The 72,089-nt window shown below is 34.4% G+C and overlaps 4 protein-coding genes across 5 annotated transcripts; all 4 read right to left on the reverse strand.

Moving 5' to 3' along the window:
• Positions 1–2,910: 2,910 nt before the first annotated feature.
• On the reverse strand, positions 2,911–25,897 carry LOC110735720 (exocyst complex component SEC5A-like). Of its 2 annotated transcripts, XM_021915905.1 has the most exons (22): positions 25,318–25,897; positions 22,958–23,115; positions 22,141–22,232; positions 21,671–21,865; positions 21,433–21,560; positions 21,188–21,346; positions 19,428–19,532; positions 17,809–17,883; positions 16,971–17,108; positions 16,695–16,871; positions 15,898–16,038; positions 12,593–12,719; positions 12,298–12,508; positions 11,256–11,371; positions 10,802–11,036; positions 9,495–9,588; positions 9,331–9,408; positions 9,192–9,248; positions 8,769–8,918; positions 5,132–5,347; positions 4,473–4,695; positions 2,911–3,297 (listed from the first exon to the last, which is right to left on the reverse strand). In XM_021915905.1, the coding sequence occupies exons 1-21, from the start codon at positions 25,717–25,719 to the stop codon at positions 4,474–4,476; spliced, it is 3,276 nt and encodes a 1,091-aa protein (XP_021771597.1). In that variant the 5' UTR covers positions 25,720–25,897; the 3' UTR covers positions 2,911–3,297; position 4,473. The 2 variants fall into 2 exon arrangements, with proteins under 2 accessions (XP_021771597.1, XP_021771596.1); XM_021915904.1 differs by lacking the exon at positions 2,911–3,297 and having other exon boundaries at positions 4,295–4,695; positions 25,318–25,896.
• Positions 25,898–28,635: 2,738 nt separating this feature from the next.
• On the reverse strand, positions 28,636–35,059 carry LOC110735721 (fructose-1,6-bisphosphatase, cytosolic-like). Its single transcript, XM_021915906.1, has 12 exons — positions 34,378–35,059; positions 32,838–32,885; positions 32,668–32,742; positions 32,521–32,582; positions 32,294–32,360; positions 32,066–32,179; positions 31,749–31,835; positions 30,545–30,615; positions 30,405–30,470; positions 29,686–29,772; positions 29,509–29,584; positions 28,636–28,988 (listed from the first exon to the last, which is right to left on the reverse strand). The coding sequence occupies exons 1-12, from the start codon at positions 34,534–34,536 to the stop codon at positions 28,875–28,877; spliced, it is 1,026 nt and encodes a 341-aa protein (XP_021771598.1). The 5' UTR covers positions 34,537–35,059; the 3' UTR covers positions 28,636–28,874.
• Positions 35,060–36,470: 1,411 nt separating this feature from the next.
• On the reverse strand, positions 36,471–48,030 carry LOC110735722 (ubiquitin carboxyl-terminal hydrolase MINDY-3-like). Its single transcript, XM_021915907.1, has 7 exons — positions 46,871–48,030; positions 44,816–44,894; positions 40,641–40,777; positions 40,020–40,143; positions 39,722–39,907; positions 37,742–37,813; positions 36,471–37,657 (listed from the first exon to the last, which is right to left on the reverse strand). The coding sequence occupies exons 1-7, from the start codon at positions 47,323–47,325 to the stop codon at positions 36,842–36,844; spliced, it is 1,869 nt and encodes a 622-aa protein (XP_021771599.1). The 5' UTR covers positions 47,326–48,030; the 3' UTR covers positions 36,471–36,841.
• A 580-nt stretch (positions 48,031–48,610) lies between these two features.
• LOC110735723 (putative methyltransferase At1g22800) lies at positions 48,611–58,949 on the reverse strand. The gene is made up of 11 exons (XM_021915908.1): positions 58,594–58,949; positions 57,816–57,896; positions 56,915–56,993; positions 53,648–53,789; positions 52,937–53,006; positions 52,751–52,815; positions 52,586–52,664; positions 51,173–51,260; positions 50,118–50,182; positions 49,948–50,037; positions 48,611–49,032 (listed from the first exon to the last, which is right to left on the reverse strand). The coding sequence occupies exons 1-11, from the start codon at positions 58,747–58,749 to the stop codon at positions 48,916–48,918; spliced, it is 1,032 nt and encodes a 343-aa protein (XP_021771600.1). The 5' UTR covers positions 58,750–58,949; the 3' UTR covers positions 48,611–48,915.
• Positions 58,950–72,089: the final 13,140 nt, after the last annotated feature.

The following is a 72,089-nucleotide window of genomic DNA, read 5'->3' on the forward strand; positions in this document are numbered from 1 at the left end:
TCTTTAAAAGTTTTTCTTATTTGACTCATTAAAATTAGTTTTTTACTGGGTTAGAACCCTTACGATGCACGGTTATTTTTATAATTTGTACATTTAAAAAAAATGGATAAATATGAATAAGAATTATGCATCTTGTACAAAAATACTTGTAATTTTATAGTTTTGGATTTTCGTCAATATTATGATATAATACCTATTCAACGTCGTCTAATACATATTTCAATATATATTAGTGTGCTATTTACAATTTTTTTCAATTTTAAAGTTAAATTGATAGGTTATAGTTGTAATGTAAAAGCTAATAATATTCAAATTTCAAAATTGTTAAATATAGTAGCTCTCAAAAAAAAAAAAAAAAAAAAAAAAAAACACCATCCTTGCATTTAGGCGGGAAAAAATTTATTATGTGAGTGGCATGTGAACAGCGATGTTGTCAGCAACCTTTGGTTTTAGTAATAGTTAATAGATTCAAATATCACCTCTTAAAATATTATCACTTAACATAGAATAAAAATATATTATATTTATTAGGATATAATAGTAATAAGTATCAAATATATAAAAATATATCATATCAATTAGGATATAATCGTAGTAAGTATCAAAGATTACCTTATTTAGTTGATAAGTTCTAAAATGAAAAGAAACATATGGTATATTAATTTGGAAAAATTCCGCGTGAACCTGGACCCAAGGCTTATACGCACGCAACTGACTTTACATTAAACATAGTGACCTTAATTTTAACATAGTAATCTTTATTAAAACTTATGTGGCCTTTAATATTAGGCAAAATTGGCCTTAATAGCACCAACTATAGGTTGGGTGCGGAGAATAGTACAACCTTGCTTGGGTGCACTCTACATCACAAACTATTAAGTTTGGTACACAAAATGTCATGAATGACATCGGAGGACGGAGATTTTGCCAACAAAGTGTAGTTTTATTATTTTCATATTTTTTACCAATTTTCATCCTTTGTTACTCTTCTCTAACTTATTTAATTACTTTATTATACCTAGCACGTGCTTCCGAATTACTTTTCTTTAACTTATTTTGTAACGACGTTTATGATAAATTGCAACGAATGGATTATGTTTGGCAAAATAAACCGAAATCTACTTACACAAATTAAAAATTCATCCAAACAACACATCAATTTCAACAAATCATCATAACAGTACACCAACTAATATCCTAATTTCATGAAATTATGAAGAATAAAAAAAGAGAAATAACCAAATGCATGTATTCAGCACAGATATAGAAATTGAATTTCAAATTTTTACCAAAGTACAATTTAAAGAATATCTTGTGCCAATTGATTGCTTATTATTTTAGGATTGGTCTTCGTCTTCTTCTTTGTTTACCTTGGTGTTCTTCAAAGAGTAATATTAATTTTACTAATTGGGGTAATGGGTTAATAATAATAATGGGGACATATCATTAGTATAGTAAGAGAAAATAAAAAAAAAAGGGTGAAAATTGGTTAAATATATTTGAATAATAAAAATATGCTTTTCCGGCAAAAGTTCTGATATCTGATGTCTTTTATGACATTTTTTACACCGAACTTAATAGTTTGTGATGTAGAGTGCACCCAATCAAGGTTGTGTTATTCTTTGCACCTAATATAGTTGATGCTATTGAGGCAAATTTTGTCCTAATATTATTGTGAACCTGAATTACGACGTTATGTTGAACATAGTGACCTTTATTATTCATATTAACTAGTATATTAAAGATTTCATATATATATATATATATATATATATATATATATATATATATATATATATATATATATATATATATAATAAATAAAAAAAACCTCTTATAGCCCTTATAATAGCAAAATGACTTTTATTTCAACATAATAATTTTTATTTTAATATAGTGACCTTTTTTTTTTATTAATAAAACAACTAGGGTCTCTAATGTTATTAATGTGAACCAGGTGCATTTTAGAGTTTGTATATTAATTAAATTTGTTAGATGTGTTAAAAATATTTAACCAACCACTGATATGATGAATTACACCATACTACATATTTTAGATATTTCTTTATTCTGATTGTAACTTCTTTCCTTCCCTTCGCGGTTGTTATTTTTTTGTATCACGGAGTAATATCTTGCGTTGCAATAATGGTAATTAACATGTCATAGTATTAAGAGTAACCTAAGGAGCGTAGTGAGATGATCTTTCTATTTCGCAATGAACGTTTTGGTTCTTTGTACATGTAGGTGGGGTTCATTGATACGGGGAAGGCTGTCTCCACCATAATTTTCATAGAAGACTTACAGCCAAGCGCTAGTTTTTCCTTCTACGGTCGGTGATGGAAGCAAGAACGGAGCCTTCCTTAGACTTTACTCCACCCGTTAGCTACTAAGTGAGTGAGTTTAATATCTATCTTTTACTCCTAAGAAATTTTCCATAACAATCAAGTTGAAAGAGAGATTAGTACGTGTGAATGAAAAGCATGCAATGCAGTAAAAAGAAAGATTGAAAAGAAATTCGCACAATTAAGATAAATAGCTGGTATTTCATACCCAATTTTAGGGTACTCAATTTATTAAAAGCCAACTTCAAACATCCTTCTCATGTTGCCGAAGTTATTAAAATCGGGATTCTACTTTGAATCGGAAGGGGCTATCAGAATCGAATTGTAAAATCGAATCGTAAGATTCTACCGACATGCATAATCAAGACGTTAAATAATTAAATATATTGAAATTATGAGTTTGAAACCTAATTATTGATAGAAAATAGTGTTTACCAATTAAGCAACCAATAATTGACAATATATATTTATAAAAAACTATATAGGCATATTTTAAGCTTGTAAGGATTTCGCTAGTTAAGAGAAATATGAAAAACGTAAATCGTAAGATTTCAAGATTAAAATCGGGATTTTAATAACAATGTGTGTTGCCCAATCAAAGTGGGTAGGGTAAAAGGTTAACATAAGCAACTAAATTAGACAGCGTTGTAAGCTTCTTTAATTCATATGTGTCATATGATCGAACTAACTCTTTAAATGGAAATCACTGTGGATTGGCCCGGATTCATCACCGGAGTCAATTAGTACACTCAATTTTAAGTAAAAAACAGAGGGAAGGGGAGTGCCTTGAGAAGCAAATTAGACTTCAAACCTTTGTCCTTCTAGGATCGAAGTGAGTCTGCCGAGATGGATAAGAGAAGCAATATCTCCTTTTGGTTCTGCTTCCGCTACCTGTTTGATGACGTATTACAGAGGCTCGCCCTATCTCCTCGTTGTGGTTTACTCTGGGATATACCTGCTTTTCATAGTAAGATGATCAGGCGTCTGTGAGAATAAGGCCGACCAATTTGTTAAATTATTCCTGCACGGATTTGTACCGAGGAAACTACTAGTGGATAGTTGCTTGTCAAAATTTCTAGCCTAGCTGTCGACTATGGTCAGACTATAACGTAAAATGATCTTAGTGTTACTTAATAAATCTTATAGATATCATTTGTTTCCTCTAGGTTATCTTCATTATTTATTGGAGAACAATATACATTCAACATGAATGTTAATCTCAATCCTTTGTAGCATCTGGAACCAAAGATATGGAGATTCCAAATCAAGGCACTTTTGACTCTAGGTTCAAAGGAGCAAATTCGGTTATGTTAGGATTTGTGGAGTTAGTTTAATCGAAATTGAGGATTATTAAGAAATGTCCAGGAGCAATCGCGTTTCAGTGTACGTGGACATTTGCACGGGGGCGTTGAAATTGCAGAGTTGGGAGGCAGTGAACTTGCGAGATATGGAGAAAGCTTGGTCATGAACATGTATACCAAAGGAATGGCAATTTGTTTCACATTGCACCATTATCAATTATTAAGTGCAACAAGGACATGTATTTCATCAATGAATTTAGGGAGAAACAATTCATAGACAAGTAATATGTTGATCCCTCCAACCAAAAGTAATATTTAGGCGAGGTGAACCAGCAAGGCAGCAACTAGTGTACTCTGTGTAATTGTGTAAACACCTATATACCCTGGAAGGCTAAGGTAGAGTAGACAAAGGGCTTCAGCCATATAGCTGAAAGAAAAAAATTATTGTGGGATAATTGGAGCGAAACCGCCAGACCTAAAATTCTCTGGCCATGAGAAAATGAAGGACTAATCTGTTTCAAGATCTTACAAAAAAGGTGAAAGGATATTCATAGTAATTATCGGAAACACCCAAGAATACAAAGACATCATTATCAAATCGTAACATATGCATTGGATTATAATAAGTCCTTAAGGTACATCAAAAAAGAGTTGAGAAGAATGATAATAGGGGATTTTATTAGCACACCATATTGTAACAATTAAATCACATTCTTTCAGCTACACTAACTTAAATACAGCAATTACACAAAGAAATGAGAGCAAAACTGAGCAAAAAATGGAGATGGATTGAAAAACAGAAAAAGACACAAGCTAAAATAAAAGCTACCTCATCTACGTCGATGTTTAGAGATACTAGGGGAGCTAACTACTTGTGCCCCTTTGTAATTTTTGCTTGGAGAATCCAGAGACCCCCTGAAGGAAGCATAAGCAGATTTTGCAGACTCTGGTACAGAGTCCAGTGGAAGAGATTCAGCAAAGCATGCCGTGTTTATACGTGTTCTCTCAAGTTCCGCTTCAAGAAGCTCCGAGCTGCACTGTTGTGCAAGCGCCTACAGTAGGGGGGAGGGAAAAATATATGCTTAGATGATATTGCAATTTCAGATAAAATACTCAATAAGAATTACAACTCATACAATTTATTGAAAAAATCCTATTCCACCACCCTAAAAGAGACGAAATAAGTATATATAATAGGCTGCATTAGCGGCATACTTCAAATACAGAGAACGGAAAATAAAAGTTAACCTACTTCAATTAGACCAACTTCCCCATCAACTGTATTTTGTCAAATGTCTGTAAATTTTAGAGTGACTCTTCTCTCTTATAATTATACACTAAAATTTTACATCAGTTTCCATGTACGTGGATGTGTGTGTGTGTGTGTGTGCTGATTATCCCGTCAAAACTCAGTAATCAAAGTTGCTTGTCACCACATCAAAATAAATAAATTTGTTCAAAAAATAAAATAAAATAAAATACACTCACAATCAGATCATCTGGCGATACACTAACTCCCTGCTGTCTCTCATCTACAAGAGCATCTTCTCCCCCTCTTGTTGATCTGCGATGATGCCCAGGATTCTCAACCACCTCTGTCACACTTTCAGTAGCTTTTTCCAGCAGCATCCCTTGAAGTGATTTTAGAGATTCCCTCGCATCATTTGTGAAGTAGGGATTTAGTACTGTCTCGAAATATTCAAGCTGCATAGAACCAAAAGCACATTGCCTACGTCAACTTATGAGCATTGATATGCGGATTTTATATGCAATTTAATTCCCTGTCCCACGGTCATTTTATGCGTATTTGAGCTCTTCGGAGCTATTTTTGTTACTAATATGTGGGTTCTAGTATTTTGTAGAGTTGGCATTTATTTTGTAGGAATTTCCGGATTATCGGTGATTTCCGAGCTTTACGAGCCACTATGAGATATTGGAGCCAAGATCACATCGATGACCGTTCTTTAAGACCGAAGATTTCGGTGATAAAGGGTTTGGTTCGTGAAAGACGGTCCAATTATATGGACCAAAAGAGAGTGGAAGAGTGGGCCAATTCGAAGATTCAAGCCCAAAGGAGGACACCCGGCCTCAAGGATGCCGGCCCGATCGGGCGGATGCCCAGAAGGTTGATGTCGAAAAGGAGGGCCCAATCGGGCGGATACCCAGAAGGTTGAGCCTTCGCCCAATCGGGCACGTATTCTTCAAAAGACTTCTAGTTTTAGTTGTTTTCTTTCTTTTTCGGGATTAATTATAAACCCTCGTTTTAGTTTTATTAGCTACGTTTTTACTTAAATTTAGTTTTCATATTAACGATTTTAGAGAGCTTTTGGTTGGAGATTATAGTTGAACTCGAGATTTCATTAATTGCAATTTTGGTATTTTTGCTTCATTCGATATTATTTCTATTCTCCTTTATTGCTTTATTTAATTGCTTATTAATTTCAATCATGTTGAATTTAATTGCTTTGAATAGTTTAGTTTTAATTAGGTGTGAGTAGTTTAATTCTAGGGTTTTTTGGGATTCATGATTAATATGAAGGGATAAATTGTTATGATTGGTTGTTGATATTTTATACTAATTTCCTATTGAATTGTTTCAATTCTTTGCAATTGGATAATGAATCGAGCAGATGTAATTTGATTGTAATAGTTTAGCAATATTGATTTAATGAATCGAGTAGATGTTATTTCGATATTAAAGGCTATTTTCAATAGGAGTTTAGATCTAGTAAATGCGAGAGACCCTGTTAGATCAGCACGTAATCTTCAAGCTATAAAGAAAATGAGGAATTAAGAAATACAAGTATGAACTAACACAACCAATTTTAGTGATAACAGACATTTACTTTATGCCGCTTTCATTTATTTTTATCATCTAGCACCTTTAGAGTCACATAAATAACAATCAGTTTTTGAAGAATTATTAATGAGTAATTTTCAATTATAATGAGAGCGTCATCTCCAGTGATTAAAAAATAAATAAATAAATTTTTTTTAAAAAAAAAAAAAAAACAAACCAACTCACTTAAACTCCACTACCCTCTATCTGGTGAGAAAACTCTACTTACATGCAGTAATGTTATACTGCATCTAGTTAAACTGATCTACTACATAAAATAATGTTATCTCCAATGAAACAATTTCAGCAATACAACACAAAGAGCCTCTTTGTAGGTAATGGCACCCAACTCCAATACAAGAGGTAGGAGCCTTCTTAGTCATTTGGGTAAATTATACTTCTTCCGTTCCACAAATATTGCAACATGGGGAAGGGGCACGAATTTTAAGAAGAGGAGAGAGAGAGAGAGAGAGAAAGAAAGAAATAAAGGTAGAGACCCATGTGATGATGAGAGAAAGAGAGAAAACACGTGCAAATAAGGAATTGTTACAATATTTGTGAAACTTCTTAAAATGGTAATTGTTGCAATATTTGTGGAACAGAGGAAGTATATTGATATAGGATGGTATGAATCACTTGTGTTACAATTGAATTTAAAATTTAGGGAGAATACCAGTACATGATGTGATATCAGGAAGAAGATAAAAGATAAAAGATAAAAGATAAAAGACAGGCAAGACTATCCCACACAGAAAGTAAAGTAGGAATGCTTGTAATCCTTAATACTCCCTAAGTCCCATATTAGTATTTTACACTTTTCTTTTTCATTTGTCCCTAATTAAATTTTACACATTCTTTTTGGACTATAATTTTATAATATCTCTTTCCACTACCAAAACAATAGGCTCTATTCTCTAATTCAATAAAAATTTATTCCTCTATCTTCTATCACATCTACCTATTCAATAAAATTATATTCCACTATCTCCATTCACATTTATGGAGACATTGATCAAGGCGTGGCCCAAAGGATTAAGTCGGGGTGGCTTAAATGGAGAGCGGCCACGGGAGTGTTATGTGACCGAAGCATTCCCTTACAATTGAAGGAAAAACTCTACAGAACTGCCATAAGACCAATGTTGCTCTATGGTACGGAATGTTGGGCTTTTAAGAAGGAGCATATTAAAAAGATGGAGGTTATAGAAATGCGTATGTTAAAGTGGATGTGCGGAAACACTCTAAGAGATAGAATTAAAAATGAGGTTATTCGCAAGAAAATAGGTGTGGTAGGCATTGCAGACAAACTAAGGAAAAATCGCCTGTGTTGGTTTGGGCATGTAAGACGAAGACCCGAGGGTGCATCGGTTCGAAGAGTGGAAGAGTGGGACCATGGAGGGGTTAAACGAGGGAGAGGGAGACCGAAAATGACTTGGTTGGAAGGAGTTAGGAAGGATATGAAGTATATGGATTTGCATGAGGATGAGACATTGGATCGTAAGGGATGGAGGAGAAAGATTTTTGTGGATGACTACACGGAATAATTAAATTTGGTTCATGTAGCCGACCCCACTTATGGGATTAAGGCTTTGATTGATTGATATATCTACATTCACATTTACTTACAATAGAATAATGATTAATGACGAAAGAACTTATCAACCAAAACAATGTGTCATGATAAGTGTAAAATCTAATCTGGGATGGAGGGGGTAACGTTTACCAAGTCAGTGAGACACCAAAATATCTTAATGTTATCCACATTAAGATATCTTCACATAGACAAATTACATGTTCTTGAATCCCTGAGTGTTTTGGAAGATAGCATCACACAGAAAGTACAGAAGAAATGCTTAACCCTTGGTTAACATTTGCCAAGCCACCAAGATAAATTAAAGATTTGCCAAGCCACCAAGATACATTTTATTCTCATCAAGAAATTTCAGTTTTGGAAAAAGTTGTATGGAAGAATGCCCATTTTTTGAAAATTAATACAGTGTTCTTTGTTAAGAGAAATTATGAACAAAATAACAGATAGAGAAGCATTCCCAAGCCTGGCAAAGGAATATGTTCTAAGCTTACTTGGGATAAAAGTAGTTTTCTTGGCGATTATCAAGCTTCCTAATAATTTTTAGGCTTAGTTATCAAAATTTTATCTTGCAAATCATTTTGGCACATTTTGATAACTTCTTTCTCATACAAGATTATACTGTTCACTTACTGGAGTACATAAAAGGTACACTGCAGTACTGCTAGAAACACAGACTTAGGAGCTAGAGAGCCACATACCTCAAGCATAAGCTGACAGAAACCATTTGAATCCACTGACTTGAATTCTTTGCTTTCATATTCATGGAAGATACTCAAAAGAGTATCAATCAAACCTTCAACAAGAACACCAAGTGTCTTGTCAAGAAGGGGCTTAGCTCCAGCAAAGACCTGCACCAAAGAAACCAATTTAAAAATAAACGAAGTATACATGTAAAAGATGACAAGTGGATAAGGAAATAATTTGACAATTATTAGAGGTAAAGAGGTTGACAATGACATGTTAATATGTTGTCCATCTAATTAAGCATATTCAGAGAAATTACATTAGATGGTTTGTAAAAATATTAAAATACCATAAGTCCCTTAAACAGACAACTAAGCACAAAGACTCAGAGCTCCACAAAATGGTATCTGATGGAATAGTTGAAGCTATTAATTTACCTCAGCATGCACAGCTACCAGGGTGTGCAACAGCTCTACAGCAGCATCACGTACACCCTGCATATATGTATGTCATTAGATATGTTAAAACCCATTTGAGGAGAATATTAGATAGCTAATGAGTTGTTTATCATCTTACTTTGACTGAAGGAGCTGAACCCCATTGCACTCCAGCATCTAATAAGTAGCTCATTGCAGCAGTCCTGATCATGTTTGCCTGATAAAATTAACATGTATGTTAAAAAAATGCCAGCAGATAAATTAGGGGATTGAGCAGAAGATTTTAACATGAAGAGAGGTTACCTTGGCAAAAGTATACTGTTCCAGGACTTTATCTTCAAGAGCAGAGAAAGCCATTACCAAATCAACTTTATCAGAGTCCTCTTCATCTCTCTCCCTGCAATAGTGAAGTCAAGGATAAATGATCTAGCTGTTCGCAAACATTGAGATCCAATGAAAAATTGAAAAAAAAAAAAAAAAAAAAAAAAAAAAAAAAAAAAAGATGCCACAACATGACCTAGAAAAACTGCCAGAAGAGTGGGCTTTTATTGGACCGTTCAAAAGTTATGAAAAGGCATGGAAGGGAAAATACCAGATATTAATGAAATGGAACTAGAACTAATCAAACCTTTAAGAAACTCTTTTGTATTGTAAGGCTAAATTTGGAAAATGTTCCACAAATATTGTATTGCAAGTTTACAACCTTTATTTGAATCAACGAAAAGGACCAATTAATATGTAATTCAACCAGGAGCATTTAGTTATACATGTATACTAGTGGCCACATGAATGGTAAGCTGTTTTCTAGTTCCTAGCTTCTGTTATTGAGATGTAGAATGGACTTACTATAAAGCTTGTCTCCTCCATCAGCTCCTACATACCTCCTAGTAAAAGCCGGATAGAAATGTTATCTAATTACATATACTATAATGTATTTTAATATTGATTCTCATTTACCGATTGTTCTAGGCCTTCTAGCTGTCTACATGTAATTAGTACTTCCTCTGTTCTCTTTTCCTTGTAAAGTATCCATTTTAAAGTTGCAAAACATAACTTTTTTTGGCCAATGGTTCTCTCTATCTCTCTCCGCATCACATGGGTCCACTTTTTTTTATCTGTCTATCTCTCCTCTCCTTAGAAATTGTGCACCCCACCCCTCCCTTTCTCCTCCACTGTGATTAAAAGAACGGAGGAAGTATTTTTGATTTTATTATAGTGAAGTATAAGCAACTATGTCCCTTGTTCCTCTTGATGGCAATGCCCAACAGATAGGACAACACTGAGAAGTGTTTCTGCCATTTCCCACTCCATTCAAACCCAGAAAATGCAAAATCCAGCAAATATTAAATCAATTTACCGAAAAAATATCATCAAAATAATGAATGACCAAGATTAGGTACCACATGTGATGTCAGGACGAAGGAGTAATTTTTAAGAAGAAAGTTTAAGGTTATGCAACACATTGAAGGGTTGTTTGATGCATTTAAAGCAATATTGCAACAAGTAAAATTATAATAAGGAACATAATACATTTATTAAGTAGATATTATGGAATAGGGTGAGAGAACTATGTAAGCAAACTCAACAAGATACAAGTAAAAATTACTAACCGGGAATGTGACCATATATGTTTGTATTTATTATAAAGTTCATAACAAAGTTCATCTTTGCAATATCCGACATTGCTCAAGACCATCAGCAACTGCTGGTGCGGATCAACAACACTTCCAGGCATAAGATCTAAAGACATTTCTGAGTTTTCAAAAGAATGTCCGTTGGGTAAATATGAACTTTCCCTGTTAGATCTACTTTGCGTCAACTCAGTTCCAATACGTTCAAGATGCCCTAAAAGATCCAATAGAATGCAAATTTCAATCACTAAACTGAAGCATATTTGAAACATTATTGACGAGCATAAATCAGGGGTCAAAAATATAACTAGTCATCCTACTACTATTTCTCTTTCTACAATAGGATCTTTCTTTTTTTTTTTTTTTTTTGGTGGGGGTGGGGGGTTGGGGGGGAGGGGTTAAGAACAGCAAGATCTCCTTTGTTTCACATTACCAGCAAAATCCAGGAAGCAATTCAAAGCGGATAATCTAACAGACTCTTGAATTTCATGAAAAGGAATAAAGATATCCTCTGTCTTTGCTGCCTCGCTCTTTAATGTCTGAAGCATCCTGGAAATTATAGCACAAGATCCATGTTATGAGCAAAAAGAGTCCCTAGATTACTGTTCCTAAAAAAATAGATATAACTCATAATGCAAGTTACATAAAAGGAAGAAAGAAATGAAATAACCAATATTCTGATAAAAGGGTGTATACTCCATAAACAAATCCTAGAAAAACAATAGGGCATCCAAAAAAACAAAATTTCCTATCCTAGTTAATGGTGGAATTAAAGGGTTAGCCAATGCAAAACAAGTGCCAATGGGTAAACAAAATGCTCTCTTTGCACTCGCTTCAAAAATGGCATCCTATGTCATTGCCTAATGCTTTTGCAATATTCATGGAATACACATGCAAATAATAGAAAAGGAGATAGACTCAAATAAGTTCACCAATTATACGCCTTATACAGATAACCACATCATTTTCTACAACAAAGTGCCTCACATATTTTCTAGACTTTGGAATGGACAAATGGCGCTCATCTGCCCATATCAGCTTATGTTGTACAGAGTATAACAAGAACAGCAAGAGTAACATAAGGACATAAGTCACATAACAAAACCTATCTGTATTGATTGAATGTTACCTACAAGAAGCAATTATCTCATTGTGTATTAATGTATTTATTATTAGATGGGTTTCCAAAGGTCCAGGAGGTCCAACTGTACACAACCTTAAGTTTGGTCATTTTAAGACAACAGAGGCTATAGAGACAAAACTACATGCAAACTCCCCAGAGTCTGATTCCATTTATAAATATAAAAAAGAAAAAATCTTAAAGACAATGTCAAGGAAGAGGGAAAAAATTGCTATACTTAAAAGAATTGATAGGTCCCAAATCCCAAGTACATCCAAACAGATTACAGAACATGTACTTAAAACCTATCATTTATAAATAATTATTTCATTTCCTGGTATACACTGGTACTTACTGGCTGACTTGATTTAATGCTGATATCGTAATCGACCGGAATGCTAGAGGCAAGTAAGAGATCCTGTATGGAGATTTATTTCTTTCAATTATTGAGACTGCGACCCATGTTTCATCTCTTGACAAGTCTTCAATAGTAGTCCTCATCCATGAACAAAGCCTCATAATATAAGTCTTTGAAACTTCTGCATGAACAGCTCTGAGTGCCATAACTGTGAAAATAGAGAGCAAACTCTGAGAATTGCTTGATTAACAGATGCAGCAGGTGGGTTAAACAAAGAAAGTGCGTGAGATACCAATGATAGCAGGGGCTGATTCTTTGACTTCTAAAGCCTGGCAAGCTTTAGATACTTCTTTTATGGAGTCGCACATATATGGCCGAAGGATATTCGACTCTTCAAATTCACGAAATGTGTCGAGCACCTGCATTATGGTAAAAACAATAAGGACTTACACAAAAGGTCACCATTACGCAAATCGTTGGCTTTAAAGAAAAATGACGGATCAATGTATGACAATGTTATTCATATCAAAGTCCAGAAAAACAATTGCAAGGGTAAAATTGTCTAGATCAGCCCTGTTCCTACCATCAAAGAAGCTACTATGTGGTTAGAATGGGAAGGTGGAGTCATGCATAAAGGATAACTAAGGTTTTCATAAGATTCTAATAAAAATCCTTTTAAGAAATGTGCTACCTTCTGCACTTCCTGTTAGTATTTTCATATGAGATAGCTTCAACATCTTCCACAATCATAGAGTGAAACCATCCGATACATACTTATACTTACTCCACTCCATTTTACTTGCAAAACTAAGAGTTTCACGGTTGCCAATGCACAATTTAAACCATTAATACCTTTGGTTGAGTTTTGGTAAAAATTGAGAAGAATCCAACAAGATCCCCAAATGACTATGTTTTTCTTCCATATAAATCACAATTATGACGTAATAGGAGAGAGTATGAATAGTGCCAAAATCCTAATGTTGCAACTAAAATGGAGCAGAGGAAGTATAAGAATACCTATAGGGCTACCAAAAAACACGAGTGATTAAAAAAATCAAAAGAAAAATTCACACAATGAAACGAAGTGATTGTATGGCAGTAAGTAATAACGTCCACACCCATTCTTTTAAATGCCTTTTAAATTCACCTTTTCTTTAGGCCAATTACCATAAATCAAACCTCGTGTTCTACATTTAAATCAGTCAGCATTTTAAAGTCCCAATAGGTTAACAATCTCCAGCCTTCTCTCTGAAATATCCAGCCTAAGGGAGAAAGATTGAATAGATGAGAGAAGAGTACAGGTGAATTAGTAGGAACAATAAATATAAGAGAGTAGAAAAAATTATCGAGCAGAAATAATTAACACAAAACTCAAGAAGGTTTCTCCTCCATCAAGAATGAAAAAACAAAATAAAATAGGGGGAAAAAAAGGAACCAAGTATAAAGAAGAGAGAGAGACTGATGCCATCCAGCTCCGAAAAGAGGGAGTGGCAAAAATTGGAGGTTAAAGTTATAAGCTTTCTCAGATACAAGGGTTTTCAGATACAAGGTTTTAAGATTCCAATGAGAAGGTTCTATACATACAAAGGAAGCGGCTCAAGGTACGTAAACCAGAAAACTGATTCCCAGATAATATTGTTTAGATTTCGGAAAAATTCCGTAGGTGGCTAAAGCTTTTAGTCACCAGATAACAATTCACAAGAGCACTGAATAAGTTTTTAATTGAACGTCTCACCATAAGAAAGCTCATACACCACCACAGATAGATAAATGCAATCTTTCAGCGAAAGTGCCCAATTAATTGGATGCAGAGCTTTTCTTTTCCTTCACTGTGGCAGCTGTAATATGGTACTGACTTTTTGTCTCAGAGGAAAGCTCTGGACTCTTGTTTCATTATGGAGTAAAACGCTGGTGAGCTGGTTTGGTTTGCGGAGGAAAAGCAATCTTAAGGAGCTGAGGCGTGATTTTATGTCTATGATTCATTGATTTGGGTGCTTTTGGTATAGCCATCATGATTTATCTTGTGTTAAGGTTAATGAGATATTACAAGACCATGTGATCTTAAGCTTTTATGCAGTCATGATGCTTTTCCAAATTTTTATTGTGTCTGATGTCAAGCGTAAAAGGCATACCTTTTTTTTCTTTTCTTTTTTTAATTTTAAAAAAGTATCCCTCTATTTTACTATGAAATTTCCGGTTCTTTCTTCTCAACTTATATGTTTAATTTTTATCAAGAAAATCCCGGGAAAATAGTCTGCTTCAGCCATCGTTGTTTCAGCCTTAGTTTGAAAAGGCGCAAGGTTCAAAGAGTTCTCGGAACTTAGGCGCACCTAAAGTGCCTAAAACCTCCAAAATCATTTCAAGACCAAAATTTGTACCTGAAGCTACATAGCATTTATATTATAAAGAAAAAAAAACGACAGAATATAGAAAGCAGATTAAAAATAAGAGATAAGACATCGAATAAAACATAAAGATCCGAGAAAATAGAGAAGCAAAAAATAAAGCAGAAAAAAGGGAAAAAGAAAAAAAAAGGTAAAGTCGCAGAGAAAAAAGAGGAAGAAGTGAAGAACAAACAAAAAAAAGGGAAACAAAAGAGAAGAAAGAAGACAGGTGGTTTTGTGGTGACAGCTGTTGGTTGTGTAGGGCAAATAGCAGTCCCCAGTCTTCCCACTCCTCTTCAATGCTAGGGTTTTCAATTTACAATTGAATTAGGGATTAATTGTTTTCTCTTTCCTCTTGTCTAATTATAGGACCGCTGAGGGGTTTTAAAAATGCGTGTGGTTTTTTTTTAAGAAAAAAAAATAAAAAATAAATAAAAAAATCTGTGACAACTTTGACAAGTCAGCAGCAGCCAGAGCCTTAAACCATAAAGCGACAAAGGCGCAACGGCACTGAGGCACACCAAGGCATGCTTTTTGTAGGTGCTTGCACCTGAATCAGTTAAAGCCCACTGACCTGCGCTTTAGTGAGTTTTGCGCCTAGGCATGCTTTTTACCAAAATTAATTCACTAGCAGACTACAAGATAGCCTAAACTTTCAAGATAAGCCACTACTTCAACTTTGGAGGTAGTCCTTGCAATGAGTACATTTACCACCCACTATGAATCAAGATGTTGCTGGAGAAGTCTAAAGATTTGCATAGGTGTAACCTTAATCTGACCCAACAATCATGGCCATTTCAGGAGAGCTGCTTAAAAGTTATTCGTGCAATAAATAGTAAATTATTGAGAGTGAGGGATAGCTCAAGTGGTTAGAGCTCCCTCCCGATTCCAGGGATCCTGGGATCGATTCTCATCTCCACCCTTGTGGCTCTCTAAACACCAAAAATAAATAGTATATTATTTAGAGGTTTTAAAGATTATCTCATTATCTCCTCTGCAGACATGGACACATGGTACTTACCATGATTTTGCCAGTATGGTCAGCAAAGCCTCAGAGATTTTTGACAACCTTGATTATCTTTGGCTCACTAACCATCAGATATCCATGAAAGAAAACAAGTTGACAGATAATTGCTGCTACGATCACATAGTTGACTGAGGTTTCTAATCAAGTACAAAAATGTTGAGATCAGAAGGTTTTGAGAAGGCATACCTTATCCTCGTAAAGAGATATTGTACTACGCATCATTCCAGAAACTTCATCAAGAGAATGACTTGAGTATTTGGCATCACCAACTTTTTCGTCAATCTTATTTGAGGTAGTGGCATTGGATTCAGTAGCAACATGGGAAGACTGGAATCAAATCATAAACATTAATTCAATTCAAGGTGGTAATTGGCCACACTTAAAACTGAATTTGACCAGTAAATTAAAAAAAAAATTAAAAATCTAAATAATGCAGTCTGTAATACACTGTAATCGATGTCATGCTGTGAAACAGCCTTCAATTTCTTGCATGTGCGCATATGATTTTATAACTAGTCCTTTGGTATATGGGACCAGAAGTCTTATAGGTATCCTTACAAGAACAAATTTTCTTTTCCCAAAAAGGGCTATATAGGTTTGATCCAATTTATATAAAATATAACATATATACAAACAAACAGAACGACATAATGCTTGATTGTGATCCCACCTTAAGAAAATAAAAAAAAAAAACTAGGAACAAACACATGCTCAATAAAAATCAAAATACTATCTTGATCTTGGACTCCTACACTATATGAAAGGCGTGTAAGGAAACAATTTGCTATATAGCTCCATTCGGAAGTACCTCATTGAGTTGAAAAGGTAGCCAAAATGAAAATTACACGAATCTACAACAGACCCAGACATCATTAGCATGGAAGAGAACAGCTAAGCATTAACATGTATATAACCCCCCCCCCACACACACACACACACACACCAAAAGTAATTCCCATTAGAGAGAAGGAAACTTGGTGTACCTTTGCAAATTTTCCACTGAAAACTGAAAGTGCTATTTTCCAGAAGGCTGGTAAGTAATGAATAAGAACAGATGTTAGCTTTTGGATGTACTTTTTTTTCAAAGCATCAACCTCTTCCCCAGTCAATTCCACTGAAGGAGCGTCTCCGGCAAGGTCAGCGATACCATTTGTGTCTGGCTGATATGAAAAAGGTTAAATGGTTATGCATTATACACATCAAATGCATTTTGTGTCCTTTGCAAAGATGCAGTTTGACAGAATCAAGATTCAACTCACTGATTGACTAGGCCCCTGCAGTATCTGTTTCCACTTGGCATCAGAGGCAGCACGTTCACGTATATCATTTTGCAATGCATCAAGCCTTGCTTCATAATCATAGGTGCACTTTTCAAGCAAGCCTCTGATTCTTTGGTTCTGCAACGTTGGCCTTAGTATTATAAGTTAAACTAGATTTCAACCTAAAAGTTAAATAAGCAAACTAAATAATCCCAACCTTGGGGAAAGATCAACATTAACCAATTATGACTAGTTTAGAGGCGATTACCAAAAGACCCACAGTGAAAGCATTCATGGAAAAGAGCATTAAAAAAGAGGAAGGAAATATTTTAAGAGCATTAATCACACAATTTCCAGATATTTTAGTAAACTCACAGCACACTAACAGTTTGTTTGGATAAAGAAAAGGGAAGGAAAAGATGGGGAGGGAGGGGAAGAGGAGAGAAGGGGAAGGGAGGGGAGGGAAAAATAATGAATTTTCTTTCCAAATTTCTTCATTTTTGGAGAGATCAATTTCTTACAATTTAATCCCTCCATTTCTCTCCCCTCGAATTCCCTTCCTTCCTCATTTGTTATCCAAATGAAAGAAATTCAATCCCTCCATTTCCTTCCCTTCCTTTCCCTCTATCTCCTTCAATCCAAACACACTCTAAAAGGCCTAAAGTTGGAGAAGAAAGCAAAAGGCAACAAAATTAAAAACACAACAAATGACTAAATTGTTACTCAGTAGTTTTTAACATCGTTTAGAATAAACAATAAAGCATAGAATGAATGAATTATGGAAGCAAATAGCATAGCATTGGTACATTAGACATCATGAGATTGTAGTGTATCTAACCTGCAAGTTCAGATAATGCCACACAGGATCTGATTCAGGTTCTAGCTCCAAAAGCAGCCTCACAGTGTTTTCAAGCTATAAGAAGCAATAAAGGTTAACCATTTTGCATTATCAGACTACCAATTTAGGTGAAGAGTATCAGAGTACAGATATTTGGAAAAATCAATGAAACATACAGAGCAAATAATTAATTAAACCCCCCCCCCCAACAACAGAAAATCACATTCCAATATGCAAATTACCACCTTGTCAAGTTGTCATCTTGTCACCACAATAAATAGGTATGTAAAAAAAATACAAAGAACCTAGCAGCTAGGTTAATTAGGAGCGGAGAACTACCGATACAGTTTCACCAATATCGGTAATTGCCATATTCAGTCCTGAAGATGCTATACGGGTTCAGATGAAAGAGGTGTATGGGGTCTTATATGTAAGAATTACTCACCTACCAGTCTACCACAGTGTACACAAAAAGGCCAAAGAACTATGAACTGAACCTCACATGATTTATTCCTTCAGGTATATTTACGAACTTCCCATACTCACTAGAGACACCATATATGAATTGTGTTTCAACTCCTTCAAGTCCTGCTCATGAACTAATCGAACACGCCTGCTAGTGAGCATAATCCATCTTAAGAACAAAATATCTAATCCTTGATACTCAAGAGTTGGAAGACCCTCAGACAACATGAGTTCATTTCAGAATAATCAATTAAATTCTTCCTTAAAACTTGAAATTCAAGAAAACAAGTTACTTATTCCAGACATCAAAACACATCAAATGATAACAAAGAAGCTTTTTTTTTTTTTTAGGCACTATTCCCAGTTCATATACTCCCTCTGGTATTGAGTTCTATTTACTTTCCCTCTTGTGTTCTTACACACTTTTACTTTATTCCTCTTATGGGAACCTTTTCATTCATCGTTTATCATCTCCTACCCCACCTTGTGGGACCCTGTTACATCAAATAATCCCTTATTGTCTACATCACTACTTCTAGAAATGAAAGTACCCACATGGGTGAGTAGTCCCTCTCCCAAGTTCTCCTATAATTGCTAGTTGCTACTATATTTGCATAGGAGCACTAATTTTGACCACATCTTTCTAAGAATATTTAAAATTATTTCATATAATGTATAATGTAATCACATTAGTCTCCACGACTATTATATATATATATATATATATATATATATATATAGATAGATAGAGAGATAGATTATTAAAGATATAAATGTCAAAGTTAAGTGTTGACAAACATGAAAGTCAAACTATTGCAATTAAAATCAATAACAAATTTTAAAAAGTTTACTAAAGATAAATGAAAACTACTGTAATTTACAAGGTTACTTCCAACCTGTTGGTCAAGATTGGCGCCTAGTAGACCTGCCAAATATTAATCTAGCTTGAAACTTACATTACCAGACCTAAAATATACCTAACTCACAAGAATAACAGGTCTCGCGGAAAATGCATGCAACTGAAAAGTGTAAATCATGACCTTTCCAGTCCAAGGATCAACACTCGTCGACAGAAGCTAATGAACTATGGAATTTCTAAAACAACTAGCAGAAATAAGTGAGGTTAATGACTTTAAATTAAAGTGTGAACTTACATCTGTTAAATCTATCTGTGGATCTTCCATAGTTTTGTAAAGTGTTCCCTTGAACTCATGCATCACTTTTTCGACCTCCTCAAGTACACGTTTCAATATTCCAATCTGAAAATCAATCAAAATCATATGGCTTATTAAGTTGGACTAACAAAAATAAAATAAAAAAATATATAGCATGCAGAAAACATGCTTTAAAATCAGTTATCTGCTGGAAGTTCTCCGCAACACAAACTATTGTACATACTCAAAGGAACAATAAATATAATTGTAGGCAAACATATAGATCAAAACAAAGCAGTACATTATGTATAGGGCGTTCTGTGATGAATATTGAACTTGACATTCCGAAAAATGCTGACAATAATGTGAATTTTTAAATATTTCCACGGCATCTGTGAGATGCTGTAATTTTACTATATCAGCTACTATGTTAGTCTTTTATTACAACTGGTCCACATAAAAGCTTAGAATCTCATAATTCATCATTATCAATTAATTAGAACCTCCTACCTTTTATACAAAATAACAAAAATAAGTTTCTAAAAGTTATACTTACTACACTCTCTTTTACCATTTGGGGTTAGACTCTTACCAATACATAGCATTCACCATAAATATTTTTGATTATCTTTTCGTAGAAATTATAATGAGATGAATCTATCAAGATCCCACATGACTACATTATTCCTTGCTTACAAATCACAATATGTGGTCAAAGAACAAAGAGATTAATAAGATGAAAACCTTCCAAAATTCTTGAACTGCAATAATAAAGGTTTTTTTCAAGAAAATAAATAACATTCGCGTCATATTGACTGGCAAAGTGCATCATAAAACCTACAAGATGATGTTTACAAAAATCTAAAAATGTCAAAGTCTAACATAGAGGATTTCCACCCCCTCTCCCCTCTCCAATGAAAGGAAAAAAGTTATAAATTCATGATTATTTAATATATCTACAAAGAGAAAATGTTGCAAATGTATCTCAATTTTAAAGAGCAAAGGTGTTTATAGCCATAAAGAGAAATGAAAAGAAGAGTATAAGGTAATGTCTTTTTAACCTAATATAAGGTGTTTTGTTATAAATTATACGGGGTTTATTCTTGTCTACTAAATCCTAGTCTGGTTTGGTTTGGTTTGATCTATCTCCAGGTATTGACTGAAAAGTATTTGTACGCTAATATACATAAAATTATTATTATCAAGTGGGATCTTATTAGACGTCCTAATTTGTATTTTCCAGATAGCTAAGTTCCGTAGCTTTAATTAATATACAATATTCCATATATTTGGCAATAAGTAAGCATAAATAAAAAGGTCCGTTTTCGTATGAATTGTGGCTTGATTGTGATAATAAACCGTATATTCCTGAACGAATAAAATATTGTCAAATTCCATATATTTGGCAGTAATTATACACACATACATAGATGAAAACAAATAATAAAACCACTTTTCACATTTCACACACTAATTATTATTCTTTTAACCTTCTTCTGAGGTCAAAAGAAACTAGCAGCAAGGGGCATACATCATAACTAGATAAAAGATGTCCACTAAAGAGAAACCATGCATAGAGAAAATTTCCGGAACATTTTTCAACAATTTGACAATATGCACCAAACTTTATAAAATAAAAAAATCAAATAAAAAAAAAATCAACAAAAACCATTTCATAAGATAAGCTTTTTTTTTTAACAGCAGGGTTTACAGGATCCATTTTCAATCACAAAGTAGAAAAGACGCAACTGTTAACATACATGAGATGGCAGCGCAATTGACTTTGCCTTCTTATACTCCCTAACCGCCAAATCATGTTCACCATTGCTGATACTAGCACGAATTGTACTAGGCAAGTTGAAGAGTGTGCGAAACCTCTGGAGCATTCCTTGAACAGACCTGATCTTCTCTGCTTGAGCCTGACATGCATAAATGCACATACAGATCAATATGGCTCACGATGTGAATGAGAACATTTCAAACTAACAACATTCCACATACTAACCTGCCTCTCAAACAGGGGCTCAAAAGCACGGGTAGCATGTGAACTCACTCCCTGAATGATATTATATAGGTGCATAGTCCCAGCACCCTCTGGGTCTTCTTCAAATCGTTTCAGCTTTGATTCAATATCTACTCAAGAATTTCCGCTGATAATTAGGCAATTGCAAAGCTAATACTGCTTATGAATCAAATTGAGCAGCAATAATAGATAAAACAATCAGAATCCTGCACTAACATACCATCAATGGTTGTCTTGCATGAGACAAAACAATCAAAATTTTCCTTCACCAAATTTTTTCTCTGCTGAGTGCGACCTTTAAGGTCTGTTTTAATAGCATGAGCACCAGCCTCTAGATCAGCTGCACTTGTATCTTGGTGAATCCGAGAAAGGAATAACTTCGCATCAAATTTTTCTGAAAAATACGCCAGCTTTTCTGCAAATAAAACAAATAAACTTGAGGATACCTAAAATGTTATTCTCGCGTAAACAGCCTATAAAAAAACATTTTTTTAAAAAAAAGGCTAGGAGTATAAAAAGGAAGACATTCTGTGCAGGTTATCAATGGTTAACTAGACCTTATTAAAGAATTTTGGAAAATATTAACAATCAAGGAAATCGCAAGAATCCAAATGTTACTTGGGAGTATGCTGAATTAATTCAATATATATAAATGCCTCCTCAAACAAAGTGACGAAATAAGATATATACCACGAAGATCATTATTAATATTATCTCTTTCTCTCGAGGGAGAGCTGTCCGAAGTATCTGTTATAAGCTTCAATGTTCTGTTGTCTATTATCCTGCAAAAATGAAAAACTTGGGTTAGCATAGAGGGTGAGGGAGGTCACCGGAGGAAGAACTGTGGAGTGGTGGGCTGCAGTAGAAGAGTGAGAAGGAAGAGATTATAAAAAAGTACAGCCTAAGAGAATGTAACATGGGTCTCATATAATGGAGTTCTAGACAGTTTCTGTTACGTGGTAGCAGAACCTTGACATTTCATACAACCGATAACAAATTCAATTAGAATTGTTGCTGGTGATAATTGGTTATAAAAGACAAACACAATGACAATGAACTCGCAAAAGCCCACAAGTTGCTTACACTCCTTTATATATATATATATATATATCGATCTTTTTATCTAGCTTCCCATTTGGGGGTGGGAGGGTATGTGGTTATCTAGGTGATATGTAATTGCAACACTTTTAGTTTTGCACTATTCAGTTGTTAACTTTGACCATTTAATTTATACTAATTTATTGAAAGCAAATGCCATAAAAAAGTATGTTACCAAATTAGTTCAATTGAACACTTCTATAATAATAACTTTTTCTATTTTTTTATTTATAGAAAATTAAAGATATTAGTGATCAAAATTGTGCATCGGCAAGCAATGCTAGTCAAAGCGGTGGGGGTGGGGGTGTTAGATAAGCAACAACAATCAGCATCATCAAAAGAGCATAAGCAATTACTAAGTGTAAGAAAACGTGAAAAGATTCTGAACATGACAGTCAACAAAGATTACCCTAATCCTAGTGGATCAATACACTCCATGCCTCGTGGAAACGACTGTAAATTTGCCAGGCCCTTTTTGCCCAATGCCGAAGGTTTATGCTCAACTTTCGGAACCACTGGCACTGGTACTGCTCTAGCCTCACGCATCTCTCGAACTCTACGAGCAAGCTGACAAACAAAGATCATTATTTTCGTGATGACTGTCCAAAGACTTTGACAGAACATAATACACTATCAACTGCCAGAATAATTGTCAGGAAATATAACAAGAAAACAATCATACACAAAAATAGCATGCTTAATCAACCTAAAGAATAGACCTGAGTCACAAGCACACAACAAACCCAAATGTACCAAGACAGAATAACAGAACAGAAAATCAACACATTGCAGAGGCAAAGTTTCATTTTTAGAATAAGAAAAGGTTTGACCTAGGTTTCAAAGGTACATAGCTTCTCTACCCCACCCTACCCCCAATGGACATATACTTCATGCCTTGTCTTATTCTATTACCTCTTTTAACCATTTGCCTAGAGATTTTTAAAATAGAACATCAACAGATGCAGGTTAAAGAAGAAATTCACATACTCCCTAGTCCACGTAGCCACATCTTGTTTGGAGAAAGAAAATGTCACCCGAGGATAGAGAAAAGGAGTAAAGAGAAAACAATATTATTATAGTAGTCATATACTCATATGCTGAGAGGGCTCTCTCTCTCTCTCTCTCTCTCTCTCTCTCTCTCTCTCTCTCTCTCTCTCTCTCTCTCTCTCTCTCTCTCTCTCTCTCTCTCTCATGGCCTATACATGCAATAGTGAACGAGTGCATTTCTCTCTCCTCGATTTAGGGTTTATATATGGCTTACACAAGCAGTCGTATCCAACTGTATTTGTCTCTCAATTTGTGGCTTGCATTCAAGTGCATCATGCCAAATCCTCGGTTTCTGGCTTACACAAGTAATGGTGTCCAAGTGCATTTCTTTCTCCTCACTTTATGGCATACACAAGTAGTTGTGTCCGAGTGCATTTCTCTCTCATCAATTAATGACTTATTGACTTACGTCTGAGTGCATTTTGACAGAACTAACCTGGATTTTGTACTGAAGTTAGGGTCCTGATGTGTCAGCACGAGTACGAAAAGCTATCTACTGAGTCCAAGTAACATTGATAGAGGAAACTGGTCACATAATAAGCACAAGAGACCAAAAACAACAGTAATATAAATCAAATTATCAGTCCCCATTATAAAAATTCTTCAGCAGTAAAAAAAAAAATACTAATTCCCTAGTAAAATAGAAAAATGTTCACAGAGGCAAACATATTCGACCACTTTACGTCCTTGTAGGTTTCAATCGTATACCTTGAGGTTAGTGAGCATACAGCAAGATACCTTAGTATGTCAATGATATCTCACTGGCAACATAGAGAGGAAGTAGCAAATTTCCCTAGCTCTGGCAACTGTGCAGATAACCCCCTTAATTTTAGAGGGAGCAATTTAGCTTCGTAAGTTCACGCCATATTTCAATGTGCCTTCCGCTATTTATCTCATTTTTTAGGCATATTGTCACCGGGGAAGAAACATGACCTTATTGGATTGTGATAAACTCTCATAAAATTAAATACCTTAGGTTTTACTAGTAACTGATTGTAGCATTGCAAATTGAGACATCCAAAATACAGTTTCAAGCATAGAGAACACCCACACAGATATATAGTATGGTAATAAGAATCTTCAAAAAGTAACATAAATTCATGATTTTCAAAGGAGATAAGTGGACATACAGAATCCGCTTCCTGCCAATCATTAATAATTTCATTTTGGGAGGGAGACTTGCAACCTAAGTTAGCAACCCTGAATTTATTACTAATGTCATCCAGTTCTTCGTCTTTGACATCCCTAAATAAGAGAAAAAAAACGTTTCGCTAACTTCCTTGTCATTGTTCTAAACAAAATTCCTTATCAACTTACTATTTCAAAAGAAAAATTTGCTTCCCTTGAAATATTGGAATTAGTGAGTGTTAAAGAGGAAGTCAATATTGCTACAATTAACTAAAATTCCATAATTCACACTTCATTAAGCATAACCCGAGTTGTTGATCGCATTCAATATTATGTCCCATTTGCTTCTTCTCTTTCATATCTTCTCCACATTTTCCGAATTCCAATCACTACTCAGTTACACTAACAGAGTATCAGCAAATTTCATAACTTGGCATAACAGCAAGATCACACATTGTGGCAATCACATTAACACTCAATACAAATCAACAAAACGAAAAGAACCCGAAAATTCCCAAATCATAAAACAGCTAAAAAACGCAATTAAACCCAAAATTAGCAAATGCAGCATCAATTCAAAGCTGAAAAACTTACCTCAGACTCATCCACACGCTTCCAGCTATCAGGCTCACCACCAGCCCACTGCGAATCGGCGTCATCCTTAGAAGCTTTAGCTCTACTCCTCCCCTTACCACCACCACCGCCGCCACCATAAGTAGACGCTTTCGACGACTCCTCATCGCCCGAAGAAATACTCAACATCTCAACCTCAGAATCATCATCTTCATCCATAGACTTGGTATAATTCCTTTGTCTAGGGTTAGGGTTTTTACTCGCCGACGACGACCCTTTATTCGGCGGAGGTTGGACGTAATTCGCCACCGGTTTGGACGATTTTGATAGCGGTTTCTGGTAATTGGTGTCTCGTTCAGCTTGTTCCTTCAATGCCATCTGAAGGAGCTCATCTTCGTCGAGATCTTCGCTGTCGGTCGACATTGAAGCTTCTTCTGCGCGTTAATGGAGGAATTGAGTAGAGGAAATTCGTAGATCTGGTGTTGCAGAGGTTGAGGAAGATGATGATGAAGGATGATTTCTAGGAGTTGATTAATAATGGGGGTAAAAATGGAGGAGAATTGAGGAAAAGTTCAAAGGTGGAGGAGAGAGAAAATTAGAAATAAATTTGGAAAGGAAATTGTATTGTCTAACTGTAAATGCCACGTGTTTCAGATAAAAAAATTGTAAATGCCACGTCTTTGACTCCTTTAGCCACGGTGGCATAATGGAAATACTTATTTTTCCATTTTTTTTATTATTTTCTTTAAAAAAAATTGTAATGAACGAAATTAGAGTGATTCGAATGACAGATGGGTATAATTTTGTTGATTACGCACTATATGTGTTTCAGTTGGAGCGAATATGGGTATGATTTTAATGGATAGAAGGCAGGTATGGATATTAAAAGTCATACTCGCCATCAGTAGTGGTGGTTTTGAAATTACACATCATATATGTCTTACCCACTCGACTGACTTGTCTGTCTAATCTCCACTTTGTATTCACGACTATTTAAGTATTTATAAAATTAAATAGGTTCAACTAGGTGTAAATGGGTAACTAGGGCCACTAGGCGGATAATAAACATGTAGACATGTGTGGATATCCACTTGGGTGATGAAGCTGACGTAGATTTATATTTTTATCCACTTGTGCGGGTATGGATATTAATATTGGTAAATATACTCGCCATAGGTAATATTGGTAAATAGTGGATATAGAGATATTAGGTGGGTAACTGGGTATGGGAGAAGGAGTTGTCATCCCTAAAATTACCATGAAATAATTAACTATGAGTAGAAATTAAATGTGGTAATGCTATATTGAATATGTCCTCCTAAAGGATGCATCCAGGTTTATGTCATTCCAACTTCCATGTTATTGTTTCATAGAGTCTGGTTTTTCATTTCAATTAAAATTGGGAAGTTATTAGTATAGATGTTTTCTTATATGGATAATTTGGTTAAAGGTTTGAGTAATATCTTGTATTTGGGAAGGAACTTGAATGATATTTTGTTGTGCATGTTAAATTTAAGTGGAGCTTTGAGTGGGAGAAAGAGTAATGCTTTAAGTAAAGCACGCTTAAGAGAAAACTTCGAGTAAACAGAAAGAAAGTAAAATTCTAAACTTGTTAGTATTGGCTAATGTGTGTGCGACATGTCAAGCAAGATGCCATGTCACTTGCTAAGTTAATTTTAATCATGTTGCGCCAAAACTTCAATCAAGTAATTTTATGCAATCCTTCCGATAACCATTCAAAAAGTTAAAATATTTTAATTCCACCAAAACCTTAATATAAATTTTAGAAAATAACACCTAAAAAAAACCCCAAATTTTGATTATAACACCACAAAAAAATAAACTTTTATTATAACACCACAAAAAAAAACCGAAAAAATTGGTTTCACCACCACTTAACTTTGTCATCCAAAAAAAACGTTAAGTGGGCCCCCACATAGTACACGTGTCAATCAACTATTAGATTAAAAAAAATAAAAAAAAAACTTTAAAATAAAAAAGAAAACCCCCTGCTAGCCCCTCCCCCACCGGACGACCTCCCCCCAACCAGAAACCACTAGCCCCCCTCCCCTCCCCTCCCCACCCCCAATTCCACTGAAATTCAACCTGCAGCCCCCGAAACCCACCCCACAGCCACCTAAACCTCACCTCACCTACCTCCTTACAACCACAAACCACCCCCAAAGAGCCTCCTCTCTGTTTCGCCCACCCTAAAACACGCCCTACCGCGGCCGTCACCCCAACCCAGCCCCCATCGCTGTCTCCCCGACCTGAAACCGTCGTCGACCCACCCAGACCCAACCCCTGACCGCCGAGTGTTTTTAATTTGTTGTGGTTGTGAAGGTGATAAGGCAGGGTTAGGGTGGTTTTCGGGGAGGGGGAAGGGAGGGTTTCGCCGGTTTTGGTGGGGCAGGAGTGCCGGCGACTTGGGTTAGGCAGTCGGCGGTGGGGGACAGGTGGTGCAGGTGGTGGGGTGGGCTTTGGTAGGTTGTTTAGGGTTTTTTTTCTTTTTTTTTTTTTTATTTTTTAAACCAATAGTATAGTGACACGTGTTTTTTATCCAATAAATAATTGACACGTGTACAATGTGGGGCCCACTAACGATTTTTTGGATGGAAAAGTTAAGTGGTGGTGAAACCATTTTTTTAATTTTTTTTTGTGGTGTTATAATCAAAGTTTTTTTTTTTTTTTAATGTGGGGCCCACTAACGTTAACTAGTTAACTACGCACCATTACAAAACAAGAAAATGAAATTTTTACAAGTTTTATATTGTTGCATACAATACAATATCTTGTGTACTTTTATGGGTACAACCTTATAGTAGTTATACATATATTGTCATATAGATGTAGGTTTTAAGTGATTGATAAAGTTAGTTATTGACTTACTTAGTTTTTAATAAATACTTTCTCTGTTTCTTTATAGTTGCAACACATACTTTATCACGGTATTTAAGAAAAGTGGACCTCACATGATATAACACACTTAAAATGAGGTTAAGAGGTATTAGGAGGATAACCAAGTGGACCATGAGATTTAAATAAAGATAATAACACAATTTTCACCATAATAACCTTCCTTTTACAGTGTGTTGCAACTATTGTGACGTTTCTATTTTAGAGAAGTGTTGCAAGTATAAAGAAACGGAGGAAGTAGTTAGAATCTTAATGTAACAGTCTATCTATCTATACTTGGTTTAAAAAACTCAAACCAATAGCATTATGTATCTCTTATCTCCTCATCTTTTTTTTACTGTATTAAAAAGTTTAGCACCCGTACATTGCATCAATTGTGATTTGGACAATCTGGAATCATGTCCGAGTAGCCAAGTAAAAGAGTGAAAAGAAGGTGATTTGCAAGATTTCAATTTAGCATTGGCATTAAGTATGAAATATACTCAGTAGTTGTTTGACAATTGATCAGTGCTCACACAAATGTACAATATTCCTACGTTATGCACATTTATGGGGCATATATATACTTGCACATAGTTTGCTTGTAACCACTGTATAATGTAGGAATTGCAACTTTGGATCCGATAGAAGCGATTTCAGGTGGATCCAACAAATGCTGAAGCTCAAGCATTCTTTGCTGCTGCAGCATACAGGGCTTTGATGTCTTCAACATCATCATAGCTTCCAAGAAATACCGGCGAGCGCTCGTGGATCTTCTTTGGGATCAAGTCAAGTGCCTGCCATAAACAATTACAGTAGATCAATCAGCAGTTGATAGGCTAAATTGTGTTCAGTTGAAATCAAGCATAATTATAATTTCAAAGTGATGAGCACAGCTATCTAATATTAAAGGGACAAGAAGATTAGGCAAGCCCCACCTATTAAGGAATTTTGAGTTGATCTCGGAAATCAATAAAACAGTCTTTATTAAAGTAAATTAAATATGCGGGGTAGTGCTTTTGAGACTAGTGGAGTTGTGGTACTACAAATTATTAATTGTAATAGTATTTCAAATGGATGATACTTTAGAGGCTTGTGGTGGTTGAGATCAGTAAAATTTTACCGATCCCTAAGACCAACCTATGTATTTAGTAACTTTTTGTTAAGTGGATTGTGGATACTTGTTGTCCCCATTACAGGTAGATATTGCTAGTTGCTAACTGATCAACTCTAAAACTGAGATATACAAAACCAAAAAGAATATAAGAATTTCATATATGCCAGCCTAAAAAGAGCAAGGTACATCTAGTGAATTACCCGCTCTTTGCCTGTAAAAGCTTGTCCGCCTGCTTGTTCCATTAAGAATGACATTGGAAAGACCTCGTAGAGAACTCTGATTCACATAATATAGCATAAACAAGATGTTAATAACAGTACTTGTAGCAAATTTCAGTATTTATGTACATACATATGACCCTTGAGTACAAGACATACCGTAGTTTTCCATCAGGGCTCTTCTTATCACCGGGGTACATAAAGATGCCACCATAAAGTAAAGTGCGATGAACATCGGCTACCATACTACATGAAATAGGTGAAATCTTTAGGGACGGTCCTTATTCTAACAAAATCACGCATACATAATTACATACATACAGATGCAGAGAACGAGCCTAATACACTTGTATAATCATAGCATTACCGCTAGCACAACAGGCACCACAATTCCATAGGACATGAATATGAAACAGAGGTTATTTAGGATGCTATAAGCACTATCATTGTAGCACCTTATGAAGTTTGAATGAAACATCTTGAAGGGTTTATTTGTAAAGCATAACAGCTGCTAGGAGCTTATATTGCAAGCCATACTAGATGCATGAATGCATTAGATAACCATCGGCCTGATCCCATTTCAACCCACTACCTTCCTTACTAAAGTAAAATAGCTCGTTGCTAAGCAAGCATTTCTATTAAAATTCAGTTGGTCAGGCAGCCGGCCCTTTTGTTAGCTCTTTCTACCCCACATCTTCCCTATGATTATGAATACATCTGTGTCTTTCAGTTCTATAGAATGGCAGCAATAAAGGCACAATTGGCGGTCTCTTACATTTCTATAATTTGTACAAGTTATAGATGCAACTGACAATATTCAACAAATGATCATTCAATCTTAGCAGGAGTAGCTATTTCATGATAAAGAATCACATTACCTTCCAATGTATCTGAGAGACTTTGGCGAAGAACCATCAGTGGGGAACTTACATTTTTCTACAAACCTAAAATAGGCAAGGGTTCAGTATAGCAACACCAAATAAAAGGACAATCATAGATTAAATAAAGGTCTACATACTTCGTTGTTGGGCCATCCCAATTCTTTGCATTGCCTTCATTCACTGAATAAATCTTACCTCTCTTTGGGATCTGCGCAAGAAAAAGAGAATCCAGATAATCAAAAAGAAAATAAAAGAGGCTAAAATCTTCTTAATGCATGCATCTCTTGCATACAACTCGTGAGATTATCATCCTGAAACAAAAAGTGCTCCGTTTACAGTTTCAGTCAATAAAATGAAGGTATTTGCTATTGCTAAACAGTATGGACTTCATTTGAAACTGAAACTGACAAACTGGCATAAGTTACAGTGATACTCTGATCGGTAGCCTACTTTTCAAAAGTTGGTTTCCACATGGTCATCTCTTGCAAAGCCAAGAGGCACAACAGGCTATTCACTCTTCTCGCCTCTCAACTTCTTTGTCGTTCTAATACTTCGAAACTAAGGATCCATGTATTTCCTTGTAATTGTTCTAAGACATCAGCTTGATCTTTTATAAGAAGGGAGGAAAACTGTAGCACCCATATGACTTTACTACCTGCTCTTGACACAGCACACTTCACTGCTGTATCTCCAAGAGGGTACTCTTAATCTTAAGTAACAGAGTATTTTACGATATTAATCATGTCTTTAAATCATACCTCTCTTGAAATTGCAAGGGATCAGCCCAAGCCTCGTATTCGTTTCACTTATGCAAGAAGGCCAAAAAATAATACTTGATGAGATGGAAGTTTGTTACGAAATCAGTTTTGGGGAGAGGGTAAAGTAGTAATTCAGGAATAAGTTTGTTATTTTGATTCCTTTTGCTAGCTGCTTCTAGAGTTTGTTAGCTTGCTTCATTTTTGGGTATTAATAGGAGTTTGGGGTCAAGGGGAATGCATGCAGAAATTTGTTGAGTTTGTTTTGGAGAGCACCTTCCTCTCGAAAGAAGGCCCTGTATTATTGAATTTTCTGTTTGATAATACAATCTATCCCTTGGCTGCCATTTCCTATCTCTATCTAGCTTGTTTACTTACTGTTTTCATACTAATCTCTAGTATAAATCTCTTTGGTGTCTAATTCTAGACAAGTAGACAAAGATGGTTACGGGTTAATTTGATTACTTAAATAAATCCTAAAGCAAAATTTTATTTACACCATCTCAGCAGTTCATATCTAAACCATACAGAAGCTAATTTAGCATACTTTTGTAAATACATGCACCAGTAAATGATGAGAGTGTACCTTGATGTTTGGATGAGTTAGAATATACTCTCCAAGAGATGGGTCTAGAGTGAAACCATTGACACCGCTTCCAGTGCTCAATACAAGCTGTAAAAACAGCAGAAATTGCCATGTTTATACGCAGAAATAATTGTGCAGACATGTGATCAGTAACGGAATAGAGAAAGAATAGAGGAGCAGGCTACCATTACATAATTCCTTGTTACTAACAAGTAGTAAATTTTGCACATTCAAACAGGTACCACATTGCTAGCAGATTGTAGAAATAATTCAGCACAATGACAAAACTAAGCAACTAAGAAGGAAATAATTAGTACCGTGCAAGAGCTCCCATACATGCAATAACCTGCTGCCACCATATGCTTTCCAGGTTGCAGGACCTCATCAAGAGTTACATTTTTGAAATCTTTGACCATGTAAATCCCAAAGATCTAAGTGAAATAAAACAAGCCAGCTTGTTAATTACATCACTGCACAGAATAAAGGTTATCAAGATTATAAAATAGCTCCAACAGAGAAACATTGCAAAGGCTGAGATGCATTACTGTGCCAATTGAAACACCACAATCGATGTTGGAAGATCCATCCAGAGGATCAAATACAACACAATACCTGAAAAACCAAGGTGTAGAGTTCATCTTAAACGTCTAACATAAGCAAAGATGATCATAATGAAACAATTGTACTTGGCATGTGATCTTTTTTTGTAGTTTGTAAAGAAAGAAATTGCACACAGCAAATAGGGAACCAGTAGGGGAGTGGCTATACTCACTTTCCACGTAGAGCTGGCTCAACGAATGTTGCCTCTTCATCCTCCTCGGAAACAAGAATGCACTGCAAACACGTTTCATCTTTTAGTAGATATTACTTAAGGAATTCATCATAAGAACCAAGGCTAAGAATCTCGATCACTACTTACAGTTCGGCCACTACTTGTTAAGGCATTGACAAAAACTTCATTTGAGAGCACATCTAGCTTCTTTTGCTCTTCACCCTAATGTATAATACAATCAAAAGAACATTAAACAACTGGGAAATTTTACAATGTGTCTGAGTGTCTAACAAAAATTATCTTTGAAATGTTAATACCTGAACATTAGTTTCTCCTGCAAGTCCTAGGAGCTTGGCAAGACCAGCCTGTTAAGTAAACATTGATAATATAAATAATGAATGTTTATCCAAAACTTAGAATTAAAAATATGTTCTCTTCACCTTGTTTTTGAAACTTATTCAATCATACCAAATAAAACAGAAATGAAAACTGAAATTTTCACACCAAACCAGATCACATTTTTTTCCAATTGTTTATTGTCAAAATATATCAATTTTTTTTTTTCCTATTATATTGGTGTACAAATATGATTGAAATTCAGGCAAATAGGAGCAGATCAGACCAAACCACAAATTAGACTAAATTAGAGCTTATAAAATTCAAATCAAAGCACATTATATCAAGTGAAGATAACACATCCTAAATCACGTCCATACCATTCCCTTTTGTGACTCTCTATACACTGAAAGATTAAAAATTATACCCCAAATCTAGGATCAAATCCGGTCAACTTCACTTCCCTTGCATGCGCGTGTATAAAGATCTAAACAGATCATTGATGTAGACCGGATTTAATCCTAAGACACCACCTCCTAAGACTTTTGTTGGCATCAACACATCACTTTCCGTTGTATACACCGAAAACGAATCGGGTGTTTCAAGACGTGTAAGTTAGTACACCACCTTCTTCAATTACAGATAAAAATGTATGACTTGGTAGTAGCATCATTACATCCTTCTTCTTAGCTTATGTCTATCCAAAATAGTCAATGAAGTACGGATTGAACTAACAATCATCCGTAATATCTAAGCAACCATATTTTAGTACAATAATCAATTTAATACAGCTAAAAACAACTTCCAGTACCACCTACATTATCCCTTATCAAATTTCATCAAGTGTGTAAAAGCCATTAAATTGAGCATAACCCAAATTAAAATAAATCAAGTCAGACATTGTGTTACAATTAATTTTGCATTGGAAATTTTTACAGAACAATAAATTTGACCGAATTCTTTCATCAAGTATGTAAAATCCATCAAATGGAGCTTAACCCAAAATTTAAAAAAAAAAAAAAAAAATCAAGTCAAACATTATGTCACAATTAATTAACGAAATTTTGCATTGGAAAAATTTACAGAACAATAAATTTGACCGAATTCTTTCATCGTCCAAACTAAAAAGTTGACAGTGACATCCCAGGTTTAAATAAAAGGGACCATAACTCCATTAACACTCAGAATTTTAATGGGTATAGTAAAATCATAATTTACAATAAGCAAATTTGACCCCACCTATAAATTTAATCTCCAAAATAACATTGACCCACATATTGTATGCAAATTCTTAGTATAACAATACACGAGAATGGGTACATTCAACTCTAGGTATATCCGAATACATAATAAAAGTTCCGATAAATTAGTTAGCCGAAATCAAAGGAAAAATATATAAAAATGACTTGAATATGACTTAAATAGTATTCAATCGAGTCATTTCAAACCACCATTTCACCAAAAAAAAAAAAAAAAAAAAAAACCATAAAATTTCTGATAAAAATTTAGAAGATAATGAACCTTGTTAACAGCAGAGCAAACGTATTTGCAACCAAGAACAATGTGACTGAGAAGAATGGTGAAATCGCCTTGAGACTCGGGATGTTTAGTCTGCTCATTCAACACGTACCGTGTTATGGTCATCAAGTCCGTGCACCTAGCATCTGCTGCATGATCCATCTTCTTCTTCCTTTGATTTTCTATCTCCTTAAAGTTTGGAACAGTTGATTGGTTGGTGGGTATGTATGTGATAATATAGGGAATTAGGATGGGACGTCAAAGGAGGAGAGAAAGTGGGGTTTGGAGATGATGAGGTAAAACTCTCTGCCTGCCTCTCAGTATTGCAGTCTGCAGATAACGAATTTCGTCGTTTTTATGTGCCCGTGTCTGACATAACTAACCCGACTCGACTAGAACCGAACAATCTGACGAATTTCGTCGTTATTCTGCGCGTGTATCTAGACCTGACAAAACTATTCCGACTCGACTAAAATCGGATGATCTAACAAATTTCGTCGTTATTCTGTGCGTGTATTTTGACCTGATAAAACTAACCCGACTCGACTAGAACCGGATAATCTGATTGCCACCTCTAGTGCTGTTTGTTGATTCGGGATGTTATGACAGCTTTTGTTTTGGTTTGGAAGATATTTTTGACACTTTAGCACTTCTAGGAAATATTGTGAAAGTGGGGAGATTTTATTTTTGGAAAATGTGTATAATTGTCAATATATATGGACGTTATGTGCTGGTTTATCTAATATTTTAACTCATTGGTTGATCTTTTTTGATGAGGATGTTGATGTCAATGACATGTCATCTTTGTGTTAATTGCGTTGCCAATGGATATACACATACCTCACTTTTTCTTCTTGCTAATAATAAATTATTCTTTAGTATTTCTTTCGTCAAAAGTTATTTAAATTTAAATTAATAATTTTTTTTTTCTAACCCGATTCATCCGTTGGGTTAATTTAGATTCAGGGTTCAGTTATGGGTGGTTAGGTTCCATTCCCCTCCCAATTGTTGTTGGGGGAATCGAATACGCGGTCCCCCCCTACCAAGTGCAGCCCCAATTAGTACTGTACCAACACCAATTTGTTAAATTAATAATTACTCTTGTTATTAATGACAATAATAATCGTTTTAAACCTCTTATTGGTATAAGATCTAAAAGTAGTAACAAAACTATTGTTGTCTAAAAGTAACGATGAATATGAAGTACTTATTATTGTCAATAACAACAAGAGTAATTATTGTCGTGAATTTTCTCAATTGAAAAATGAAATCAAATGACATACATAAATGAGTTATTATTATTATTATTTAATATTTATTCTTGCGCATCCTCTAAAACCTTTTAATATATTGTTACCGTACCATGGTGTCGGATCACGAAACATAAATATGGTTTCCATTCATTTACTAATAAATTAAATAATTTATCCTCCACGCTATAAAAAAATATATAGTTATTGTGATCAAAATTTATGGTGGAATAATAGTTAGTCTTATAAGATTTGAAGCTATTAAGGATGATTTTACAAATCAGGTATAAGTGTGTTACTTTACTATAATATTAGATTAGTCTCGTGCGATAAGTGTGTTACTTTACTAAAATACTAGATTAGTCTCGTGCGATGCACGATTGGAATGAATAAAATTTTCTAAATTTGTTTATTTTTTCATACCAAAATTAAAAAAAAAAAAAATCCAAAAACAAATAATACATCAAATATTAAAAAAAAAAAAAACTCATAGAAAATTAAATGATTAAAGGTCACCTAAGGAAGAAAAATTAAATTATTATTGTTAAAAAGAATAGACTGTTTTTCAAAAATTAATACCATTAATAATATATCTGGCTTGAATTTAATAAAATAAAATAAAATTCTTAAAATAATGACATCATTTATAGTTTTGGTTAATGACAACATGACATGCGTCTAAATTTAAGTTAGGATGATGTTAACGGTTGCTATTTCAAGATTAGTTATTGACCAATGATAGAATCTATTGGTTATGAAAAGTGAAAATGACATAGGTTATGCACATGGATTAAATGAAATTTGAACCTCCTGAATCTGTACAAAACAAATCAAGGCAGTGAGTAATGAAGATATACAGAAGAAAAATATGACATGATCTTCATATATAAAAAGAAAAGTTCTCTAATGATAACATATGCATCCAGGGATATGCACAATCTATTAACAAATTTATCAGGGAACTAGTTCTTCCGAGAAATACTCGACAAATGAAATCAATGTCAAATACGACAGTTACAACAGGGCACGAAAATTTGGTGCCTATCTGTATCACAAACCAACACCACCAGTGCAAAGTTTGTTCAACCAAAGCTGTGCTCTGAGAATAACAGTCTCATGCGTCCCCTCAACTCATTTACTCTAGGTTCTAGACTGTCCACACACCGGCGGGTATATGAACGAGAGCTGATGGTTGGATACAACACATCATATAGATACTAAACGATACTTGGAGGCTCCCCAGTCCAATTGCAATTTGCACGAGCCCACCGCGTTCTAATGCAGTCTACAAGTGGAGCATGTTGCGGAGGCTCAGGTGCAACAGCTTTAGCAGCATCTTTTCCAGCAGTATCATTGCCACTGGAGCTTGAAGGGGGTGCTGCCTCTGCCATATATTCCTCCGGTGTCCACCTAGGTGGAACCGAAACTCGCAGCTTAGTAATCCGCGGTCTTTGAAAGGGTGTCTCACCTTGATTTCCATTAATTACTGATTTTGCAATTCCATTGAAATGGTAGAGATCAAACACCTTTTTTCCCATTAACCCCGAGGAATCCTTGAAACCTCCCAAGTTCCTGTCTAAATCCAAAAGAACCTGCCAGAACTCACTCCATACTATAAAGCCTGCGCTGCAGAGGCGGTCAAGCTTATCAGAGGGAAGGTTTATGCCAGTTTCCTTAAGGACCTGATGCAAGCCCTCAACACTAATGAAGCCGCCACCTCCACTCTGGTCTTGTGCATCAAATGCTCTCCTGATTCTTGATTCCCTCTCCTCCATTTCATTCTCCTCCTGAACAGAAGGATGAAAAGCAAATAGGACTGTGTAATGTGACTCACTCCCAACAACCCATATCGGCCATTTTGGGCGTTTTAAATGCAGTCCAACTTTACAGAAGTTGAGGGACTCAAGCAGGGTGAGGAATCCAACTTCCACATCAGTGGATACACCCTTCAAAAACATGCCACCTCCTAAGTCTATCCTCTCATCAAACACATTCGCAACAGCCTGTCCACACAGTAATAGGTTTACAATTTCCTGCACCGTGTTATTCAAATTAGCAACAACACTCATACTGCAGATGAAAATAAGCACCTTATCAACATAAGACCAAGGAATTACCTGCGAGGCATGACCAAAAGGGGCAGTGACTAGCGGCAGGCTTGGATCATCCCTATCAGCTTGAATGGATTCCTGTACAAGATAATAGGAGGTGAAATAAGAAGAATCTAAATGTAACAGAAGGTACTAATAAAATTACAGAATAAGCAGCAGATGTCACTAAGCTACTATAAACAATTCAGTATATTCATTAAAATAATACAATTGTGTAGACTACAGCATTGTCTATAGTGTTTCTATGCTGTAAAAAATAAAATAAAAGGGAAAAGCCTGTGCCTTCTACCCCTGCAAAAGAAAAATTGGGGAGAGAAAAGCAACAGAGCATGTATGCCCATAAAGAAAAATAGGCCAGATCCCTTTAAAGCTTCCTATTTAATGATGCAAGGGTGTAATTGTTATCTATCTTAAGGTTTTTACAGAAACTTCGTTGGTATTAATAGTAAAGGAAGTCAAACAATTATGATCAGAGTAGACCTCAAAAATGGGTCCTTGGACCGGGAATGGGTTAGGTTGATTTGAGACTGTCCCACTTAAGGTTCGGATCTATTTCAGGTCTTGTAGTAACGTGGTTATCAGTGACAATTTAGTAAAATTTGGTGGGCTGAAGAATTGAATTTAAACAGCCAGGAAACTGCATCTTTGTTCTTTGGCACCACAGAAGTGGCTTGGATGGCACAGGAGATCAAGTACTTTATGTTCACCAAATTAGGTTAGAGTTCAATAGTCATATGACTCATATCTTAGTAATGCAAAAGGTGGAACTGTTATTGGCTTCTACTCTATCCTATAAACTTTCTCAATCATAGGGACCAAAACCTTGTCATTACAGGAGGGCATGGAGGCTATGGTTGCTAGAACCTACTATGGGCCTTGAAAAATTCAGCAGTTGAAGTTGTGTTATTGAGAGGGGTTCATGTGTTGATAGCTGACCAGAGAATGGACAGAATTATGTTCAGCATCAGTCTGTCAAAGGTTCAGGAGTCAAGTGATATAGAATGTGAAAGACATTTAACATAGACTTCAGAATTTCTTTTGGGATATAGGCTTCAACTTATCAGAATTTCTTTCGGGAACATGGGAAATAGACTTCAACTTAGAACTATATAAGAAAGCCTCGCAAGTGGGAGATAAGGGAGCTTATCAGTATGTCCAATATTCCTTGAATCCATCCTTGATAAATCCCAAGACAATATCTACATTGGCAGACAATTTGGCTTTATACAATTGTCATTCTTTCTAAACCTCGTAAAGAGACTTCTTACATGCAGCCTTTTCCCCTTTGTACTCTAATTAAGAAAGCTAAGGTCCCATGTTACCTAGCATTAGAATGAGAATTGAAATGGAAATGAAAACAATTGGAAAATGAATATCTCAAAACTTTAAGCTCTTTTCACCGATCCAAGGACATTGCTTCCAATGGACATGATTGTCCTTTGGTAGATGAAAACAAAATGAAAGTACTCTCCTTGGATTGATGAAAACTGATTAGCTTCTTTACATTGTGGTCTTCCTATCTCACTTTTTCTCCATTATTGATATTTTTCTTATCTAAAGAAACCAATTTATCGACAATAAATATAAAGTTCAAGAATGTTATGTTAAAAGTAGTTACTGGCTAGCAGCTATCATTCTTCACCCATCAATAATCATTCCCACTCCATTCCAATTCCACATGATGTAAGAGTTAGACTATTTTAAAATTGGCAAAAATTCACATCTGTACCAAAATGTAAAATAAAAACAAAGCGTTATCTGCAGAACCTGTTCAAATATTTTTATATAGTGACATCAAGCTCTCCCAATTATGCAGATTTGCAGGTGCCTTAAGAGGGGACTAGGGGAGGGAAAAGATAAATGCAACAGGGAATTAAGCATGCAAAATAATTGAGATAGACATCTATAAGGTTTGACTCTCAACTTTTCAAGACATTAGATGATTTGATACAGCAATTCATCACATAAAACAGCTAACAGACATACCAGTCCTCGAGAAAGCAATGCTGAGATCAAAAATAGCATTGCTCCCATACGACTTTCAAAGACAGGAAGCATCATCTCAAGTCTCTGAATTGCACTGGCAGATGATTTATAAGACGTTACTCTCAGGGTTTTCTGCAAATCTGAAGCAGACTCAATAGAAAAACCTTCTAGAGCTTTCAATATCATCTGTAAAATAGATAGAGGCGTCAGCATTAACTCAATAGAACAGGGGAAGGTTAAATTATTACCCCAATCAGCTATAGCAGTAACATAGATTTAGGAAATCATAAGAACATACCTCATCCAGTGGCCCATCACTGTTGCCTTCACCATTTTGGTCGAGGACATCAAGAGTTGCAACCACTGCCTTTTTATTACTTCCACAACGAAATAATATCTCTGCCATACTTTTCACAAGTGCCCTGTAAATTTAAGAAAAGACTTGAGTGTGTATAGTCTCTATTAGATACAAGATAACAAAACACTCCAAATCGACCACAGAGAGAAAGCAACAAGATATTCAAGTCAGTTCTAGTCTACAATCACAAAATATCCCCTCCCCACAAAACATAATTCAAAAAGGGAAAAAATGCAGAGTCCTTTTCCATGAAATGATCCATTATTACTTTAGGATGGTGCCAAAGGAAGTGGACCGGGGGGGGGGGGGGAGGGGAGGAGTGGAGGCAACAATGGGGCCTAAGGGAGGAGGGAGCGGCAATAATGGTGCCTAAGGGAGTGGGCCAATGTCTTACCATTGCTTGATGTTGGTAGACTTCTAATCCCCTTCCCCTTGTAAGTCAAAGTCATGCCTTTGACTTAAAAATAAAGCTAGTAATCCAAAAAACAACAATAACATACAAAGTATAATACAATCACGTTTAAGATAAAATCTTTAAGTGTAGGAGCTTCTAATTGTCACCTTTTTCTAGTATCCTCTGAGATGGAAGCAAAATTTTCTGGGGTAACAGATTCCCGGTTCCAAGATCTCTGTGGTATTCTTAATGCATTATTACTTGACTCTTCTGGAACAAACAGAAGATATTTTAGGACGAACCCCTGCAAAAATTAGGGAAGAAAATCATGAAGTTGAAAAGGTCGCTAAAAAATGTAATTTTTACGACATCATATGAGATACAGCAGATTTTCTTTAGATCATGCTCAGCAAAAAAGAAAATCACAGGCCGAAGCCGCAGCCCATACATAACACACTCAGCCATTAAAAAAAATGTCACAGTTCTTTTAGCATTTCAGAATTTTTTTATCAAAACAAGTCATAGGAATTATACCAAATATATGCAGTGACAAATTTGGAAGCTAAATAATATAGTCACCAATATTTGGGCTATTTATTAAATTGCCTACCAAATTACCTTTTACAACAATGTGTATGGGTGTGCGCATGTGTTTCCATCATAAGAACTTGCAGGAAAAACAGGACAGCTATGCAGTTCTATGAAAAATAAATAGGGAGTCGACAGATGAGAACCAACATGAAACTACAGCCTTGCCATTTCCCAACAGGGCAAGAATGAAAGACAAAAACAACCACAAAATTGTTACAAAATGAGAGCAACATTATCATTACTACATAGTGTTAGCCCAGCTCCTAATAAAGCTTAAAATACTTTGTTCACCTTCTCTTCCCACAAACTTAAATGTACAGCAATTTTTTCGCAGAAGTAATTCCTTAATCTATGACAATGCGTTTTACAGAATCCAAAAGTAATTTCTTAATCTAAAAAAATGCTTTACATACAGCCACTCGTTTGATATATATGGATAACAACAATAGGTACCATTATCAATTTACCACTACATGAAAGCAAGATCAACACTCAAACTCCTAGTCAATTGAGGCTAGTTGATTGCTTAAGCAAATTATTTGTGTCAGGTAAAGCAAGTAAGCAACACTCATAGAAGGTTGTAAATTACTCAGCAGAACCGATAAGGACATGGCTAGAGAAGCAGATCATTGGTTTAAAATTCACTAAAAACGGCAAACTAGAGCAGTTTAAAAGGTGTGACATCCAAGAGATCTAACATGTTGGGCTAGAAATTATTCCAATCCCCTTACAAAGAGATATTGTGATTTTTTCATATCTGGGACAAATGTCAGCAAAAGAAACCCAGCTCTTCACTAGCACAGAGATTACCACCACAGATAATACAGCAAAAGACACCGATGAGTGCAGACGATATCAGATGCCATAAACATTGAAAGCACACACTAAACATAGAAATAGCACTGAAGATTGAATTAAAGCCACTATGGCTTACACGAACCACTAGTAAAAGATATGATAGCTAATAGCCTGTAACATTGAATGAAATGAAAAGTTTCTGTGTAAAGAGTACCTTATGAGAATTAATAAATTAAAAGTCACAGCAAGAATCTTACCAATAAACATTACAGTTTGTGCAAGATTAAAGTAAAGCTCAAATGGAGCTCTAAATTAAGCTGGTAATTTGATGGGCTTAACCCAAGCTAGTACAGAGTAATGGTGAATATAAAGCTAAAAAAAATAAAATCAAATTCATTAAAATTTACTCTCCTAAAAATTTTATTAAAAAAAAAAAAGATGACTGCAATTGTTGTAGCAACAGAAACAAGGGAAGGTATGAGAGAGAGGAAAGCAAATATTGAATTGTGTTGTTGGGTTTGAGCAAGAAAAGGTAAGAAAGAGCGTGTTGTGTGCAGGGCTTGTTGTTCATGCAAGAAAATTTAAGAAAGGAAATGTTGCAACTCTTGCAAGTGGGGCATGGTGAGGATAAAGATTTGCAAAAACAGGAATTAAGTAAAATTGTAACCAACAAAATGAAGGGTGTATAAATATATATGGTTAATAAGAAGATAAAAAAATATATATTACCTATTTGTCATCCACGGTTTAGATTTTGAATGAGAATGTGAATTTGTAATAAAACTCATCCTTTTCAATAAAATAGCAACAAGATCTACATTTCCAAATCTTTTACCTTGCTAGGAAAAGAAATCTTAAAGCTAACTTCGAGCTACAACAAGTCAAGCACGTTGAGTTAAAACTCTAGAACAATACTAAAAATTTACTTCTATGAGTTATATCCAAGATAAAGGTTTTTAAAAACATACAATTCACCAAAAGAATGATCTCACGGCACCTAATATCTTCTTTCAATTTCTCTACTTGGAATGTCATGCAGTTGAACTACTTGAACAGCAAGCACACAACCTAAACTAATTTTCTCATTTTTAGATTACATAGAAATAGCTAGGAACTTCTCTAAAGGTCCCTAATATTTATCTAATCTTAAAATATACACTTGAATCCCATGTGCTATTGGGAAAATAGTAAAAATAGATAGATAGATAAATAAATAGATAAATCCAAAACTACTTGGGACATATGTAGTTACACAATATACCAAACTTGTATAAAAATTGTCCTAATTGACTAAATTAGCAAAATAAATGGAAAAAAAATGAGCATGAAGTTCAAGAGTACCTATCTCTATAATTGGAAACCCCCCTCCCCCAAAATAAAAAATAATAATTAAAGTACTTGAGTGATGAACGATTTTAAATATAAAGTGCAAATTTTAAATTTATAATAAGTAAATTTTCTAGATTTATTAAATGTGTTTAAAAGCATTTTCATTGTAATATTTTGAAAAAATTTAAAGAGTTAAAAATAGATCAAAATTGTTAAGATAATGATGAACTATATTAAGTCAAAATTTATAAAAATAATAAAAAAATGTTGTTTTGGCAACTTTTAACCGTAGCACTCGACTTTTGATCCTCAATTCCTATGCATTTTCCATTCATTTATTTTTAAAAAAATATTTAACTTCCTATAACTTCCAAATTCTACAAATCTATATTTAATTTTTATTAATTAAAAAAAAACAATAAACCATCTATTCCACTAAGATTGTTTTCGTAGCAAAGAAAATATCTCGTGCATTACCACTACTACATTCTAGTAAATTGAATAAGAATGATAGAAATTCCACCAAATCTAAGACAGATCAAACAAAAAGGGAGACAACTTAAATATAGTTAAGGATATTCATATCCAACGATAATGCCCTTATTGTAGTATTCTTATATAATGTCTATAATACTACCATAGATATTGAGCAATTAATTACTCTATAATATGAGTCAAAAGATATAAAAGACACTAGTTACAAGTTCAAAGATTGTAGTTATTTGCCTTTTTTTTTTTTTTTTAATAAAAGAGATTGAAATTTTAATATCATAGATTTAAAAGATATTAAAATTTTATTAGATATGCCCTCCGTTCTTTTTTTTTTTTTTTTTTTAATCTTCCCACTTTCTGTTTTGATATGCTTTTTTTATCTTCCCACTTTCCCTTTTGATATTTTCTTTTTTATCTTCCCAAATTTGCTTTATTCCTTTAATGATAACGAAAATTTCCACTTTTATCACTTTCTACCCCGCTATATGGTCCATATAAAAATATAATAATACCATGTTTCTATACAACTTTCTCTCTTCTACCTAAAAAGTAAAAATAGGATCCACTTTCCACTTGCTACTTCATTTTATATGAATAGTAAATGGGAAGATAAAAAAGGAACGGAGAGAGTACAATTTATTTTAAAGTTTTAATAAAAATAAAGAAGTGGTGAGAAAATTGTACACCATATTGTAAGTATTGTGACAGGTGTCATATAGGGAATTTGCTAGTGTATGTCTTTGTATAAAGTTAATACATTTTCCAGTAAATAACCATCACGACTTCAGATAAGAACCAAAGCACAATAAAAACATTGATTTAAAATGATTGATTCGAGAACAAAAGTAGAAGTAAAAATGGGTAGTATGTGAGATCATCAAGCCATAAGAGCAATTTAACTCAAAGATTAGCTTACACTTGACACAATTGTAATTCTTACTGCACTTGAGACCGAACTTGGTTCAAAAAAATTCAGAATACTTTCTAATCATGCTAATATTAGTTTAATCTAATCATGCAACCAAAAAACCTTATACAACAGATCATTTATTATTTTCAAAAGAAAACACCAGGAAACCAAGTGTCAAGGCTCTAAAGGCCTAATATCAGTGAGCAAGAAATCAACTCATACTTGAATTGTTGCTAACACGCCACATGGGCCTCCTTCATGCTGCACCAGGCCCATAGAAGTTTCTGGATCAGGGCTAAACCTACAATAATGATTTCTATCAATTAAGCTGATAAATATAGCCATAAAATACTTTAAACTTATCATCCTTTCCAAAATACTTCGTATGATATAGCAAATAAATAGAACCCAGAAGACCATAACAACAAAATAATAAAGTGCAGTATAACTAGAAACATCAAAAGAATAAAGTCACATCAAACTGAGCATTATTAGATTTGATGAGTAGTGGGCATAAACCTAGGGGCAAGGGGTCTAATAATTAAAACACATATTTTCCTCCAACAAGAAAAGTCCCATACTATTACCCAATGCCTCTAACAATAATTCCTCTTCAGAATGTTCAGGAGTGGAAGGTCAAATGTAAGCAACATAACACAATATTGCATAGAGGATAAATTTACCTCTACGGCTATCTTGAAACTGTTTCCGTTAGATCCTTAAACAGATGACAAGGCCAATTTGGAGAACATTGCCTATAGCAGCAGAAAGATAATCCCTTTACCGATATAGTCGACACATTGAAAGGTTGCTTAAAAAGATTCTTTCTTTCCTAACTCCCAAGTCAATGTCAAAAAGCATTTTTCACATACACAGGTTCCGTTTGGTTAGATGGAAAACATATTTAATGAAAAAGATTTCAAAAGGGAAAATAATTTTACGAGGGAAATGACAATTGCAGACTTAGGCCCTGTTTAGTTCACTTAATATGCTGAAGTGAAATTATTTTTAATAAATTGAAATTATTTTTGCTGAACTTCAATTATTATTGATGAGCTGAAATTATTTTTACTAAATTGAAATTATTTTTGATAAACTGAAGTTACTTCAACTGATTCTCTATTATATTTATTCTTTAAAGTAACTGATTTTTACCACACTGAAATTATTTTTACTAAACTAAAATTATTTTTACTAAAACGAACTTATTTATAATGAAATGAAATTATTTTAACTGAAATTATTGTTTACTGAATTTTTTATTTTTTTCCTTACAATAAATTTATGTAGAAAAGGGAATTGGAAGTGGAAGGGATATGATGGATGAGAAGAGAGAAATATGGAGGTAATAGGTAAGTAATACGAAGTAAAATGTGGACTCCCTTCACTACAACAAAAAATGTTTCACCTTTAGGGGGCGCTTGGATTGGGAATTTGGGAGTATTGAAGTCAAACCAAGCAAAATTAAGTAAACATAGGAGAGGGGGAGCTAGTGATGATGTGATTGTAAGAAGATTTATATAGTGATGGTATGGTGATAGGTGAAAAAAGGGAACTATTACCCTTATTTTGGGGGTAATAAGTTATCCATTACCCTCATTTTGAGGGTAATGATTCCTTCACTCCTCTCTTTTCCTTATGGTCACTACAACCTTAATTCATTTATAAACACCTTGTCTCCCTACAATAATACCTCTAATCAACTATAATTTACCTGGTTTGACTTTTATTACCCCTTAATTTATTACCGATTTACCCCCATTCCAAGCGCCCCCTTAGGAGAGCTATTTTCCACCCCTTTTAAACCAAAAACCGGAATCATTTTCATAGAAAATGCTTTACACCCAACAAACACTCTCACAACACTCAAATACTACAGAAATTCATTCAACATATAGGACATATGACTCACTCCATCATCATGAGTTACTCTACTGCCATATACAATCTCTATACTGTATTACATTAATCACAAACAAATTCAACAGGCAATGCCCCAACAAAGTCCATAAATCACAAGATTTTCTCAATTTAATCCTCAAACAACAAATCAACAGCAACAATCCATTTAGCAAGTCATAAATACAAAACCCTCAAAGATTAAAAACAAATGACAATCATAAATCATAATTCATAAATATGCAGTAAAGTAAAGCACGCAAATTCTCCGTAAAGCTCATAAAATTCAATTTCTCACCCTAAAATTGCTCACAATCACCCTAATAAAACTTCCAAAAAATCATAAAACTAATCAGAAATCAAGAAAATAAGAATTACCTAATACCCTGATTAGTCCACTGAGCAAGAACCTCCTTAGTAACATTCCCACCAAAAATCATGAAAAACAACTGATTCGCCTCGTCCACCAATAACTCCTCCCCTAAATTCTCCCTCATTTTCACCTCCCTCACCTTCACCTCCTCCGTAATCTTCACCTCAATTTCACCCTCGCTTCCGCTTCCGCCTCCGGTCCCGGGGGCACTAACACTCAACAATGGCGCATTCGACATACTCGTCGTCATCATCATCATCCTCTTCTCCGCCGCGGCAGCCATAAGCTCCCGTTGAAGCCGCCGGTTCTTCAACTCCGGCGACTCCACCACCGGTGAAGCTCCGGCGGAAGTAATACTGACATCTCTAGGCTTACTCCTCTTCGGCTCCGGCGGAGAATTGCTTGGCGGCATACTCATCCTCAACGCCATCTGCAATTCCTCTTCCTCTTGATCCGCCATTGTTATTCACAAAAAAATCAGATCGAATTTCACAATTTCTTGCCCTATTTATAAATCAATCAAATTAAATACTGAATGATTTTCTTGAAAATCCGAAGTGATTTCAAATCTGATGAATAAGGAATGGAATTAAAATCAAATAAATTGGGGAAATATTTGATTCGTAACGGATGAATTGTAAATTATTGATTGAAATTATATAAATTTATGAATCCCTAAAGAATTTGATTTCATTTTAGAGAGAGAAAGTGAGTGGAGAGGAGAGAGAAAGAGAGGAATGGGAGATTTTCGTGTTTCGACCATCCGATTAACGGTTGAAGGTTGGGGTTTAGCGCTTACGACAAAACGGTGTCGTATTAGTAGAAATGTGAGGGGTATTTTCGGTAATTCGTAAATAAAGTTGACCGGATATACTTTACGTCATGACAGAGTCTTTGATTTTTTTTTTTTTTTTTTTTTTTTTTTTTTGGTGGGTTTAAGAGTTTGAGAATTGCACGTGTTTGGTTTTTAATATAAACGTGGTATTTGTTGTTTAGTGTTCGTTCTACTTGCTTTGTTAATGGAGGTTGGAGCATAACAGATTAGCAGATCGCATCATCGCACCTTATATTGTTTTACATCTAATGCTGATTATTTATGTATCGTGTTTGATCATTCAATTTATATTTCCGTTTAAATTGTATTTTTTTTATTAATTCAAATAGTATTCATAAAACTTGAGTTTAAACTTTGATTTTCATTTGAATTTTAAGGAGTACACGTTGTACTCTTGTTTTCTATGTGTAAATCAATGAATTGGTATTGTGCAATTGTAGTAGTTATCATTAAACGTCTACTTTTATCCAAACTCACTCTTTTAAGATAAAATGCATTTTACGGAATCTCTAATTTAAGTTATTCCAATCAAAATCAATATTGAAAAGTTAATCACATGGCTGACAACTTCTTCACAACTCATTCGACAAACTTCCGGTCACAAAGAGCAAAATTATATTGATGCATACTTGGCTCAAATTCGTATTGTATATAATGGGCAACATTTGCCAACCTTAAAGCCAATATAATCAGTCAAATGAAAGTGATCAAATTGCGACTTCATATTAGCTTGGTACTCCGTAACTTATTCTTTCTTTACTCCAAAACGGGAAATGAATTTAGGGGCACACTGAGCAGTGAGCACTATGTAAGGAAAATTGACAACCTTTTCACAGATGGAGAGAGCTCCAGTCGAGGAGCTAATCCTTCCACACTAGTCCTTGAAGCAAATCTTGAATTATACGAAGTATGAAACAGAAAAGAATCGAAGTATTAACTATAGGTTTAATCAGTATCAGATGACTTACAGAGTTGTAAACTTGTAATAGCACATTAGCACATACATGATACATGAAGCACAATAGTCCAGCAGTAATACATTGCTTTGACACTATTTAAATTTGGATGGAGGGACAACATAAGGACATACATCATTATTCTTGTACCGCCACCACTATCTAAAATCAAGATAACATCTACTTGCAACAAAATTTGGCAAACTGTTAAAGCTGTTTTAGAAACAGTTGGAACTGCTAGTGGGGCGAAACAAACTGCCTACTTATCTTCACTCCCAAATTGCTTCTGTATGTCTTGAAAAGATACGGTGGCAGATCCCCTCCTTTTGGCCTTCGGCTGAGAAGAGTGCTCTCTCCACCCCGTCATGAAAATAACCTGCAGTGTCCATTCCCGAAAAGGCGAAAAGGAAAGATTATGCAAATAAGAATTATTGCAATCTCATCAAATTTAATTTGACTCCTCTGGCATATACTGTGAGAAGGCTAATCACAAATAAAAGTTCCAGCAAGAGTAATTAACATTGGGGAAAAAAAAAATCCTTCATATCATCTTTTTAAAAATTTGAAGCACTCAGGTCAGGAAAAATATACTTGCAGTATCCAATCAACAGAACGGCAAGAGAGAGAAAGAGAGAGAGAGAGACAAACTATAGAGGACTACATCCAAATTCCTAAACTGAAAACAGCAGACAATAGAACAAGTTATTATTCTTAAGACATGTGGACAATGTAACATTCATATTAGAACTTCAGAAAAATCTAGCTACATGATGGGCATACTGCATAAATCACTTTTACTTCCCCTTTAATATGAAGCCATCAAGACATGCATGACATTAAACCATGGTAATGGGAACCTCATTCAAAATCTAGAGCCTCTTATAGATTCCTTCAATCAACTCACGGAAGAAAAGGAGCTAAAAAATGATTATGGTGTCAGCTTCACATAATCACCTGTTTTCCTCAAGGTCATATGCAATGCTTACATGTAATCCACCAGAGAGTTAACAATGATTCCAAAGGGCTAAATATAACAAAGGCCAGCTCCACGGAGAAGTTCATATGCTGAAGGGTAAAATGGAAATGCATTTGAGCAGTAAAAGTAAAATAGTTCATACAAGCAAAACCTGATCATAAGAGTTGAAACCAGTGAATAAAGCAACAGTTATAAATTCACATGCCTTTTATGAGCACAATTAAATGAAGACTTGCATTTATCCCAAGAAACATGGTGAAAATACAGGAATAGCATACAAGCAGACAGCCAATTGAGCAAAGTATCCTTAATCACCTGGAATGTTGCAGGAACAGTGCCGTCTTCAGCTCCAAACATGGATTGATAGACAGCAGCCGTTGCCAGAGCAGTATCTTTTTTTAAAATCTAAATATAATTGCATATCATCAATGTCTCTATAAGATGCAGAAGAATATAAGAAAGAATACAATAGAAGATTTTCTCACATTGTTCCTCTGTACAAGAGCATTAGTTTCACCCATAGCACGAAGATGCTCAATCAGCTGCAAAGCTAAATCAGCAGACAGTTAACCACCACATAAAATAGAGGTTAGGATGAAAATGTAGCTCACTTTCTCAATTCAATTCATATTACTCAAAAGCATGTTACTTTGAAGCTGATAAACAAGTTAAACAATTGCTACGCACATGTAAAATTGGAGAAATGAAGAACTTTTACTACATTCATCCCACATATAACTTCTCACTTCTGCGTGACAGAGTTTCAAAGCAATGTTAAAAGTAGGATGAAAAAGTAAAAATGGAATAATGAGAAAAGGTAGTACAGGAAAGTATTGGATTTGAGAGAGTGAATAACTTGAAACAAAATAGGAATTTTATGGGACATACCAAAATGAAAGTTGGAAAATTAATGTAGACATTGCAGTTAACCTTTATGATTGTTGGAAGAAATTTCCTAGGATATATTCCCTTTATCTATGATAAAGAAGCCACAAGTCTTTTCAAACAGCCCCATTGAATTAGGAGATAAAAGATTGAAGTGATATAGGGAAAAGTTAACAAGTTTCCTCCCAGCTCCCTTTTATGAAAGTAAAATAAACAAAAATATGTGCAAAACTTCCTATAAGCATCTTTCTCAAGCAATGCCACAATTTCTTCCTTTGAGATGAAAACCCCCAATCCAAGCATGGCCTAATAGTTGCAATAAGAAAGAGCAAAAAAAAAAGTTCAGGATGCACGTGAAAGGTGAAACTCACAAGGTACGATTGTTGCGCATTTGTGCATTAGAAGCAAAAGACTATTAGCTGGACTAGTAGCAGACATCTTACCCAATCAATTTTTAACTAAAGTATTTAACTGGAACTTTGGAAGTGATAGGATATTTTTAACTCAAGGAAAGAAAGGAGGAGATCAGATAAGAATAGAAAAGTTTAAATCTATAGAAGTGTTGTTATAATTTGATTATTGACTTTGAACTAATATTTTCTAGCACATTATTCATGATTTTCTGAACTCTAAAACTGAGCATTGGAAGACTCACCATTCTCATACTTAATAGTGTATTCATCTACATCAACACCTGGAAGAGCAAACCCTGCCCTTGTCAAAAGGTTTCCTGCATCTCGTACCTGAAATTCCAAAGTATATGTATTCCTTCATTAGAGGGAAAAAATGCCCATTCCTGGGAAGACTTTTATCACCCTTGGTCTGACAGCTAGAAAAGCTGTCAGTTCAAGTGACATAAGAGCCAAGAATTAAGTTACTTTTTTTAACCAAATCATGCAACAGCTCTGGCATGTAGTCATTAATGGAATAGTTAACTTTGCAACGGTCAGGCAAATAAGAAAAGGCAAATCTATATACGCATATCCCTCCGACTCAATTTACTTGCTCCATAGTCACTTGCACAAGATTTTATACAAGCGAAATAGTAGAGAAAACAAATTTCAATATTTGAAATGTGGAAAATTAATTGAGACACCCCATATAGGAAAAAGGGGCTTGTAAATTGGGACAGAGGGTGTGTTTTTTTTTTTTTTTTTTTTGGGGGGGGGGGGAGGTGCACTTAAAAAACCTATCCCCTTGGAATATATATGAGTAATTAGGTGTGGTGGTCAGTTAAAAATTAAGCCGGCAATTTAACATGAAAATTGGCAATCCCCATGCATTCGTTCCACACTTCCACCTAATGTTCCACATACAAGAATGTACGCATTCCAACTTCCAAGCGCCTAGGCTTGGTTATTCGAGAAGTCATGTTTGGGCCAGAGTGTGTAATAAGATAGTAGCTTTTTAAAGCACCAAAGCAGAGCACACGTCATTTAAGAGCAAGGGGAAATGAAAATGAAAAGGGAAAAAACCAAGCACAAATGAATACAAAATTATAGATGTAACTTTTCTTATCATTACTATTTTCTTTTGCAAGATTATTGGTCTATTATTTTGGCCCTATATTGACCCTATCCATTGAAGCCCGGTACAATAAAATCATTTTAAATTGAAGTCCAATAACAAGGTCTACAAGAACCCTTGGTCTGAACTGCATGTCTAACTTGAATTAACAAGGATCCATCTTTCAGCATCTTCTAATCCTCTGCAGCAGCAATTGCACACATATACTGAAACTCAATTATTTACTGCTGATTACTCAGTCTTTTACCTTCTCCATTTCCAACTAATCAAGGAAAGTGAGCTTTGGATTCTGTAATCCGCGCAATACATGTCAAATTATTCTATATCTAAAGCAAACTACTACTTTCAAAGAAGTTTCAGAAAAATTCATCCTGGCAATTGGTTACAGATGCCAGATAGATAAAGAACATATAACTAGATGATATAAGTGACCCTAAAACACAACATTTTATGATACTCATATTTCTCATGCAAAGAACCAAGAAAAACTGATAATTAAAAAGTACACAAGGCTTGACACTAGAAAGTAAGGACAGAATACCTGTGCCAGGGGAGATAGACGTGGACTAATGCCACCTTCACGTTCCATTTGTGCCACAGTACATGCTATCCTCAATTCTCTAAGAATTTCCAAATATAAAAATAATTAGAACCCTCAATACCCAAAAGGCTATATTATCCATAAGTATTTAGTCAGATAAACAACTTCAATGAATCTCCGCCAAGAATAGCAGCTAAAAAGAGCCCATCAGGTTTCAGTGCCAATTTACTCTGCAATAAACAGCAATTTAGCATATCAAACTCAATAAAAACAAAGATTAACATATCAAGTTGTACATATTTTCCAGAAAAGGGGAGATTATACATGAATCTATTGTCAGTGAAGCTATACCTGTATCATGGCTCCAGGAAGATCATTTGTCCAGTGCAGTCCTAAACAGCTGATGACTAGATCTAATGAACTAAGAAACCAAAAGGAAAAAGTTAATATGAGGTAAACAGAAGTCAACATCTTATATTTTAAGTAAGCACTATAATATACTTCCTCTGTTTTTATTTATTTGCAACACACCCCCTTGGCACGCATTTTAAGGAAGATATTACACAAGGTAAACGGACAAATTAATTGAAATAATTTTATTGCCGATAAGGAGAAAGTGTTAAACTGTTAGGGTTTAAATATTACCTTAATCCACCTGTTTACCTAATATAATCACTTCCTCAAACAGCGTGCCAAAAACATGTGTTGCAAGTATAAAAAATAAATAGGAAGTGTATAATTACAGCCCTAAAGGCTGTGGATAAGGAGCTAAAATGGAAATACTAAGCATAATCAAGTGTTGATTATACCAATCGATGCATGATTCTGTCAAGCATTCTTATAATAATAATACCATATTAGGTAATATGCTTGATGCTTAATTCCAACCCAATGATTGTATACTTGTATATCATAATTTTTAAAGTAATGAGTAGAAATTTAGTTGAATCTCTTATAATATAAGGGGGCCTCAGGATGTATCAATGGCATTATCTAAATCCCTCAAAACAGATAATAGTCATTTTTAGAAGTTGCGATGATCAAGGAAATAACAAGGCATACCTTTCTTTCACTGGTAGATACTCTTCATCACCTACAACAAAAGCTGTTTCAACATTTTGGTCAGGCATATCCTTCTCAGCATCTTTACATAGTTTCACCATATCCACTGACGAATCCATCATTATGAGTTTTTCAACACCACCTGACAAAAGGACAAATTTATCATATGATTAGTCTAACACACCTATGCAGAATTAGTTCCAATACCTCAAAACATTAGTTTAATAAGGATTGAACATAAATATTCCACATAAAATCTTTCATTTTTTTTTAGGAACAAGTAAACCTGGGTAATGGAAATTTTTGGACTGGCCCCAAATCAGGCACAAAACCAAGCAGGCTTGAGTGCCCTACTACACTCCATGCCTCCAGCAAGATTTTATTCAGAAACATCCAGGTATTTAGAAGAGTAACCACAAAAAGGACGGGCACTCAGTCACACAAGCTCAAACATTCTTTCATAGATTTAATTTGCTTTCACTTGACGACTGGAGCTTGTAATTAACAATTATTCAAATGAGTAGTGTGCTTTGATTATTGCATTATTTACACAGCCTTAATACTCTACACTCTAGTACAGTACATTATTGATTAATAAACCACTAAATTGTTCTACATAGCAATTACTCTGACAGAGAGAAGTATCACAAGCTGTTATGTTCTGAATATTAAAAACAAAAATTTTAAAATAAAATTGATGAAAGCAATTTAAGGGTTGCCTAGGATTTTTATAAATCACAACAAAGGTGTTCTTGAGCTAAAAAGATATATGAAGACCATCAAGCAAATGTTATTTGTATTCTGTAAAAGAAAAGGCTTAAAGATGTTCTTGCCTAGTTTGCTTTCAAAGTGTGTGCTTGTTTAAATGTCATAGAGCCTAGTTTGAGCTGCTTTTTACCTTCACCTTTTTACTCCCTAATGCATTTTATTTACAATTTATTTATTTTTTTTTCCTAATTTTATTAAACAAGTACACTTAAAACATAAGCCCTTATATCAGGAATGCCCATTTATTGGGTGCATAAACTAATGACACACTACAGCCCTGATAGACAATAATTATTTTGTTGTTTCAAGCAAGATCAATAATAACCGATTGACATACTAAACCTTGACAGACTAATAAATAAAAGTCTAGTCAATGCAACACAAATGTCTACCCTAATAAAATGCTACCGTGACGGCAAATTCACGAGTTTAAAAAACATTCACCATTCAAATACAAATTTCCATCAACAGACCATTTTATAAACAAATCATAGTCCAACAGTGAATAAACAAAAAACACTAATGAATTCAATTAAACCACCCCCCCCCCCCAAAAAAAAAAAAAAAAAAAAAAAAAAAAAAAAAAAAAACAGCCAACAACTTGCCCAAATGGCATATTCCGTATTCTGTAATACCAAAATAAGAATAGCAGCTGGTCAAAGAAGCATTGAAGTTGCAAGTCTTCCCATTGGATTAATGAGATCCTTAGTAACTTCATGGCTAAGGATTACTCTTATAGCAATCTTACCTTTTCCATTAACGATTAAAACAAAAATAAAAAGCAGTAATAAGTTCTAACAGTACTGAGGTTCATATCTTCTTAGTATTAAAATCAACTCAAATAAAATTCCAGCGTAATCAGTGGCGGAGCCAGGAATTTCAAACCGGGGGGACAAATAAACATCATCACTTAGTTTAATATTGGAGCAAAAATATGCTTGAATAGTTAAAGTTTTACAGCTCAAAATATAAAATACGGAGTACTTAGTCAAAAAATCAACATCGTATACCACTTTTCTCCATAAACTATTTGTTTAGGGGTTCATAATTTTTGAAGATTTCAAACAATTAATAATATAGTTATTTAAATGTAGTACTGTCATAATTATCTATTAGGCTATAACAATCGTAATTTGGGGTAAAGCTCATGCAAAACTACAATTACAAAGATTCAAATACGTATATGGAGTAATTGTTAAGAAATGCATTGAAGTAATATTATCTTATAAAGATTTAGGTTTCAAAATCTTATAAAGATTTATTAAAAAACAAATAAAATAAATAAATAAATAAAGGGAACTACAGTTACAATTATTCAAATAAGTAAATGGGGTAATGTTAAGAATTAAATTGAAGTAATACTATCTTATAAAAATTTAGGTTTCAAAATCTTATAAAGATTTATATATATAATAATTTTTTTTTAAAAAAAAAAAACAAAAACAAAAACAAAAAAAAAAAAAATAAAGGAAAGAAAAAGCGCACAGGAAGAATCGAACCCAGTTCCTAAGACTACAAGTACAAACTCATGCAACTTACTATAACCATTGCGCTAACTCCTTTTGTCTATTACATTATGCACAAAATATTGTATTTATACTATTTTGTTTTTGAAAGTGGGGGGACAACTGTCCCCCCTTGTCCCACGCTGGCTCCGCCAGTGAGCGTAATCTTTTTCCAGTGAAGCTTAAGCTTCACCTTCAGACCTTCAATTGAGCTCCCAAAAATTGCAAAAAAAAACCACTGGATCATAGAGAAATATTAAGACTTGCACTGAATTCCCTTAATGAACCCAAAGTCAACATCGAGGGATACTGCCCACAAAATCATCTCAAACAGCATAATGGTGTTTAGATACATCATACATGTGATCATTAACTTCACCTAAAAAAGTCACTTTCACTCACTATCCAATTCCAAACAATGAAGCAGCCGACAGCCCTCATTGACGTGCATTATTTTAATCCCAAATTCTACAATTAAGTTCAGTTACTTCAGTAATCACCTAATTAAGGTTAAGTCGTGTCAAATTAGACGTATTATAAGTAAACAGCTTTCTTCCCAGGCCGCTACTCATGTGTATACTATTTCCAGCTTCTCACACGCTAAAAATGACTGTAAGGACCATTTATCTTGACCCAGTGACCCTTACAGCCTCCATTTTTGCCAGTTACATCGGAGGTGCTCAAACATGACCTGTACACCAAAGAAATATGAACTTGGTAGGATTTTCTGATTCCATAGAGGAAAAGTTATACACTAGGTTACTAAATCTATGAGCTTTCAGCAGATTTCTTGTATACACAAGTTAGACCCAAAAGTCTTCCAGCTTCAAATTTCTTATATTCCAGGATCATGAAAGTAATGTCTAAGAGGACATCTTCTTCAATATGCACAGTAATTCCTTTTTGCTAAATCCCCTTCCTCTAGGCGGTAAAAAACCAGGAGTTCTGCCTAGAGAATGTAGCAAATGCAGGAATATTAAGTTTAAACTCTTACCCCGCCCACGCAACGACTGCCTTATTGCCTTTAGGGAGCCTCCTAGACATAATGCCGTGGAAAATTCTCTTTTGCAGTCCTACAAATTAAAACAAGAAACTATAAGATTTCTAGCCGCAACACCTTCCAGTGGATATTACGGCTAAATTGCACTGCATCATCTTCCTCAGGGAAATGTTTTTGAAAGATAGGTCAGCAGAAGCATATGTACTATGTTAATGGTAGTAAATTGCTTTGATCAGACTACTAGTCTCACTAAGAAAGTGCTAACTATATCAAACCTAAAAGTGAACTTATTCCACAAATAGCCCAACAAAGATCATAAAAAAATTCCAATCTGATATGTCTAGCAGTGACATACACGGTAAAGTTGGTTCATACACTGCCATACTTGCATCATATTCTTAAATTTTTCAAAGAATAAAAAGATATAGGATTGTTTGGAATTAGTGGCATAAACCATGGGATAATCCAGGTCGAAAAGTCAGAGCACTGCTACATATGAGCAGATAGAACACAATTTAGAAAGATAAAAACTGCTAAAAATTTGGTCAACAATTGCTGTTGGATAACAAATGAAAGATCAATTAGCCAAACAATTTTACCAATTTGCACAGGGAATTTACATACTTGATACTTCATTGCATTGAATATCTAACAAAGGTCATATATTTATCAAAAGAAAAGAAAATGAAGGAAGTAATTCCCGGTTTCCCACTTTCTGTCACTGAAGAGACATAATATTTTAATATTACATAAAAAATAATATACAACCAAAACAAACACGGGTAACTTAGTAACAGCAAAACTACCAGCCCAAATACCAACATAAGGGTATAGCGCCATGTAAATGTCTCATTTCAAGCCATACGGTTCCTTAACTATAAACCAACAAACTAACCTCTAGGCGATCCAGAAGATTATCAGCCACGGAATTGATAAATGTATCATCTGAGCGAGACAACCATGCTGCTCGATCACGCTGAAAAGCAAGGAATGAAAATTTTTTTATGGTAATTCTAACATAATCTAATATCATAAAAATCTAACAGATTTTTTTGCCAATAGCAAAGCACCAGTCCATTTACATGAACTAAGGTCCAAAGTTGTTGTAATTGCACACTCGCCTACGCAGCTATTATGAGATATACAAAGAATAATAGAACTTCTCAATTTCACTCACCGCTACTCTATACACAAGCACCATGAATTCACAAAATGACATAACGCAACTTGCCAAATTACTCAATATACTTTCACTCAGTCAAATAGTTTCTGTCTAGGTATGAATTGGTAGTGATTTATTTGGATACCAATCGATAACTCGAGTCCACAGCGACTGCACAGAATGATTACAAGGCCAAAGGCCCCTGAGATAAGCAACCTATCACACTTGTATTACTGTCTAATTCATAGATTCTGATACATATTCCGTTAATTTAAAAACAATTGAATGAATTGATCATCAGTAATATAACCTAGAATATTGAAATCCAAAATCAAATCCACAATTATAACAAATGCAATCAAAATGCTGCCACCAAGAGAATCATCATAATAACAACATTATACTTTACAAAACAACGTAATCAACAAAATCATTACTCATATAATCAAATATAATTTGCAATAAAAATCGAACAAATTAAAACAATTTGAATTCAAATTGTGCAATGGACCTGTTTGCGCTTGAGATCACGATCGAAAATCTTGACTTTAGAACTGCTTAATCCATCCAAATTTTGGGTGCAAAATGAACTTCTACTCTCAAATGTAGTTGCTTTAATCCAAGTTGATAGAAAATTTTTCCGAAAAATTGAATTAATTGCTCTCATTTTTCTTCGAATATAGTTGGATTTACTAAACAAATTGTAGAAGCTAAAAACCCTGCGACAATAGAGAGAATTTACGGTTCATGGATTTGCCACCACAACTATACAAGTGGGTGAATGGCTTGAATGCGGTAACACGCGGGTTGGTAAGAGCTTGTTTAATTCACCATATTTTTGCGGAACTCATTTGATTTAATTTGCTCTATATTGAACTTTTGATGTGATCTGATTTGATTTGATTTGATTTGAATGTTTTAGTTTATCAAACTTTGACCTGTATGACAATTTAGAGCACTACCAGCAGTGAGGAAAAAAACCCTCACGAGTAAAAATAAGGGTGTAAAAAAAAAAACCGAGCACCACGGCAGTGAGGGAAAAAACCCTCAACCGTGAGGGAAAATAAAAACCCTCAAGAGTTGAGGGTTTTTCTAAATGAACAGTGCACGCGTGGGGCCCACAAGCAATACATTTTCTTTTTTTTTTCTGGTAGCAATGAACAGTACACGAAGCAAAAAAAAAATTAAATGGCTGGCACTGACGCGCGTCAGCCCAGCCAATGGGAGGGTGACACGTGTCAGTGCTTCAGCCAATCAGAATTTTTGTACCTTTTTTACAATGGTTATATTTTGTAAATATTTTTAAAAAAAAAAATACACCAACGGTCATAAAAATTTTTTCTCTATAAATAGACATGCATTTTGATATATTTTGATATAATTTAAAAAAATCTCATAAATTAGAGAAATTAACATATTCTCTCAATTTCTTCTTCTTCTTATTATTATAATTATTTCTTACAAAAAAAAATTATTTTTACATATTTTTATTAAATTATTTTTAAACGTAGTTAAAAAATAAATTATTTTTACATATTTTAATTGTATTGGAAAATTAATTATGTAGTATAAACAATATTTCAAAATAAAGATAAAATAAAAAGATGATGTGTATTATGGTGGGGTATAGTGGAGGAGTGAGAAAGTGGGTAGAGAGAGATTGAGGAGTTTTTTTTTTTCCTCATTGGTGTGGTGAAAAAATCATTTGATGAGGGAAATTGGGTTGGAGGAGTGAGAAAGTGGGTAGAGAGAGATTGAGGAGTTTTTTTTTCCCTCACTGCTGATAGTGGTCTTATAATTTATTTCTTTTTTTCATGATGTGAAATTTTATTTTATTTTTTTTGATCTGATATAATATGAACTTATTTTTTCTAAAGTAAGTTAAAATAAGGCGAATTAAATATGACCTAAACTCCCTCTATTTTAATTGCAAGGCAAATTATATCTAGTGACAAATTGACAATAGCTTAACGCAATTTCTTTTATACTCTTGGAGTACCATGGAGGTTGTGCATTTTTATGTTATTCCTATTCCTATATAATCTTCTTATTATTTTAATTTTATATGTATGTTATTGTTTTTTTTATGATAAACTATATGTTATGTTATTTAGGCATTTCTCTTTTGATATTCCGCATTTATCTACTTCATAAATTTCCTATGTTAAGTTACATATTGCCTACTCCAAACGATATTTTCATGTCATATTTAATTATCTCAAAGGAGTGAAGAGACACATAGGATGGTTTCGGATAAAAAAAATAAATAAATAAATAAAATTATCAACTTTAAGCAAATTAACACAATCTAAGAACATAACAAAAAGTTTTTGTAAGAATACGAGTAGTGGTAAATAACATGAGCTGAATGTAAAATTAAGCCCATACTCATGAGTATTGGATGCGAGTTTGTGTAAGAATATCAATATCCAAGTTGGAGTATTATATATTTCCTCCGTGTTTAAATAAATCAAACATTTTCCTTTTTCAACCGTCTTTAAATAAATGAAATGTTTTCTTTTTTTAGTAACTCCTCTCTATTTTTTAAAAACTTTCTCTACTTTTTAATATAACTAATGGTCCTCACAAAACCTTCTCTGTCTTCTCTCTCCTCAACTAATACCCCACTACCTATTATTCTATTAAATTCAACTAATCTTTCTAAAACTCCGTGAAAGTCAAAACGTTTCATTTATTTAAACACGTAGGAATAATAAACAATATTTTTTTTACAATAAGTTAGTTTGTATAATATGTTTTCCTTCCCTTCCATTCCCACCCTCCTTAAATTGTTATCCAAATAATGGATTTAGTCCACCTCCCTCTTCCTTTCCTTCCAAATAAAGTAAGCTCGGATGGGTCATTTGAGAGAAATAAGGCTCGATTTGTGGCCAATGGTAAGGAACAAGAGGTCGGTGTTGATTGTGATGAAACGTTTAGTCTCGTTGTCAAACCGACAGCTATCCGTACTATTTTGGGTCTAGCTGTCTCTCGACATTAGTCTATTCATTAGTTGGACGTTAAGAATGCCTTTCTTCATGGTCACCTTCAGGAAATTGTATACATGCATCAGTCGCATGAGTTTGTTGATTAGAGTAAACCCAAACATATTTGCCTCCTCCGTCGGTCGATCTATGGTCTTAAGCAGACGCATAGGGCCTAGTATCAAAAATTTGCTTCTCATATTATCTCTCTCAGTTTTGTGAACAGTAAGAGTGACACCTCTCTCTTCGTATTCCGTTAAGGTACGGTCGTGGCTTATATATTGCTATATGTTGATGACATTATTTTAGCTTGCTCATCTGACTCTTTACAGAATCATATTATTTCACTCTTAAGTGTTGAATTTGCTATGAAGGATCTTGGCCCTCTGTCTTCTTTTCTTGGTATTTCTGTTAAGTGTACTAAGGATAATATGTTGATGTTGAAGTGGACATTCATTTTGCTCGGGAGAAGGTTGCTCTAGGTCACATTCGTGTTTTACATATCCCATCTTCATATCCATATGCTGACATTTTCACCAAGGATCTTCATATTCCGTTGATCTAGGATTTTCGCTCCAGTTTAAGCATCTGCCTTCCTCCCGCTTTGACTGAGGGGGTGTGTTAGACATTAAGATTAATTCATAAATAAAAATTCATACGACATCTACAAGAGATTTAAATTTAATAAATACATGACAGTTGAATCAAATAAAAACATCCTTTCATCAGAGCTGCGATTGTTGTTGCAAATCGTACATTCTTCATACCCTCTTTTCATATCGCAGTGATTTACAGCCTTCTTGACGAGGGGGTCTACCGATCTGTTGTAGTCGTGAAGAAAAATTCATCTGATTCATTTGATTGTAATTGAAGGATTAACCTCTTTCTCGATCCCGTACAAATCTTTACCCATAAAACAACTTGTACTTATACCATACTAAACTCAAAAAATAAAAACAAAATTAGAATAAAGCCCACCATAGGGGCACTTACTACACTCAAACCCACTATAAGGGTACTTACTTGTAACACCCTAGAAATTCCTTTCCTTTAAAATACCTGTTTTGCTCTTTTTAAATACGAAATAGGAAATTCTAAAACATTACCGTCACCGTGAAAAACGGCTAAGGCAACTATCAAAGACACACAACGGAAGACTCTCTTTAAAACCATTCAAAACAAGTCAACTTAAAAAGTCAAACCAAACGAAAGTAAAGTCAACCAAAGTCAAACAAAGTCAACCTACAACTTGGAACCATTGTAGGTCCTTAATAAAACCGAGATAAAACATTTGAAAACTTTTGCGTTAGTCTCACAAGCAAAATATATAATAATTAAAACAACCAACCACATCATATTCTTATGGAAACTAAATATGATTTGCTCTTCACTCATGCCCATCACAAATATGCTTCAACGGTTGAAAAGCTCCTCTTTACTTTGTCCCCACTACTCGCCATTAGAAATGGGTCGTTGTAGAGCCAAGATAAAGACAAGGCCAAACAAACATATAATACGCAATCATCAATGCTGAGTACATAAGCATAAATAGAACACACTAACATGCTTTCATCCTATCATCACACAACTTACCTTTGTTGCACCTGTTTACAAGCATACAACATACAACATAGCCAACTAACAAATCACTAGATTATTTATTTAGCTTGATCACGCATCGAACGAGGTTCCCCCTAACCTGCCCCAATAACGGGGTACTAATACGGGAGCTAACCGTGCCAGTATAAAAGAACCACTCGTAAGTGGCGGAATTCCTCGCATAATAAAAAGGAAAATACAGCGTCCTGTACTCCCGGTAGAAGTTATGGTCAAATATAAAGTCGCATAACTCCCCTCATATGTTCATACTCGAGGTATATACGTTCCAAGAGTTTTGGTGCGTAATCTCTTTCACTTTACGTTGTTTACACATTTTAGACTTGGTGATGACTCTCAAACCATCATACAATCAGTCATAATAAATCATCAAAGCAATCAAACATACCAATTTAATTATTGAATACTTAGTGACCACATAAATTTTAATGGTGAACCCTTTTTAACTACCTCGGTGTTAAATAACACCTTAAACGCATAATGCGCCATAATCCTATCCCTCAATGTTTAAAACACCTTAAGTGAACTTAGGCACCAAAATATAATTTAATCCTCATGCACATAGACACTTAAATAGCTCTTTTCCCATGCTTATAGCATCAATAAAAATTATATGAACCATAATAAAATTCTCTTTCAATATTTCAAACTCAATTAAACATTTAGGGGCTGTTTGGTTGGGGGTATTCAACAAAGGGAATGGGAATCGACGGGAATCATTCCTTTTGTTGTTGTTTGTTAGGCCACTTTTCCAATCCCCTTTACCCCCTTCATTCCCCCAAATCCCTTTAAGTTCATTCCCCACCTCCCCTAGCCTTTTCCATTCCCTTTCCTTAGCCAGCATTACACCACCGTGCCTACACCATCCATCACCCTTCTACCCTACCCCCACCTCACCGTTTTTCCCCCGGCCATCGCCGTCCCTTCTCCGCCACTCACTGACCTCCGGTAAGCTCGCACCTCACTCGAAAATCTTCCCCAACCCCTCGTCGGAACTCAATGCCCCTGTTTTCACCTCCCTCACCCCTTGCCAGAGGTTGTTGCACCTCCCCCATCCCTCGAAAACCTTCCCCGACCACTCATCGGCCATCGCTTCCCCTGTTTCGATTGAGCAAAGTTCGAATAGAAGAAAAACGAGAATTTGTTGGATTTCTTAATTGGGGTTTTCTGGGATTTGGAGGGTATTGATGATGAATAATTAGGGTTTATGATCTTGGAATTGACGGCAATGGCCGGTTCAGAGGAGAAGGAAAGGTGAAAGGGATTAGGGGAAGGTTTTCCAGGGAGGGGGAGATATTTTCGGGGGAGGGGAGGTGCGACGGTCTCCGGGGGATTCCGACAAGGTGATGGCTGGGCGGTGGGGTGGCTGGAGAAGCGAGAAAGTGAAGGAAAAAGGCGTGTGTGGTGGTGTTAGTGGTGGGGGTGATTCCCTTTATATTTTTAAAACAAACAACACACTACATGGTTTCTCTTTCATTCCCTTTGTTCATTCCATTCCGATTCCCTTGCGCTAACCAAACGGCCCCTTAGTTTAATTAAGCATGCTCTCAATCATGCCAATAATAAAAGTATGGTTCATATTCAACATGTCAACATAATTAATTCCAATCATCAATTCACCACAAATAATCCATACTTCATAAATCAATCACCAACATCAATCCAATCAACAATTCCAACCAACACCTATCATGATACTACCTTGGAATTAATTAAACAAAGTCTAGCATGCTTCTATACACTTAAATAATTACCGAGTACTCGAACGTACCTTGAATATGATCTCAAAATCGCCACGACTACACAAAATCACTCACTTGGAAATCTCCTACAACCCAAAATTACAAAGAGATATTAATACCTATTCAATATAAATTTCCAAGCAATATATACACTCTTTAAATCACTTATAAACCCTCTAAAACAAGCTGAAAATTAATTTAAAACCCCTACTTTTATTCCCAAATAATGGGTAATTAAAAATCCTTTCAATAAACACAACTTTAACCTTTATATAAAAATTTCAGCTTTGTCAAAACATATAAAATTGTTGTAATTATGTTTAGAAACATCTAATTTAATAGTTTCAATCACCTACAATCAATTTCCATCAACATACATTAATTTAAAAACCTGGGGTTTTCAATTTGGGGCTTTTTAATTCAAAAACTAAATCTGAAATTATATACATAATAATCATAATCAAACATCATAAAAAATCATCACACCACCCAAAAATAATAATTCAGTCAAGGCTAGAATAATTTCAAAACAAAAGAAGAGGTTTTTTTTAACCACACGCACAAGGGGGAAGGGAGGACGACTGTCGCCGCCGGCGAAGGCTGGTGGTGGCCGGCCGGTGATGGTGGTGGCAGCCGGCCACCCGTGCAAGGTGTGTGTGTGTCATGTGATGTGAGAAGAGGGGAGGGGGAATTAAAGGAGAGATAAAATAAGAGGAGAGAGACAGAGAGTTTACCTTTAGGTATTCTCCACCTTGGGCAAGATCTAACTTGCTCATAATATGGGTATTTATACCCCCTCTCTAAAACCCTCTTAAGCTTAAATTCTCTTTCTATCCTTAGTGATGTCTTCTCCTATTTAAACTAGTTATTTGACTTTTCTTTAAATGCCATTGACTTTAAATTTCCTTTTGTAAAATGATATGCCCCAAAGTTTCTAAATAATAAAATAAAATATTTTCAAAGCAATTAAATAAATAAAAATGGACCTTTAATTAAAATAATTCTTTTCAAATTAATAAAATACCATAAATAATTCATTTCGAATTATTTAAATACTTTATGAAGTACATATTTAGATTAAAATACGTATAAAAATACAGGGTATTACATTAATACTTTCAAATAGTGTAGATTTATTGAATTCAATAGCAAAAACATAAAGAAACTAAAGTGAAAAGGTCTAAATAGCCAAATTTCCGAAGAAATTTGACTATTTTCGGCCTATGAAACACTTTTTTTTTGTAAGAACACTACAGAGAGAAAAAAAAAATAGAGAGGAGACAGCTAGGGTTCTGCGAATTTACGGGTGTGTTAGACATTATAATATGTAAATATTATTGTCGATATTAGCCTTGTAATATACTCCCTCTATTTTTATTTTTTTTATTTTTTTTATTTTTTTTTGCATCAGTTAGACCGACATATTTGCCGAGACGCAACTTTGACCATTAATATCTTTAATTGTCTATTAGTAAAAATTATAATAAAATTATATTATGAAACTAGACATTAGGACCAATTTAATGATATATTATATAATAACATTTATTTATTTTATAAAAGTGAAAAAATTAAGTCTATTATGGTATGTGAATAGTGCAAAAATAATCAAAGTGATACATTTAAAAAAAAAAGGGGAGGGAGTACTAGGGTATTGTGTGTAAACCCTAGAGTTCTATGTATATATATGCTGTGAATAATGAATACAAGCCAAGGAGAATTATCCTATCTTACAAAATAAACAAGCTGAAAATATTTTGCTTTAATTTATGAATAGTTGAAGACTACAATACATTAGTCCATCAGATGTAACCAATTTCCACGTATTATAGATCAGTTTAACAAACAAATTTTTTTATTTATAAAAAACCATATTGTTATTCAATTACTACCCTTGGACACAACTTAATAAAAACAAGTTTCTCCATCTTTTCCACCAGTACCACCTATAAAAAAAACCATAACCTTCTATTACATCACTCCTGCCCACAAGGCCTATCCAATAGCATCTTGTTTCTGTTATATGTGGATCTTTGGGTCAGAGTCTTCATCATTTTCTTTTGATTTTGTGCTATAATTGTATGAATCAAAATTTACTTGAATATCAAAGAAATGACACTTTGTTGAAGGAATACCATTTTCAAATAACCCACTTCCCATAGGAGGGCTAGTCTCTAAAAATGGTGGAGTGAAGACTTTCCGCCAAAATGAATTTTCAGATGAATATATATATATATATATATATATATATATATATATATATATATATATATATATATATATATATATATATATATATATATATATATATACATCCCCTATGAGAGAACCTGGTATATGTGAGGACATATTACAACCGTTGAATCAATTGCATCCAATGGTTATCATTTATCCCGGTCAAACATAATTTCAAACAAAATAAATAAATAAAAATAAAAAATCAGCGTTTTCTCTCTCCTCCTTCATTTTGCAAGTTATTTTTCTCTCTCCTCCTTCCATTTCTCAGTTCTCTCTACTCTCTTTCTCTTGGCTATTTGCTCTGATTCTTCATCAATTCTTCTTCAAACTTCATTTATTCTTCGTCAAGGTGAGTTTCGCTTATATTTTAATTTGTGTTCGATTTTCTTGGATTAATTTTTTCAATTTGTGTTCGGTTTTTTGGCTTAATTTGTTCAATTTATGTTCGATTTTTTTGGCTTAGTTTATCACTTTGTGTTCGATTTTTTCAATTTCATCATCAAATTTATGAATTTTGTGTTTGTGTCGATAATTTTGATGATATTTTTCTAATTTTGTGTTTTTGTGGACATTTAAGTCCGTTTTTGCTCAATTATTTCATGTAATTGTGTTTATTTTTTGGACATGTAATGTTTTGATGTTTGCTAGTCACTTGTTAAATAATACAGTGTAAATGTTTTGTGTTTTAAGGTAATAGTAATTGAGTTCTAATTTAGGGAATGTAATGTGCACACCAAGTGTTCGATAAAAGTCTTTGATATGATGTTACATATGTTTGAGTTCTAATTAACTAAATACATATCATTGACCAAGGTGTGTTGTGCCACCTTATGTCATTTATTAGTATTAAGAATTATGGGATATTTGATACTTTGCAGTCATATTTGTCTAATTAGAATTTATGCTACATTGCACTTTGGAGGACAAGGTTTTTGGCTTTGACATGTGTTGAAAATAAGCCTTTTTTCTATGGTGCTTTTTGAGCAAATTACACTGTTAGAATTCCATATACAAACCTTGGTTAGTTTAGCAAACCAGATTTCAATACTATGTCAAAGATTCCTTATCTTTTACCATTCTTCCTCCCATCAATAATGTATCTTTATATGCAAATATCTACCTGCTATATGATTCGATGTGTCAAAAATATTGAACTTGTCTTGGCAAACTTCTGATTTGGTTTAGATTTTTTATTCACATAATTTGCAATCATACTTGTTTGGAGGTTGAAAGCAATGGCTATTTAATACGGTTGAAGTTCTTAATTTTCCGAGGGCCTTATAATGAAGATGTAAAAACAAAAAGAAAATAGGTCCACTTGTAAGTCGTAACCCTTGTGGAACAGGATTCTTGGGAAGCGAGCCTAAAGCTATTGAGATGATGATCTGATTTTTCTTGTACGACAGTTAAAAAACCTTTAATGATCGATTCTAATACTAGTTATTTGCTTATGAACGTGTTTTCTTATTTGCTCATTTTATGTTTTGTTGGTCAGTATAATAGTTATTGTTTGGATAAAACTTGCTCATTTTATGTTTTGTTGCTCATTTATGAAATATCAGGTTTTTGATTTTGTATAGCATATCTAATGAATTGTATGTTTAGTGTGGAGTTGCAGTCATTTGTTAAATTAGCACTAAGTATTTGCTCATTTAACAAATGAGCAACTAACTATTTGCTCATTTGCTAAATGAGCAAAAAGATGATTGCTCATTTCCAAAATGATCAAAGAAATGTTTACTTATTTTCCAAATAATTAACTAATTATTTGCTCATTTTACAAATGAGCATCTAAGTTTTGCTCATTTGTTAAATTAGCAACTAAGTATTTGCTCATTTGACAAATGAGCAAAATATTGATTGCTTATTTGTCAATTGTTCATTAGATAATTTATTAGCCTATGCTTCTCTATCATAATATACTCCTTAGGGTTAATTTATAATTTGTACCAGGTTATTCTTTAGGGTCAGTTTATGCTATTAGGAGAAGTCAATCCTACTAATTCTGATGGCATGTGCTTTAGTTGAGGACACCCACTAACATCAAGGCTACCCAAATTGATATGTTTTCTAATATTTTGTATAAGCAGGACATCTGTTAAGACAGATTATGCTGCTAATGTTAGTGGTGACCAAGATGCAGCAGGGGCACGGTTAGGAGTTGTTGGTGATGACCAAGATGCATCAGGGGCAGCATAGTTAGGAGTTGTTGGTGGTGACCAAGATGCACTAGGGGCAGCACAGTTAGAAGTTGTTGGTGGTTCTACACAGCCACAACATAAGGGAAGGAAGTTCAAGACAGTTGCTTCTAAGGACAAAGGAAAAAAGGTTTTAAAGGAAACATTAAAGAAAGAAAAACTAAGTATTTGTTAAATTAGCAACTAAGTATTTTCTCATTTGACAAATGAGCAACTAACTATTTGCTCATTTGCTAAATGAGCAAAAAATTGATTGCTCATTTCCCAAATGATCAAAGAAATGTTTGCTTATTTTACAAATGAGTAACTAATTATTTGCTCATTTCACAAATGAGCAAAGAAATGCTTGTTGATTTAATGAATGATTTAAGAAATGTTTGCTCATTTGACAAATGAGCAACTAACTATTTGTTCATTTGACAAATGAGCAACTAACTATTTGCTCATTTATGTTATGACCTTTCAACTATTGTTTTGTTCTAATTGTCTAACTTTTCATTATGATTACCCTTTTCTTAGATGAGCAAAATATTTGCTCCTTTCATAGATTGAATAACATAGAAAAATAAGTTAAAACATATATATTGAGCAAATATTCTTTGTTAATTTATCAAATGCCCTTAGTACATGTATATTTGTCCCTCTGACCTACTACCATCACGTACTATGGCTGGGAAAGGAATGACAGTTGATATTTTGTGTCCTATGTGTGGTGAAGAGAGTGAGACAACTCTTCATACTCTTACATTATGTAACAGGGCAACATTTGGTGTACTTCTCCACTAAGTCTCGACCTTAGCACTTTTGAGGTTGGATCTTTTTTTGAGTGGTGTTTAAAGCTAGAGATGGTGCACACTGATATTGAATGGTGGAGCATGTTCAGGAGTCTGCTTTGGGGTATATGGTTGCGAAGAAATGTCTGGGTTTTTGAAGGGAAGATGGTTGATTTAGCTGGGATTCAACAAAAAGCTATGGGCATAATTAGAGAGTATGAGAAAGCCACTGTTAATCTGGGTACTGCTACTGTTTTGTAGAAATGGGAGAAGCCTAAGGTGGGTTGGTATAAGGTATAAGGTAAACTCATTTGAATTTAGTTTGCTCGTTTTATGTCAGTTTGCTCATTTGAATTTAGTTTGCATTAACCTACTAGCTCAACAGGTAGAGCATTGTGCAAATGCACAAAAGATGTGGGTTCGAATCCCACGTAGGTTCATTTGTGTAATGAGGAGACAAAGCGTTTATATGAGAGTTTAGTTGTAACAAAGTTTCTATAGTTATTAATCATTTCAAGCCAAATTTTTGCTCATATAATTTTTTGCTAATTTGATTTTCTTTATTTTTTATTTAATTTTTTTAGTTATTTATAGTTATAACCTATGTAAGAATTGAACCTACGTCCTATGAATTTGCATAGTGCTCTACCATTTGAGCTAATAGGTTTTATCATATATTATAAATAGTTTTTGTATATGTTCTAAAATTTACTGCAACCATTTAAAAAAATTTCGCTTATGCTCTAGAGTTTTCTACCTAAGCTCTAAATATATGTCTTAAATTATTTTTCTGTTCTAAATTTTTTCACCTTATGTTGCCCAATTGATAAATTAAAAAGAATTGTTGCTCATTTGATAAATGAACAATGAATTGTTTACTCATTTTATAAATGAACAAAGAATTGTTGCTCATTTGATAAATGAGCAAAGAATTGTTTGCTCATTTGATAAATGAGCAAAGAATTGTTGCTCATTATATAAATGAGCAAAGAATTGTTTGCTCAGTTGATAAAAGAGCAAGAAATTGTTTGCTCATTTGATAAATGAGCAAAGAATTGTTGCTCATTTGATACATGAGCAAAGAATCGTTGCTCATCACATATTATCAAAACAAGCAGCGAAAGAAACTTATACATCACATATTATCAAACCAACTTCTGTTTTTAGCACTCATTTTACATGGAAAATATCTAATTTTACCAACTACATTCTCCTTAAGCCGAGTAATCATTTGATCAGCATTAATAGTCCCTTGTTCAATTCCATGTGATTTCATTCCTCAAACGACAAATGCAATATTGGGCTTCAGCTAGACAACTAAAGCCGCAAAGACAACCTGTTTCTGAAATTTAGTCAAATTCTAGGCCTCTTTAAATATATCTCATAATTCTACAATAGCTCCCAATAGGAGTAGAGTTAATAAGCCAATTATAAATCTGCTTCAAAAAAGGCATTGCTAACCAAAAACACACCTGTCATCATCACACATAACCAATTTCTACAATCTGGCCCGAGTCTTGAGTCTCATACACATTGCTAACTAAAAACAGAATCTGTGCTTAGGCACTGATAATCTGTTCCACACAAACTCAGCCCAGAAAATCTTGTAATTACAAGGATGCATATATATATTGTAATCCATTATCATGATGTACCAAGCTAATATTCAAAGTGTAATTAAAGATAATACTCCAATTCCAAAGTAAGATATGAAATATCCTCAGCAGCATATTTCAAACTTGATACCCCGAGTATTAAGAAGAAGAAAAAAAAGTAAGTGAAAACCAAGCACCCATGTTTCAAGCATGTCAAGAGTGTGTGGTTGCCAAAACTGAGCGACCACTTAGAAAAGTATGTCAAGAAGAAAGAATCTCAAACAAGAACATCTCAATAATGGCAGATATAGTTAATTTGAAAAAGTACAAACCTCGGTGGCTCACCGAGTATAGAAAATTGTTGGGAACCTTCAGTAATCAAATTCAGATATAGTTTTATAACTAAATTCTCTAAAGCTGTAAAAAAAATCAACTATTTATGCCATTCGGAATCTCAATTACACATATATCAATAGTCATCCATAATTTTAATCGCACTAAAGCTCAGGATTCAATATAACTAGAAATAATATTTTCTTGACTAATAATTCTATTAACTTTATAAAAATCATCATCTCTATAATTTAAACCAAGTACAACTAGCACACAATCACATAATCGCACAACACCACAAAAGACAGGAATGGATGAAACAACAGGGAAGTAGCAGGGCCGCAGTAACATAGCGACATGTAGTAGTAGAAAAGGGGGGAAAAACTAAAAAAAAAGGTCTAGAGATTATCTTACCTCATGAATTGTTTCAATGGATTAGAAGAGGAACTCATAAATTGTTTAAATGGAGAAGTTGGAGTTCCCGCAAGTAAGAATAAGTAATCCTCAAAATCCAAACAATTCAAAGA

Source organism: Chenopodium quinoa, unplaced genomic scaffold, assembly GCF_001683475.1.
Source record: "Chenopodium quinoa cultivar QQ74 unplaced genomic scaffold, ASM168347v1, whole genome shotgun sequence".
In the NCBI taxonomy this organism is placed as follows: Eukaryota; Viridiplantae; Streptophyta; class Magnoliopsida; order Caryophyllales; family Amaranthaceae; genus Chenopodium; species Chenopodium quinoa.

Excerpts from the sequence above, each read along its gene's own strand:
- LOC110735722 (XM_021915907.1), bottom strand. The coding sequence starts at position 47,325 with ATGGCGGATCAAGAGGAAGAGGAATTGCAGATGGCGTTGAGGATGAGT. Across the intron at positions 40,778-44,815 it reads GCGTGTTAGCAACAATTCAA|GGGTTCGTCCTAAAATATCT; the intron begins GTATGAGTTGAT and ends TAATTTTTGCAG. Across the intron at positions 37,658-37,741 it reads CTTTTGGTCATGCCTCGCAG|GAAATTGTAAACCTATTACT; the intron begins GTAATTCCTTGG and ends AACACGGTGCAG.
- LOC110735720 (XM_021915905.1), bottom strand. The coding sequence starts at position 25,719 with ATGTCGACCGACAGCGAAGATCTCGACGAAGATGAGCTCCTTCAGATG. Across the intron at positions 17,884-19,427 it reads CACAGATAGATTTAACAGAT|CTTGAAAACACTGTGAGGCT; the intron begins GTAAGTTCACAC and ends TGCTTCTTATAG. Across the intron at positions 12,509-12,592 it reads ATCAGCCCCTGCTATCATTG|TTATGGCACTCAGAGCTGTT; the intron begins GTATCTCACGCA and ends CTATTTTCACAG.
- LOC110735721 (XM_021915906.1), bottom strand. The coding sequence starts at position 34,536 with ATGGATCATGCAGCAGATGCTAGGTGCACGGACTTGATGACCATAACA. Across the intron at positions 32,743-32,837 it reads CAGGAGAAACTAATGTTCAG|GGTGAAGAGCAAAAGAAGCT; the intron begins GTATTAACATTT and ends ATTATACATTAG. Across the intron at positions 31,836-32,065 it reads TGTATGGGAGCTCTTGCACG|CTTGTATTGAGCACTGGAAG; the intron begins GTACTAATTATT and ends CTGTTTTTACAG.
- LOC110735723 (XM_021915908.1), bottom strand. The coding sequence starts at position 58,749 with ATGAGAGCAATTAATTCAATTTTTCGGAAAAATTTTCTATCAACTTGG. Across the intron at positions 56,994-57,815 it reads ATCTTCTGGATCGCCTAGAG|GACTGCAAAAGAGAATTTTC; the intron begins GTTAGTTTGTTG and ends TTTAATTTGTAG. Across the intron at positions 52,665-52,750 it reads CTTGGCGGAGATTCATTGAA|AGAATTGAGGATAGCATGTA; the intron begins GTTGTTTATCTG and ends GGAAATTCTTAG.